Source organism: Lathyrus oleraceus, chromosome 7 (genome assembly GCF_024323335.1).
Source record: "Lathyrus oleraceus cultivar Zhongwan6 chromosome 7, CAAS_Psat_ZW6_1.0, whole genome shotgun sequence".
In the NCBI taxonomy this organism is placed as follows: Eukaryota; Viridiplantae; Streptophyta; class Magnoliopsida; order Fabales; family Fabaceae; genus Lathyrus; species Lathyrus oleraceus.
In genome coordinates, this window is record NC_066585.1 from 23,583,659 (window position 1) to 23,655,747 (window position 72,089).

General features: G+C 37.6%; 2 protein-coding genes and 1 non-coding gene across 3 annotated transcripts; 1 reads left to right on the plus strand and 2 right to left on the minus strand.

Annotated features, from left to right (window-relative positions):
- Positions 1–24,464: 24,464 nt before the first annotated feature.
- On the plus strand, positions 24,465–27,503 carry LOC127101441 (ras-related protein RHN1). Its single transcript, XM_051038872.1, has 7 exons — positions 24,465–25,357; positions 25,601–25,678; positions 25,767–25,934; positions 26,245–26,293; positions 26,629–26,702; positions 26,853–26,946; positions 27,226–27,503. Exons 1-7 carry the CDS (start codon positions 25,325–25,327, stop codon positions 27,321–27,323), a joined length of 594 nt encoding a protein of 197 aa, XP_050894829.1. The 5' UTR covers positions 24,465–25,324; the 3' UTR covers positions 27,324–27,503.
- Positions 27,504–28,243: 740 nt separating this feature from the next.
- On the minus strand, positions 28,244–32,173 carry LOC127101440 (uncharacterized). Its single transcript, XM_051038871.1, has 6 exons — positions 31,948–32,173; positions 31,708–31,840; positions 31,485–31,588; positions 30,188–30,332; positions 29,947–30,087; positions 28,244–29,840 (listed from the first exon to the last, which is right to left on the minus strand). The coding sequence occupies exons 1-6, from the start codon at positions 31,986–31,988 to the stop codon at positions 28,500–28,502; spliced, it is 1,905 nt and encodes a 634-aa protein (XP_050894828.1). The 5' UTR covers positions 31,989–32,173; the 3' UTR covers positions 28,244–28,499.
- A 27,242-nt stretch (positions 32,174–59,415) lies between these two features.
- LOC127109277 (small nucleolar RNA R71) lies at positions 59,416–59,522 on the minus strand. The gene has a single exon (XR_007796604.1). It is a non-coding gene; the product is annotated as a small nucleolar RNA R71 (small nucleolar RNA).
- Positions 59,523–72,089: the final 12,567 nt, after the last annotated feature.

A 72,089-nucleotide genomic window follows, 5' to 3' on the forward strand; every position in this document is an offset into this window, starting at 1 on the left:
TACGAATACACATTCCATTACATTATTTTTCGTTTTTTGATTGACAAACTTTTGATGCTCTCTGTTAATACATCATGAGTTTGAGGAAAGATATTAGATATTGTTATTATTATTATTATTATTATTATTATTATTATTATTATTATTATTATATCCTTAAAAGGGTAGTTTGATCTAGGGGTGTTCAAAAATTTGGTTAACTGATCCAAATACCTAATTTGAACTGAATTGAACCATAAAAAACTCAAGTCATTTAAATGGTTAATATTTAACCAATTCAATTAGTCTAATTGAATTTAAAAACCAGTTTAAACTCTTTCCACAATTTTATCCAAAATGTAAATACTATTATTTAACAAATTCATTAACTTAATAAATCATTATACTAAAATGATAAATATTTTAATTATAATTTTTTTAATATTTCTTAATCAGTTACTACTATTATAACTTTTTCATTTTCACAATACGTTGTTCTTCCCTAAACATGTGAAATGTGAACCCTAAAACGCCTTTCTCTCCAATTCAAACTCAGCATCAATTTCAATTTCACCTTCTATTCGTTTTCATTCGATTTCGATTTTAATTGATTTCAATTTTTACTCGATTTCATTTTCGCTCTGTTCCATTTTCACTCCGTTTCGATTTAACTTGGTTTTGATTTCAGTGATTTCACCTGATTGCACCTTCTCTATTCCGATCTTGTTCGTGCAAATTCTTGTCTCGACTCTTTTTGAGGTAAACCTATTATTTTCTGCACTCAATTTCACTTTGAATTTAAACAACTTACATATTGTTGTCTTAATCATTATTTGTTTGTTGTGTTTTGTGTTTTGGATGTGAAAATTGATGAGAAATGTATTTGTTTGTATTCTTATGCGTGAAAATTATTTAGCATCTATAGTAAAAATTGTACAGTAATGGTTGGGAATCTATTTAGCAGTTATAGTAAAAATTGTGATGAACCATTTGGTTTAGAATAAAAGGAGAGTTGAAATACATAGTTGCCACTTGCCACACATCATTTTGAATTATGTCACACAGTACCTGCAAGTTCAAATAAGATTTGTAATTCATCTAAACCTATTTTAAATGGCTATTCATAACATTAGAAAATTACGAATTTAGTTACGATCGTAGTTTGAATATCTTTGTCAAAATTATACTCTAAATTCTTCCATAGATGGATATGACTGAGGATTCTTTTTGTACTTCTATTATGTATTATGATCATAAGAATTTTTCAGCAAAATTTTTTGAATAAGAATTTTTCTTATGGCTTTTGCAGCTAGCTTCTCCTTATAGATCTGGCGGATGCTTAAAACTTTTCAGCAAAATTGTAGCAACTTTGATATGGATAGTCATGACAGTGTTACAGACTTTGAGACAGAAGAACATATCGGTTATGCACCTCCAATTTCTAATAATGCTGGTTTGTTGCCTCAAAAATGTAAATATTTGTCAGAAGCATGGAATCATTTTAGACCGATGCCGCCAAACATAGAAATGTCAAAGTCATTAAAATGCAAACATTGTGGCTCCTTGGTCAAGTATAATTGTGGAACAAGCGCTATGCTAGCTCATTTGAGAAGATGTAGTGATAATCCAAATAATGCGGTGAATGAGAGGATGCATGAACCATGTTCAAGCTCAATGAAAAATAGGGAAGCGATTGTTAATTCATCCCCTTCGGTTCCCGTATTTGACCAAGAAGTAAGCCGAATGGACTTGACAAAAATGTTTGTAGCCATGGAACTTCCGTTTCAAAAGGTAGAGCATCCATATTTACATAGGTTCATTTATGGCTTACAACCAAAATTTAAGTTCCCATCATGCAATACATTTGCACGCGATATTTTAAAGAATTGGGACATGGAGAAAGCAAAGGTGAAGACTACTTTGTCACAAAATTATCAACTAGTTTGTATCACTACAGACACATGGACCCCTACCCACGACTCTAATTACATGTGTCTCACAGGGAATTATATTGATAACAATTGGAAGCTACAAAAAAAGATTTTGAATTTTACTCAAGTCACAGACTACACGGGAGAGATTATGGCCAAAACAGTTAAGAAGTGCTTAAATGGTTGGGAACTAAATCGTGTGCTTAGTGTTATAGTGGACAATGCATCTTCAAATGATGTTGGAATTCAACATCTTAAAAGATGGATTATCTCTCAGAATGGCCTAGTTTTGAATGGAGAATACCTTCATACACGCTATTGTGCCTACATATTAAATCTTATTGTGAAGGATGGGATGAAAGAAGTTGATGATTCTATTGTAAGAATCCGTGCAACGGTGAGGTATGTGAGGCGTACTCCTTTGAGGTTTCAGAGATTTAAGAAATGTATTGATCATGAGACAATTGGATATAAAGGTTATGTTAGGAGAGATTATGAGACTCGGTGGAACTCAACATATCTAATGTTAAAGGGTGCATTAAAACATAACAAGACCTTTACATAGTTAGAATTCAGAGATCCGAAATATTTTAAGGAAATTAGTAAGGACAAAGGAGTGCCTACACCAGAAGATTGGGAGCATGTTGAGTTAATCCTTCCATTTCTACAGATATTTCATGAAGCTACAAAGCATATTTCGGGATCTTCTTATGTGACAAGCAACATGTATATGCTTGAGGTTTTTGGTGTTGGAAGAAGCATTCTGAACATGTGTAATTCGGAAGATTAAAAGGTAAGGTCAATGAATATAAAGATGAAGGCAAAGTACAATAGATATTGGGGAAAACCTGACCACCTTAACATGTTATTGTTGATTGCAATGGTATTAGACCCTCAATGTAAAATGAAGTTTGTGGTATGGATGGCAGCCAGGATTTATGATACTGATGATGCAGAATATTTGAAAAACAAATTGGATTCATATTTGAAGTCTATTTTTGACGAATACTCGGGTAGGGTAGTGTCTCGTCTAGGTAGTTTAGTTAATATATCAGGTGGTTTTAATGCAGTTAACGATCCGTACCATTGCGCTAAATTCTACCAGTCAGATGAGTGCATCACATCATAGACAAAATTACAGAAGTATATTCAAGAAGAAGTAGAAAATCGTCCTCCAAATTTTGATGTGCTAGAGTGGTGGAAGGTGAATTCAAGCCGATATCCAATACTTGCAAGCATTTCAAGAGAGGTTTTAGCCATAACAATATCCAGTGTAGCCTCTGAATCAACTTTCAGTACCAGAGGAATGATCCTTGACACACATCATAGTTCTTTAACATCGGCTAGTGTGGAAGCACTTATTTATACTGAAGATTGTCTCAAAGGAGTAGTTCCATCTTTTCTTAGTATTGAGGATCTCGATAATATTGATCGAATTGAGGATGGTAAGATGTCAAAAGATGTAAAAAAAAGTGTCTTATTACTTTATTGATACATGTTAAATTTTCTTTCTTTCTTTTGCAGAACTATATTCTATGCCAGATGTTGGCAGTTGCTCAACCTTTGTGTCAGTTGTTGATGATTGAGGGTAAGTCATAGGGATATTTTCTCTGCTTGTCTTTTGCTAGATTATTTCTGATACAAATTTTTACTATATCAATTAAGTCTGGATTTGATTTGTTTTGTATAAACTATGGACTATATGACCAATGTCACTCATCAATCCTACATTAATGAGGAATGAGCTAAATGAATGATACATTAAGGTTTTTGATTAAAATGTAGCTTGGTGATTTTTATGTGGTGCTGACCATTAGTTTTCTAGCCTCCCCAACTGATTTTATTTCTATTACACATTTTCTTAAAACTCTCGTTTGAATACAACTACATTGCGAATTCAAAAATTTGTAATTTTGCTACTATGAATCTCATATTTTTTCCTGTTTATTGTCTAGGTTGCATTTAGCAGGACATTTGCTTAATATTTGTTTGCCAAAAATTGGATAAGGACAATAATCATATGTTTCAATGTTATATTTTTTAAACTAAAATTTCCTGATATCTCCATGTTTGTAACCTACATTTGTGTTTAATTCTGCAGGTTTACTTTTTCAACTATGTATTTTTCTCACGGTAAGTGTCATGTTTGTCTTTTGTGGCGCCTTTTATCGACTTTAAGTAAATGAATTTTCTCTTTTCCTTACAATCTAGGGGAAAACACAGTGAGCAGTCTTGGTCATTTTGTGCTGCTTATATGACTATTTGTAGTTCTAATAGTCAACTCGAGTTACACAGTAAGCTCGACTTCAGTCTTCACAGTGCAACAACTTTCTTCACCTATTAATGGCATTGAAAGTTTAGTAAATATGAAAGAGCATATTGGTTACTTGCAAGGCTCTTTTGCCCGGTCCTATTTGATTGATGAAATCGGTATTCATGAATCCATACTAGTTCCTCTAAAAACACCTGAAGAAACTGCAAAAGCGCTAGAAAAAGGTCCCTAAAAGGGTGGTGTTTTCGATTCACAATAATTTAGTTCATTCAAAGTGTTCTCATGCTAATGATATTTCTTATCTTTATGATGTATATCAGTTTCTATTTCAATTTTTATTGTACAAATGTCATATTGATGAATGCTTCGTATCAGAAAATAGTAAGAGAATATTTTAAACTAAAGGAATGGAAGGTTAAAGAAAGTGATGTCCTCTAAGCTCCATTTATTCATTGTAATCCTAAAGGAAACGCAACAAAACTTTTATTTTTAAATGTTAAGGGAAAATATTTTATAGTATTCCTTTAATTATACTCCATAGTTGTTGATTTTGATAACTACATACCTTCACAGTGACATAAGCAACATATATGAGGCCAATGACAATTCCAATGAAGAAAATATAATAAGGAGCATTAACAATTGGTGATGCAAAAATTGATTTTTAAATCAAAAAGTTTTTAAAAAACTGCTATATATAAACCAATGTTTTTAAAAAATCCAGATTTGAATTCAATTTTATTATACAATCCAGAAAAAACAGTTTTCTTAAATATATAAGAAAACCAGTTTGGAATTTGGTGAAAAAAGTAATCTATTCTTTTAAAAAATTAATTTTAAACTAGTTAAAATAAATTAAACTAATTTAAAATTATAAATCGAATCTAAATTGGTTCTAAATCAAATTGAATTGGTTAAATAGATTTACCACTTTTTGATAAAGTGGTTTTTAAAAACTACATTGAACCACTAATATGATGTAGTTCAATTCATGAACCTCGAATACCCATAGTTTGATCTTTCTTACCATATAATATGTATACTCTATTGTAACCTCTCCTCTCTAAATTGTGTTTATTTTATTAAAATCATAAGTCAAATAATCTATCTCTGTTTTTATATTTTTATATGATCACCACTATTAACTATAATAATCTATAAAACTCAACGTATGTTGCATAAAAAGAGGCCGATAAAGATGATATAAAAATGTTAATTTCTCATTAAAAAGGTGCAGTTTTGTTTTTCTTAATCCCAATTAGAGGAAATAAACTCTAATATGAAGTTCAACCAAAATTTAAATAAAAATTAAGTAATAATTGTATTAATCAGATATTCAAACAAATAAAAAATATATAGAGTAATTTGGATTTAACTTTTGCAATGAAAATCGAGAAACACCATCGAAAACAAGTTCATAAACATTAAAAACAAGTACAAAAATGTTGGGAAAATAACCTTATTTACAGCAACTAAAATGAAAAACAACTATAAACACAAAGATTTTTCAATATACAATTAGTCAATTGAGTCATAATGAAAATGAAGATGGATCTCAATTCTACGTTGGATCAGCGCAGAAGATTAGCATTTTTTAATAACACATTAAAATCAAATTAAAATAATATAACTTATGAAAAGTTCTTCAATTTAGAATAGTAAATCTTTAATTTTCTAGCTTTTCTATATAAATTGTGAATGACACAGGCCTGTTTGGTTTTATCTTTTTTAAATTGAATAATTGATACTAATTTTCATGATAAAGGTGATATGAGTCAAATTAATTATAAATTGAATAAGCATCTAGTAACATGTGCACTATTCAGAAGAAAATCATGTTCCCTCCATGGCCTTTCACGATCTCTTTCATGTTCAAATTATTGTAAACCTTATAATTATGTTAAACTTATTGTAAACACAATTTTTTTAGTTTATGTTATAAACACTTTTTAGTTAATTATTCAAAAAATATATATTCCATATAGTTTACATTAATGTGAAAATATAAAAAATTATTATTAGAGATTGAATTTTGTAGAGATAGTTTACCAGTCATTTAACTTAACTATAACGTATTAATTGAATTTGAAATTCTATTTAATCAGTACCAAGATGTTGCGTATAATATTGAAATAATGTGCGAAGAAAATTGATCTGAAATAATCAATAAATAATTATAGAATAATAAATAAAAAACATAAAATTGACGAATCAATTTGGTGCAATCATCACCCGCGTGTAAAGGGTTATAATATCAAAAACTATATCTTCCTTAAGTAGAAAAATATGACAAATATAAAATTTTACCATAAAAAACACAATATAAAATTCCACACAACAAAACTCTATGGCATGAGTATTTTCTCAAAGTTATCTTTTCTACAAAGTGAATGATCTCTTTGTATAAAGATAATGATCTAGCTAAAAAAGCTAAATAATAAAAACAGACCAAATAACATTTTTAGCAAAATTCAACATTTACTTAAACTCGATCTTTACTTAAACTAAATCTTATAATTAAAACAAATTCAACATTCAACTAAATCGCTTCAAATCATTTAATTAAAACAACATTCAACTAAATTCAACATTCAACATTTACTCAAATCTTTTAATTAAAGCAAATCCAATATTTACTTAAACTCGATCTTTTAATTAAAACAAATTCAACATTCAACTAAATTCAATTATTAAATCAAAGCAAATCCAATTTAAATCGCTTCAAGTTGATTTCGTTTAATAATTATTTATCATAATAAACGGAAACAAATCAAATATTTCTGAATTAAATCCATAATCAAAACGAAGCAAAAATAAATCTTTATAAAAAGCGCTTGAGAAAAATCTGAATCAGGATGTATCTAGGCATCTTATTAAATATTCTACCTACAAAAATACATCAATCAATTGTAATAAAAGAATTGCCCCACTCATCCTACTCATAAGTTAATTTAAAAAACAAATATTAAAAATAGCAATAACTTATATATATATATATATATATATATATATATATATATATATATATATATATAATATATATAATATATATATATATATATATATATATATATATATATATAATGCAAGCAAAATGATAAAGAATAAAGATTTACTTTCAAGTACTGAACATCTAAAAGAAAATAGGGAAGAAATAGAATTGATGTGATAAACTCTTTAATTATGTTATTACATCATTGTAGCACCTCAAATTTGCACCCTACCTTTTGTACATTCATTTTCATATTAGGTCATTAACATAACATAGTCCATTGCATAACATTGCATTGTCCTTTGCCCAAGTGCAATCTTCCCTAGCCTCATTGTTTATTTGAAGGTAGCCTCGTAAGGATAGTGTCATTGAAAACTCTCTATGTTGCTCTCTCACCTCCATCTAATTTCTTATAAAAATAACACCGGTGGGGTCACGTCCCTGCAGCTGTAACAGCTGTATAGAATCGTGCATATCGAGCATGGCACACTGAGTTGCCGCCATCCAGTCCCAGTTGTAATTGCAGACAACCTGCTGGTAAGGATCGGGTCCGAGAGTAGAAGTACCAGGACCATCAGAAGCCCGGGTACCCTCAGCAGCTGAACTACCTCTAACATTCTTCGCCCTGCAATACTTGGCCACGTAACGGTCATCAATGGGTGGCGGGATCCTTACTTGACCCCTAAAGGGTAGCCTCACCCTCGCTTGCATGCACAAACTCATGATTAGGCAAGGGAAAGCCAGAGGACAATTCACTCGTGCCCCCGCCTTCAGCCCGCTTTCAATCACGGATTTTAATTCCAAAGCAATAATCCTCGCCACATCGATCTGGACGTTAGTGAGGATACAGTGTACCAAGTGTGCCACTGGGATCGGCACGGTAGAAGTGTGAGACTTAGGTTTAATGTTTGTAAGAACCAACAGCAGGATCAGTTGAGCCAAGGGAGTCATGTCCTCCCTATGGTATCTCATGGGAACCCCAGATGGGTTCAGCTCAACTGATTTCCCTCTCAAAAGTAGGGCAGCAGAAATTGCATCCGTATCCCAGTGAAGCCTTAATTCTGTGTGGTAGGTGTCTCTCTCCTCGGCTCCCAGTTGGAGCGGTTCACCAAGGACACGGTTAATAGCATCCCGATCAAAAGCAACCGGACGACCGGACACTCTAGATGTCCATGTAAATGGCTCGTCATCATCCGGAAGTGCGTTCACATAGAACTCACGCACCGTTGCGATATCGTAATGCTCCAGGGGGGAAATTAACCGATCCCACTTTTTGGTGTCAATCAACCCGGCGAATGTTCGGTTCGTGCCTTCAGGGTTGGTGTTGAATCTCTTCTCTGGTAGAATTTTCCGCTTTTCCAAAGCAACGTATCTTGCGGCTTGCTTCGGGCTGACAAACTTGTCGGTGTCAAATTGTATTGTTACGGGACGGGAAGTGTTCCCTCCCTTTCTCTTCTTTGAAGCTCCGGATCTAGATTCCATCTGCAAAACATAGAGAGGAAACCAACACAACACAAAAACAGATTAGAAAGCAACACAAAATTTAAACTATTGCCATGCTCGCTGCTGCTTCGCCTAGCGAAGTGGCAGCGAATGCTCGCTACTGGTTCGCCTAGCGAGGTGCTAGCGAACCTTACGGGTTTTTGGGTTCTGCAGTATTTTCAGTGAAATTTTCCCAAAACCCAAGTCTCTCATGGTGTCAATTTCAGAACAAAAGGATCTATCAAGAAAATAATCGTTCTATGCTATATGAAATTACAAATCCACATGCAAAACCTAAAATTCCCACATGCAAAACCTAAAGTTCCCCACATGCAAAACCTAAAGTTTCCCACACCACAACTTCATCCTAAATGTCTCATGTTCAGAAATTTCAAGCAATTTTGGAAACAGAAAGTAATGAAGAAGAGGCAAACCTGATTTGAGATCTGTTGAATTTGAAATGCACAAGAGGTTAGGGATGCAATGTTAGGGTTTAAAGTTTGAGTGAGATGAAAAAGTGATAGAGTGCTTGAGTGTTCGTGAGAGCAGAGTTGTTAAAAAGAAATTTTGTTTGGGCCCAAAATGCATGGCCTGCTGAGATTTAATTAGTGCTGTCACGCAGCGCTTGCTGCTGCTTCGCCTAGCGAAGTGCTAGCGAATCTGCTCGCTACTGCCTCGCCTAGCGAGCATCAAGCGAGCATGACAACATTTTCCTTTTCAAAGACAGCATTCCAGGTACATTTCAGCAAGGTTTTATAAATTGGAATCCCACTACAACAGAACAGAAAAACTGTAAATACTTACAATGTTGGGGTGCCTCCCAACAAGCGCTTGTTTAACGTCGGCTAAGCTCGACGGTGTGATGCTCACAGAGGAGCATCCAACGGAATAGCACAGCTCTCGCGATCCACATGACCGCCAAGATAAACCTTCAAACGTTGACCATTAACGGTCCAACTGTCCTTCTTTTCCAGGTCCTCAATGAGAATAGCTTCGTACTCCTTAACTTCTTTGACCCGAAATGGCCCGGACCATTTTGATTTCAACTTTCCGGGGAATAACTTCAACCTGGAATTGAACAAGAGGACCAACTGTCCCGGCACAAATTCTTTCTTTCGGAGCTTTTTGTCATGGTATTTTTTTACCTTCCCTTTGTACAACCAGCTTGAGTGGTATGCGGCATTGCGCATCTCTTCCAACTCAAGCAGTTGCACCTTCCTTTTTTCACCGGCCAAATCATTTTCAAAATTTAAAAATTTCAGAGCCCACAAGGCTTTGTGCTCCAATTCAACCGGCAAATGGCAAGTTTTACCAAACACCAATTGGAAAGGAGTTAGGCCAATTGGAGCTTTAAAGGCGGTACGGTATGCCCATAACGCTTCATCCAATTTTTGTGACCACTCTTTTTTCGAATTTGACACAGTTTTTTCGAGGATTCTCTTAATCTCACGATTAGAGACCTCAGCTTGCCCATTAGCTTGTGGGTGATACGGAGTTGCCACTCTGTGTGATACACCGTAATGTTTTAAAATGCTTTCCAACGGTGCATTACAAAAGTGTGACCCTCCGTCACTTATCAACACTCGGGGGGTTCCGAAACGGGAAAATATGTTTTTCTTCAAAAAAATTATCACCGTTTTCGCATCCGCCCGAGGTGAGGCAATCGCCTCAACCCACTTAGAAACGTAATCAACTGCGACAAGCATATACTCGTTACCATAAGAGGGTGGGAATGGTCCTACAAAATCAATGCCCCAACAATCAAATACTTCGACCTCTTGGATGTTTTGGAGAGGCATCTCGTCTCTCTTACCAATCCCACCGCTTCTCTGGCAACTATCACAACTTTGCGCATGGGTATGTGCGTCTTTGAAAATAGTGGGCCAATAAAATCCTGACTGAAGGATTTTAGTGGCCGTTCTCACCCCATTATAGTGTCCGCCGTAAGGCGAGTTGTGACAATGCCAAAGGATGCTCTGCGCTTCATCGCCAGTAACGCATCTTCTTAAAAGGTTATCACTACCCAACTTAAACAAGTACGGGTCATCCCATACGTAATACTTGGCATCCGAAAGAAACTTCCTTTTTTGGTTCGAAGTTAGGTCGGGAGGCATAAAACCACTAGCCTTGTGGTTCGCAAAGTCTGCAAACCACGGCCTAACTTGAACTTTGAATAGTTTTTCATCAGGAAATTCTTCCCGGATTTCCTTCTCTGACGCGGTAACCTCCACATTTACTAAGCGGGATAAATGATCCGCCACCAAATTTTCCGATCCTTTCTTGTCTTTGATTTCAACATCAAATTCTTGCAACAAGAGGATCCAACGGATGAGCCTTTGCTTCGAATCCGGTTTGGTGAGCAAATATTTAATCGCCGCGTGGTCGGTATACACTACGACTTTAGACCCTATAAGATAAGATCTAAACTTTTCAAGCGCATACACTATCGCAAGTAATTCTTTTTCAGTTGTGGCATAGTTAATTTGAGCCTCATTAAGAACTTTACTTGCGTAATGTATCGCATGAAAATTTTTCTCTTTTCTTTGGCCAAGTACCGCTCCGATTGCATAGTCGCTAGCATCACACATTAGCTCAAAATTTAAATTCCAATTTGGAGCGACTATAATTGGAGCGGTAACCAATTTTTCTTTCAAAGTTTCAAAAGCTTGCAAACATTCATCGGTTAAGAGAAATACCTGGTCCTTAGCTAGCAAATTACTCAAAGGCTTAGCTACCTTTGAGAAGTCTTTGATAAAGCGCCGATAGAACCCGGCGTGCCCCAAAAAGCTTCGGATTCCCTTCACATTCACCGGAGGAGGTAACTTTTCAATCACTTCAACCTTAGCTCGATCAACTTCAAGCCCTCTTGAAGAGACTTCATGGCCAAGCACGATCCCCTCGGTCACCATGAAGTGACACTTCTCCCAATTAAGCACCAGGTTGGTCTTCACACATCTTTCGAGCACCGTTTTCAAATTTGCCAAGCATAGACTAAAGGACCCACCAAATACCGAGAAGTCATCCATGAAGACTTCCATTGTTTTCTCAATAAGGTCGGCAAAAATGGCTTGCACACATCTTTGGAAAGTCGTCGGTGCATTGCACAACCCAAAGGGCATTTTTCGGTATGCGAAAACTCCAAACGGACATGTGAAAGCCGTCTTTTCATGATCGGCCGGGTCAACCGCAATTTGGTTATACCCGGAATAGCCATCCAAGAAACAATAGTATTTTTGCCCCGAGAGTCTTTCGAGCATTTGATCCATAAACGGGAGTGGAAAATGATCCTTTCGAGTTGCGGTATTCAACCGCCGATAATCAATACACATTCGCCACCCCGTTGCAACTTTAGTAGGGATCAATTCATCCTTGTCATTTCTGATCACGGTAATTCCACCTTTCTTCGGAACAACATGCACGGGACTAACCCATGGACTATCCGAAATCGGGTAAATCATTCCCGCATCCAACAACTTTACAACTTCTTTTCTTACAACCTCCTTCATGGTAGGATTTAAGCGGCATTGTGGTTGAGCTACCGGCTTAAAATCCTCTTCCATCAAGATCTTGTGCATGCAATAGGAAGGGCTAATTCCTTTTAGATCGGAAAGAGTCCAACCCATGGCTTCTTGATTTTTTTTAGCACATTGATCAAGCGGGCTTTTTCATCATTTGACAAAAGGTTGCTTATGATGACCGGCTTTGCTTCGGTCTCATCTAGGAATACATACTTCAAAGTAGAAGGTAATATTTTCAATTCAATAGGCGCTTTTTCGTCATTAACCTCCTTCTTCAAGTCTTCCTCCTCAACTTCCCACGGTTGTAGTTCGTCTAAACCATCAAGTTCCCTTAAGCATTCCTCCAGAGCTTGCTCTTCTTCAGATGTGAAAACTTCCAATGAGTCGTCAAGAGCTAACTCCATAGGAGATATCTCATGAATATGCTTAGAAACCTCCAAAATTGCCTCTTCGATCACATCGATGCGAAAGCTATCATTTCTATCTTTTGAATGCTTCATTGCTTCGAATAGATCGAATGTAACTTCCTCATTTTGGACTCTCACCTTCATCAAACCGTCATCAACGTCTATCATCATTCGCGCGGTTTTCATGAACGGTCGGCCCAAGATGAGCGGAGCATCATCATCTTCTTCCATATCAATAACAATAAAATCGACCGAGAAAGAGAATTTGTCGACTTTAACCAAAACATCTTGGGCTACGCCATGAGGATGGGTAGTCGACTTATCTGCCAATTGCAACGTCATTCGGATGGGCTTAATTTCAATGTTGCCAAGCCTCTTTATAATAGACAAAGGTATAAGATTAATGCTTGACCCAAAGTCAATTAGTCCTTTCCCGACATAGATATCACCAATTTTAACTGGCAAAGTAACTCTTCCCAGATCAACCTCTTTTTTTGGAAGCGTCCTTTGAATAATGGCACTACAGCTCGCATCTAGGACGATGGTCTCCGGTTCCGTATACCTCCGCTTTTTTGTAAGTATGTCCTTCATGAATTTGGCATACTTGGGCATTTTCTCCAAGGCTTCGGCAAACGGAATGTTGATTTGCAATTGTTTAAAAATATCCATGAACCGGGCGTAATGCCGTTCATTCTCCCTTTTGGACGGGGCATGAGGATAAGGAAGGTTTTGGATTGGAGTAGTGCTCACTACCTCCTTTCCCTTTGCAACTCTAGAACTCCTCCATCTAGGCTTTTTCACTTCCTCCCCCTTTATTTCATCACTTTTATTTTTCTCAATTTCCACACTTTTTTTCTTTTCAACTTCACCATTCTTTTCGTTCTTTTCAACTTCTTCCTCCTCACTCCACTCCCCCACTTCTCCATCAATATTTTCCTTTAATATTTCCTCCTCATTTTCTTTCTCATCTCCTTTTTTATTCTCACTGATCAACTCCCTCCCACTTCTCGTCATGATTGCTTTACAATGTTCCTTAGGATTTATTTGCGTGTTTGCCGAAAAGGAAGGACCGGGTTGTTGTTCCGCGAGTTGCTTAGCAAGTTGCCCAACTTGAGTCTCAAGATTTTTTATGGCCGCGTCATTGCTCTTTTGGTTAGCCATTGATATTTACATGAATTGTGTCAATGTCTCTTCCAACTTAGAAGTTACGACCGGCGGTTGTTGAGGTTGATAAGGATTTTGGGGAGGGTTTTGACGGCTAGAAGAACCACCTCCATAACCTTGGTTATGGTAATAGTTACTCCTAGGTTGGAACCCTTGGTTCCCTTGGAAATGTTGTTGTTGATTTTGAGGGTGTGGTTGATAAGGTTGTTGTTGTTGTTGTCTCGGTTGGTAGTCTCTTTGGTTTGCCATGTAGTTTACGTCTTCGAACCCCGGAGGTGGACAGAATCCGGTGTCATGCTCACCTTTGCAAAGCTCACAACAAGCTATTTGTTTAGCTTTAGAAGGTTCTCTCAATTCTTTTATTTGCTGCGTTAAGAGTTCCACTTGTTGTGAGATGAGTTTGTTTTGGGAAAGGATGGCATCGTTCGTCCCAAGTTCAAGCACTCCCGACTTTTTCAAAGAGTTGCCTCGACTTTGACTCTGAAGATCATTTAGAGTCATTCGATTTATGATATTTGTAGCTTCTTCGGCACTTTTAGACAATAAAGAGCCACCCGGGGTAGCATCCAACAACGTCTTGCAATTTGGTTGAAGTCCATTTTTGAAAATATGGATTTGAGTCAATTCATCAAATCCATGCCCTTTACATTTCCGAAGCATGGATTTGAATCTTTCCCACGCTTCATTTAGGGATTCATTGATTCCTTGTGCAAACACTGAAATGGCCGTCTTGGATTCCATGAACCGGTTATGGGAGAAGAATCTTTCGATGAACTTCTCTTCTAACACGTTCCAGTCAGTCATGACGGCCGGTGTTTGATCTAAGTACCAATATTTTGCTTTGCCGAGCAAAGCGTGGGGAAATAATCTTCTGAATAACGGTAGCTCCTGAGCCTGATCCACTCCGGCCGCCAATGCTATCTCATAAAATTTTGTGAGGAAAGCAAAGGGATCTTCATGGTCCATTCCGGTGAATGGACTTCCATATAATAAATTGAGAGTTCCCGTTTTCATCTCAGCTTGCCTTCCCGTGTGGTTGGCAAACTGAGCAGTGTTTCTTGGACTGTTTATGCATGGAGTGGAAATGGGCGGTGGTGGTGGTTCCATGGTAGGTATGAACGGTGGTGGATGTGTGGTAGAAGAACTTTCTCCTTGTTCTTGACGTTGTCTAGCCTGTTGCCTCCTTCGTCTCGTTTTGCTATTAAGCCTCCTTGCGGTTCTCTCGATCTCAGGATCAAAAAGAAGTTCGTCCACAGGGATTTGCCCTCGCATAAAACGTAAGCTACACACTAAACCAAACAAATTACAAGCACAAGTCAAAAATTCGAAAGCTAAAACTTAAACAACTATTGCGATGCTCGCAATATCAATTCACAATCCCCGGCAACGGCGCTATTTTGTTGAATGTAATTTTAAGTGTCGGGTTTTTGTTATCGTCTCCACAGGGATTGTGAGATATCACCGCCTTTCGACAGTTGTTTTAATTCTTAGCTTAAGGTAACAATGGGGTTTGGTGTTTGTCACGGTATCTTGCATACAAGTGTACTAAAATGCGGTAAAAGTTTTGGTTTGAATATTTGAGAAATATTGCCAAAGTTAGGGTTCGACGATCACTTTGCATGTATATGTTCGATCAACAAAAATTATAAACTCCTTTAGATGATAAACTATTTCACAAAGTCCTCCCAATGTGTTTATCTCTAACACACATTGTGAGTTTTCCCATTTTGATCCATTATTTATCTCTAACACAATCTATCAAAATGACAACTTTTTGGTTCAACCTTATGGTGAACAAAATCATTCATTACTATCTCTAGCTAACAAACAAGATTGGATGAAAACCTAGGTTAAGAGTTGGTAAACATCTCTCGATCATAAACCAACACAAAGAGTTTTCAATAAGAACAAAGTTTTCACCATATATTCACCATTAAAGAGTTTACAAATGAAGATCCTTACATTTACACACAAAGCTAATGATCATCTACATCTAACCTTGACAAAATGAAGGACTTAGCTACTCATTTTCATGGTAGCTTGTTCAACAAGTTTCGGAAGAAGGTTGATCAACATCCGAGTCGAATAATCGAGATTGGATGGGAATCCACCTTCTTTTTGTGAAAGATTGTTAAGAGATGAAGAGAAATGGTTTCTAGGTCACAAAAGATCCTTAGAACAATGCTGGAAAATATCTAAAAAAAAGTACAAAAGTATGGAAAGTAAGGTATGGCTCCAAAAAGTAGCCCTTGCTACTTATAGAGCTGCTACTGAGTTGTCATGCTCGCTAGGCGAGCAGAATGGCTCGCCTAGCGAGCCCCTAAATGAGGCACCTGAGGCACCTGCGCTCAGAGAAACAACCATAACCAGACTGACATGTTCGCTTAGCGAACAAAACCTTCACCTAGCGAAGGTCACGCTTCAACATTCGCTCCAGCGAGCTTGAGAGGTTTTGCTACTGGAATGCTCGCTGGGAGCTCGTTAAAGGCTCGCCTAGCGAGTGAGTTCTGGCTGCACTTTTCACCAAGTCTGGACGTGTTCGCCACACACCTCGCTGGAAGCTCGCCTAGCGAGTGTGGTGATGTTTGCCATTGTAAAATACTGGAGCTTTTCGCTGGTCTCTCGCTGGACGCTCGCCTAGCGAGTCCTTCGCCACAGCCCTCGCCTAGCGAGCAAGCTGATGAATGCTTGTTTTATTTGATCCCTTTGCCAAATTTCTTGTGTCTTCATTTTCTATTATTTCATGCCTACTTCCTGCACAATAACACACAAATCAAAGGTACCGAGATCGTTTATCATTGTATTGCATCTCATCTAAAACAAAGGTGGTTTCGAACACTTTAGCAAGGAAATGGAGTGAAAGATACCCATATTTGATAGCTCAAATAAGCACTTTTGGGTATCTAACAACGCGCCAGAATGCGCCTCTGGCGGTGGTGACGGGCCAAGTGAAGATGATACAAAATCTAGAGAAACAGGTAAAAGCTCAAACTCTTCTCCGTGCTCGATTCTATTCTTCTTTTTCTCTTCTTCTCCTCTTCTGCTATGTGAGTGGTTGTGAGCGAAGAACTTGAATTGTATGTGAGGGAATGGTGATGAGAGGGAGAGAATCATGATGAAGCTCTATGAAACTGACTCGCGTGAGTAAGAGAGAATCAAAGTGTGAGTAACTATGAAAAAGTGTGAAATTCTGATTGATGATAATGATGAATCTATTAGAAGTGCAGGGGTGTTAATGCAATTGTTGTTGTTGTATGCGTGAGAGGAGGTTTGCAGAGAATGTTGAATTGATGACGAGTGATGTGAGAGGTTGATAATGTGAAAGTTGCAGCGAGTCTTGAGATTATTGAACTCTGAATTATGGTGATCCCCCCTAAATTGTGATTGCAGTGTGGAATTTATAGTGATGTGTTTTGTATAATGTCAAAACTATGATACTTTAGTGTTAATGTATATTGGACGGTATCCTCTGAATCTCTATGTGCATCTTAGCTATAGCAAGCATAAAATTATTTGGAAACAATGTGGAAAAGGTCTCATACATCAAACATGCATGAAAAAACATTTTTTTGTGAAAAATAACATTACAGGTCGGCACATGCACCTACAGGTCGACCTATGGAAAAAAATTCCTGGCTATAGGTCGACACATGCAGTCTATAGGTTGACACATATACTTCTGTATTAAAGCCTATGGCCTTTGTCTCATGTGCTGAGTCTTCAGGTCGACACATAGGGAACACATAACAGTCATAGGTCGACATATGACATTGGATAGGTCGACCTATGCATCGAACAGGTCGACACATAACTTCTATAGGTCGACCTATCCGATGTAATTTTTCAAAAATTCATATTTTTCTCAAGTCCTTTGCATTTTCTTTTGCCCTAAATTACCCATGTATATAAATACTTCATACATGCATCATTCTCTAGTAAGGTTTTTAGAGTGAGTAAAACCTACATGAATCCAAAATTTCAAAGCATCTCATCATATTTAATTTAATCTATGCATACACGCAATCAAACTACACATAATCATTTTTTGATTGAGTGCCATCTATATTAGAATTGATTACGTTCAATTAGGTATGTTGTACCGAGAATATTGGGTTGAGATCTTTGAGGGATTCAAATAAGAAAATCAAGGTAGGGTTTTCCTTCAAGATCTTTAGGGTTTGAAGGTTTTGAACAAGATTGTGCAATTCGGATCCGATCGAGTGAAAGTCTTGGGACTAGACGTGTCGTGCAAGGGAGTAACGTGAAATAGTGGATCATGTTGACAAATCTTGGGTTCAACAAGTGTGCGCTTGGGATTAATTCATTCGGGTGAAAGTCTTGAGACAAGGAGGTCATCCAAGGAAGTAGCAACAACAGGTGAATTGAAGTGGCATTGTTGGTGACTTAGTCAATATTTGATCAAGGTTTTTGAAGATGCTAGAGTCAAGAACAAACTTAGGGTTTGTGGGATTTAATTTATCATATCTTGTATACATACATTTGCAAATTAAGATTTATTAATATTAATATCTCAATTTGAATTCGAATTGAGCGTAGATGTATGCATAACGAGATCGATTGGGGAACTGCCTAAACAAAATCGTGCATACACACATACACTCTCTCTCTCTCTCTCTCTCTCTCTCTCTCTCTCTCTATATATATATATATATATATATATATATATATATATATATATATATATATATATATATATATATATATATATATATATATATATATATATATCTTTTATTTTTTGGTTCACAAGTTGTTGATTACTTTGATCTCTTGATAAACATTGTTTGGATAATAACTTTTGAATTATTTATTAAATTTGTGTTTTTGTAGTAATCACATACCATATGGTAGTGATTGGATTTGTAAGAACTACAAACACTATACTAATATCCAAAAAAAATTGATTGCACGCAAAGTATTTGACAAATTATTTCAACTAGTTTTTCGTGTGTTGTAATCATTGGAGATAGACCGTTACTATAGTAGAGTATTCAATTTAGTGTTTTAAGTGTTGATTAATCAACTTGTGGATTATTATCATACCATTGGTACTCTTACGCATATCCAAGCTTTTCAATAGTAGGTTCGGTTAGACGATTTTGGATCTGGGAAATATTTGCAACTTTTATTCGTGCCATAAATTTTTCTAAATCAAATTTTCGAATAAATTTTTAACTTGGGATTTATTCACCCCCTCTAGATCTAGGCCTATCATCTAACAATTGGTATCATGAGCTCCGGTTGTTTTTGGTCTTAATATTTTCTTATTAGATAATGGCTACTGAACCTAAAGGGGCGTATAATAGAGCACCTATTTTCACCGACGAATATTATGGCTATTGGAAAGCTTGTATGCTTATCCATATCAACTCGGTTGATAAGGCTGTATGGGATGGAATTATCAATGGTCCTAATGAAATTACAATGACCAATGGTGAAAGAGTCATCGTACTAAAACCGAAAAATCAGTGGAATTATAATGATAGGAAGTTGTGGTCTCATGATTGGAAAGCACAAAATATTCTCATATCCGCTTTAGGTGTTGATGAGTATTATCGTGTTTCTCATTGTGAAACCGCCAAGGCTTTGTGGGACGCATTAGAAGTTGCCCATGAGGGAACTAATGAGGCCAAACAAGCTAGGATCAACACCTTAAACCAAGAGCTTGAACTCTTTCGTATGAAGCATGGTGAAACCATTGCTAACATACAAAAGAGATTCACACATCTTATTAATAGATTGGATGCTCTAGGTAATCGCATCTCCAATGCTATTGTTACTAAAAAGGTTTTAAGATGTCTTAACAGGGAATGACAACCCAAGGTCACCGCTATCAAAGAAGCAAATGATCTTAAAGCACTTGATCTTACTACTTTGTTTGGTAAATTGGAAGAACATAAGCAAGAACTCACTTGCTTGGAAAAATATGAAAAAGATTATGAAAAGATGATGAAGAAAGAGAAAAGTAAACACATGGAAGAGGTGAAGAAGTCCATTGCTCTAGAGATTTCTAGTTTCAAGTTCTCAAATAATGAGCCTAGTGAGTGTGAAGAAAGGGATGACAAAAACTCTGATGATGATGATGATGTTGGGTTATTTGTCAAGAGATACCAAAGGTATATTAGGAAGAACAAAGTCAAGCATTCCGAAGGAAACTTAGCCAAATTTAGAAGGGAGTCTAAGTCTTCAAAAGATGGTGAGAATATGAAAGGCAAACTTAGAAGCTCTTGTTATAATTATGGTGAAATCGGTCACTATAGAACGGAAGGTCCCGTGATTAAGAAAGACAAAGAAAGAGGGCATCGCAAGAAGTCTAGTAAATCTAGAAGAGCTTATGTAGCTTGTGAAAGTGCAAGTGACTCCTCAAGCGATGAAAGCTCCACTTCAAGTGTAGAATCGACCTGAATTTGTCTCATGGAAAATGGAAGGAAGAAGAAACAAGTAAGTCCTTTTAAACTTGAGCTTACTAGTGATTTATCTTATTCTCAATTGCGAGACGCTTTTGATAATCTTCATAGAGAATAATTAAATGCTTCTAAAAGATTAGCTTCACATGAAAATATATTCTTACAATTAGAAGCTAAAGTGTTAGAATCCGAAAGCAAGTTGGAAGTTATTAAGAGATCTATGATAGATATTCAAAGTGACAAGAATATAAGTGAAGAATCTTCTAGGTTTGGTTGTGAATCTTGTCATAATTGGCAAAAAGATATAAGTGTTCTTCAAGTCAAATTAGACAAAGCTTTACAACCTAAAAGTGCATTTGCTATTGATCCTTCTAAGTATGAAAGATCTTTGAATCATTCATACAAAAAGCATAAAAATTTCAAAAAGGATTCAAATGGTAAAAGCATATCTCATCATAATCTATCTTGTCATTATTGTTGCAAAAAGGGTCACACCATTGAAAAGTGAAAATTTAGAAAGATGTTAATTCCTAAAGGAGCCTCCCAATGGTTTCCTAAATGCAACCTTGATTTCACTCACTTCCAAGGACCCAATGAAAATTGGGTACCTATTTCCTTTGTTCAATTCTATAGTTTGAATGTCTTGAATCTACCGAAAAGATGTGATATCTTGATAGTGGATGTTCAAGGCATATGACGGGTAACATATCGCTTTTCATTGATTTTGTGTCAAAGAAAAATGGGTTCGTCACTTATGGAGATAACAACAAAGTATATATTCTTAGAAAAGGTCGTGTAAGCAATCCCTCATCTACTACTATCTCTGATGTAATGCTTGTTGATGTTCTTAAACACAACCTTCTTAGCATTAGCCAACCTTGTGATAAGGGTTTTAAAGTCACTTTCATTAATACTTGTTGCTTATTTGATCATAATGAGAAGAAGGATCATTTGTTTAAGGGCTTGAGAGTCAATAATACTTATATGCTAAATTTAGATGATGTGTCCTTGGTTGGTACCAGGTTCTTTGCTACCATGAGTGAAAAATCTTGGTTGTGGCATATGCGCTTAACTCATATTAACTTTGACTTACTAAACAAGGTAACTTATTATTTCAACATCTAGACCTCTCGAACTTCTTCATATAGACCTCTTTGGTCCTTATAGGACCAAAAGCTTAGGTGGAAACTATTATGGATTTGTTATAGTTGATGATTATTCTATATTTTGTTGGGTTATGTTTTTGTCTAGTAAAAACGAGACCTACTCGGCTTTCAAACAATTCGCTAGATTGTTCCAAAATAAAATGAATTTGAAAATTGTTTCCATTCGAAGTCATCACGAAGGAGAGTTTGAAAATTCTCTTTAAAAAGTATTGTGAGAAACATGGTATTGAGCATAACTTCTCGGCTCCTAGAACTCCACAACAAAATGGGGTTATGGAGCGTAAAAATTGAGTTTTAGAGGAGTTGGCAAGGACGATGGTTAATGAAGGTAACTTACCAAAGTACTTCTGGGTCGGTGCTATTAGAAAGGCATGTTATGTTTTGAATAGGATATTGATATGTCTTATTCTAAACAAAAAACCCTATGAATTACTTAGAGGTAGAAAACCTAATGTTTCTCACCTTCATGTCTTTGGATGTAAATGTTTTATTTTGCATAATGGAAAAGACAATCTAGGTAAATTCGATGCTAAAGCCGATGACGACATCTTCCTCGGATAATCATAATCTAGTAAGGCATATATGGTATATAACAAGAGGCTACTTATCGTTGAAGAGTTCGTTCATGTTTCTTTTGATGAGTCTTTTCCAAAAAATGTTGGGAAAGGTATGTCTTTTCATGATATATGTGTGTCTTCGCATGACATTCTCAATGAAGTCGATGAAGGGATTAATCAACCTCAAACGGATGAAAATGAGAAAGTAGAAGATGATGATCATGAAGAGGAAAAAGAGGAGAGTCTGGTTGTAGTGTGCAACCTTCCTTTGACTTGGAGAACATCCAAAGATAACCCTATTTATAATATTCTTGGAGATATCACAAGAGGCGTGACAACACGCTCTAATATAAGTAAATTTTGTTATCATTTCACTTTTGTATCACAGCTTGAGCCTAAAAATGCTAAAGATGCATAACTTGATGAGCATTGGCTCATGGAAATGCAAGATAAGCTAAATCAATTTAAAATGAATGACATTTGGGACCTTGTCCCGCGTCTAAAACATCATAAAGTAATAGGCACAAGATGGGTTTTTAGGAACAAGCTTGACGAAGATGGAGGGATAACTCGAAATAAGGTCCGGTTAGTCGCTCAAGGGTATAACCAAAAGGAAGGTATTGACTATGAGAAGACTTATGCTCCGGTCGCCCTACTTGAGGTCATACGCCTTCTTCTTGCCTTTGCTTGCTCTAAGAATTTCAAATTATTTCAAATGGATGTGAAAAGTGCATTTTTAAATGGTTACATTAATGAAGAGGTGTATGTTGCTCAACCTCCCGGCTTTGAAAATCACAAGTATCTCAATCATGTTTTCAAATTAAAACGTGTTTTGTATGGTCTCAAACAAGCACCTATGGCTTGGTATGAGCGACTAAGTAAGTTTTTGATTGATCAAGGGTACTTAAGGGGAAAGGTTGACACTACTCTTTTATTAAGCACCATGGAAATGATACTCTTCTTGTACAAGTATATATTTATGACATTATTTTTGGATCTACTAATATGCAACTTGTCAAAGATTTTTCTAAGCTTATGCAGTGAGAGTTTGAAATGAGCCTTATGGGAGAGCTAAATTACTTCCTAGGTCTTCAAATCAAAAAACTAAATGAAGGTATATTTGTTTGTCAAACCAAGTATTGCAAGGACTTGCTAAAAAGATTTGGTATGGTTGATGCACAGTCGATTGACACTCCGATGGCTACGAATGGTAACTTGGAAAGGAACGAAAATGGTAAGGATGTGGAAGTAAAGAAATATAGAAGTGTGATAGGTTTTGTTATATATCTCACTACATCTAGGTTAAATATCATGTTTAGTGTTTGTATGTGTGCCTGATATCAATCAGCCCCTAAGGAATCTCATCTCAAAGTCGTCAAACGTATTTTTATGTACCTTCATGGTACTTCAAATTATGGGCTTTGTATTCCAAAGGGAGTGATTGGAGCTTAGTTGGTTACACAAATTCCGATTTTGTCGATTACAAATCGGATAGGAAAAGCACTAATGACTTGTCACATGTTTTCAAATTCCTTAGTTATTTGGCATAGCAAGAAACAAGTTTTGGTTGCGTTGTCAACTGCCGAGGCGGAATACGTAGCGGTCAATAGTTGTTGTGCTCAAATTTTATGGCTTAAACAACAATTACTTGATTTTGATATAAAGCTAAGTCATATTCCAATTTTGTACGACAACACTAGTGTCATTAACCTAACTAAGAATCTGGTGCTACATTCTCGTACTAAGCATATTGAGATTCATCATCACTTCCTACGCGTTCATGTTGAAAAAGGCGACGTCATTTTTTAGAATGTTTATAGTAAAAATCAACTTGCCGATATTTTTACAAAACCACTTACGACTAAACCCTTCTTTAACATTCGACGGGAATTAGGAATTCTTGACATCTCAACACTTGCCTAAATGTTATGTTAACGCACTTTGAATATATCATGTCCATCTAACATTTCTTGAAAGACATACTTCATAAAAGTGCATTCCTTATCATTTCAAAAGCAATGTACTATCGTTTCATTTTCTGTTTTTGTGTGTAAGTTTTTCTTTTCACATGTTGTTTATGGTCCATATAATTGATATTCTTGATGTATAAGATAGTTCATGTATGTTCACTTCCAACAATGTTCAATTGATGTATGTCAATTTATATGTTTATAGTGACGTTATGTTATCTTCTTTTTCCTTTTTTTCATATTTGTTTTAAGATATCTAACCGATCCAATCCAAACCAGCCCATATATTTATTTATTAGTTTAATCATCAATTTTTTACAAAATCGACCCAACCGTAATTTCATACGTTATTCTTGTACTTTTCCTTTCTGAAGTCTAATAATTGAAAAAAAATCACCAACTTAAATATTTTAGTATAAAGTTATTTTACATATAGACTCAATAATAAGTTACTACATTCCTTAATGCACTTCAAGAAAACACACTCATTATCACACTCATCCATTATTGTGTAACACCATTTAACACATACGTGGAACCGAGTGGGAGAGACAGCTCAATTGTTTAAACTTATGAATATAAATTGTATAACCACATGAGAACAACATGTACTTCATACTTTTCATTGATGAGTTCTCTTGAATGACATAAAATCACAAGTCTTTGAAGTATTCCAAAAGTTCAAGGTCCTTGCTGAAAATCAAAGTGGAGAATGGATAAAAGTACTAAGAAGTGATCGCGACAAAGAGTACACCTCCCACGAGTTTGACATATTTTGCGAGGATGAAGGCATAGAGCGAAAACTTACAGTCGCATATTCTCCTCAACAAAATGGTATGTCCGAAAGAAAGAATCGCACAGTTATGGAGATGGCTAGATCGATGCTTAAAGAAAAGGGATTGCCTAACACATTTTAGGCTGAAGCAGTCGACACTGCTCTGTTTACATACTCAACAAATGTCCAACTAAGATAGTACAAGATAAGACTCCAATTGAAGCTTGGAATGGGGTATATTTGAGAGTTAGATTTTTGAAAAGTTTTGAATAAAAAGTTTTAGATGGTTGTAAGTAGACTAATTTTTTCAGAGCAATTGATAATTATGTATACACACACATTGACAGAGATGTATGCATATTATACATGTATCTATATGTATATTCTACATATCTAACTAACTTGACATATATCAGTTAGGTAAATAAAATGCAAGCAGTTGATATGATAATATCAACAAAATGTATATCAGCTTACTTACCAGTCAAACTAACAAACTACCATTCAACTACGATTTCACCACCCTATTTTACTTCATTTTTCAGAACTCTTAACTCTTTCATTTGTCATTGCTAACATACCATTGTAATCTTTTGAGTTGTTCTCTTTTCAATCTTTGATAAACCTTCTCTGGTGTTACACCAAAGAATTTTCTCCTTTTTTCCTCATTCATCATCTAAGCTATGGCAAGGAATAAGAGTTTACAAGCCAAACTGGTGGGTATGTCTTCCCTTTTTTTTTCTTTGTTTGGTAAATTAAAGATCAGCTCCATTAAAGAATTGAAATAGCTCCTATTCGGTATTAGGATAGAACAGGTGTAAAAATCTAGTTTTTTTAACAAGTACATGTTGGTTTCTAGGGTTCGGATTCTGAAACTTCGGGTTAATATTCCTTCGATATCCCTTAGCTCATCAGAAAATTTTCATCTGAAGATATTAAAACTATCCATGACTTTACAGGTACTCCTGGGAGACATGGGAACGGGGAAGACGAGTTTGGTGCTTAGATTTGTTAAAGGTCAATTTTCGGAATATCAGGTTGCTATATGATTGTTTTATCTTCTTTATGCATCTTCACATTGTTATAGATAATTCAAATTGGATTACCATAAATGAATATGTGCAGGAATCAACAATTGGAGCAGCATTCTTCACTCAGGTTCTGTCTTTAAATGAAGCCACTGTGAAGTTTGATATATGGGACACAGCAGGGCAAGAAAGATACCATAGTTTGGCTCCTATGTATTATCGTGGTGCTGCCGCTGCTATTGTTGTTTATGACATTACAAGCACGGTAAATAAATATCAACTTTCATGATGATGTTTATGGCAACATTTTATAGATAACCATTTTTATTTAGCTTGTGATGCTTAGTTGTTTGAAATTATGAACTCGAGCAAAGGATTTTCAGTTTTCACTCACATGAACTGTCATGAAGTTAGTTGTTCAATGGAGAGAAATTCTAAGTTATAACTGATTGTCAATAGAGAATGTGTAATGTTAATCATATTGAAACTCTGCTTCAAAAATTTCCGTCTGAAATATCATTCAATGGGACAATATATCATATCAGACTGATTAAATGGTGCAATTTCTGTCTCAGGATTCTTTTTTACGCGCAAAGAAGTGGGTTAGAGAAGTTCAAAGACAAGGTAACAGAAAAGTAAAAATATAATAATAATAATAATAATCTTGTGAACAAACAAGAGAAATATTTTGTAAACTTTGGCTTAATCGCAAATAACTGAAAATAGAGGTTTGAACAAATTCTGCTTTAAAAATCGGTGCTAGAGTGTCATCATAGACACTATTTGACAACATTTTGTACTAAATAGCGTATCGTGGAGCAATAGCGATTTGTTCAAATTCGGCTACACTATAACACGGACTGCTATATAACAACACTGATATTGATCATGCAATTTGTCACAACTGTACCTTATGAATACTAATTTATCAGCTTACTTGATTTGATAAACTATGTCAGCAAATCCAAATTTGATAATGTTTTTGGTGGCTAACAAGGCTGATTTGGAAGACCAGAGAAAAATTGGAAATGAGGTATTATTTCCAATAAATTGAAGTCTATAAAACATCATAGTTTGCTTATTTATAAATTTTATAGGTCTATACTCAGGAACATAAACTACTCCGCTATAACACACCAAAGAATTGGTTTTGATTTTATCATAATTTATATGTTGGTTACAGGAGGGTGAGGAATATGCCAAAGAAAACGGCATGTCTTTCTTTGAAACTTCAGCAAAAACAGCACAGAATGTCAACGAGCTCTTCTATGAAATAGGTGAAACAATAATTTAACATCAACCCTTTTTAATATTTTGGAAACAAAGTGCAAACAAGAGGAAGTTTTTCAGTTGAAAGTAAAAACAAGAAATAAAAACAGAAAATGTTATCTGAGTTATATCATACCTGAAAATGAATTTTAGCGAATGGATCTACAGTAGTGAAATTTCCTTGTTTGTCTGTCTGTCTGCATTAATCTCCACTGCAAATTCTTGAGACCATGATGACCTAATGCTCGTGTTCATGTTCGTTACTTACAGAAACAAATGTTTTGCAGGTAAGAGATTGGCAAAAGCCAACCCTTCGCGACAAACTGGAATTAAGCTTCATGGCAGAACTCGAGAAACAAGAAGAAGACTGTTTTGTTGTGCTTAAGCTTAACGAACGGAATATCTTTAATCTTTCGTATGATATGTAATATATTATACTCAAGAACATATGTTTGTTCAGTCTGTGTACATGGTAAGATCTCACATCCAAAGTGTGGCTCAGATGTAAACTTTTGTATCAGCAAACTTCTCATGTCATTTATATGTGATTAATCATTTCATTTCATTTACATGACTCAGTAATAAGTATTAAGTACTAAATAGATAACAACATGGATAGATATTTGGTGCTTCCATTCGACAAGCATGGCATATTTAAAGAAGATCCAAGTTAGTACAAAATTGTCTATCCATTTGAAAAGCACATTGATAATCAAAGCACTGTATTAAATGATTGAAACATTCTTCCGGAGCTTCATATGTGCTTTCATTGGAGCGTGGTCCTGTTACTTTAAATCGAGCTTATATTTGTATATCCACATGCTCATTTAAGAATTACACTATTTTGTTGTAAAATCCGCGGGGATGAATTTTTGCTAGCCATGAAGAGACTGGAGTTGAAGAAACGAAAACTACTTGTTGTTAGCTTAGAAAGACCAGATTGAGAAAAAATTCCTGCCATGAAGAGGCTGGTTTTAAGGAAACTATGTATAACAGGCTTGGAGAGGCCAGGTTGATCACATATAACACTTGCGAGTTTGGCAGCGAAAAATCTCATGTTCCGATGTATCCAACTGATGATTACTTGGGCACCGCCTTTTTCTCTAAAGCAGTTTAAGGGCATAGCAGGCACATCACAAGGCCAATAATAATATGACATGATTAGTACAGATTATACCACTACAAAGTAATATATGTTTAATTAAAGACACTAGTAAGATTGTACAAAGGGAGGGAAAGGATAAGGGATGAGCAAAAGCTCTGCAGCAATAGCACCCATCTCAATATCCTTTCAGGCTCAACCCAAAGAGCAGAACAGCGTCAATTTTTATTATGACTTACAGCTACTTTTACAATCATGAATATTGCGTGTATCCTCTAGTAGTGGGAGATTGTCAATGACCACAGATAGGACCACCCTATGGTGACTTGGTACAGATCCAAAAAAGTAAACAATTTGCAATAAAAGCGCCACTGGTGCATAATATACTAGACTGAAGTGTGATAATCATAATAACTGATAAGGGAGGAGCATTTACTAACTGTGTTTCTGTCCTTTACCTTATGATCCTCTCAAGGAAGCAAGCCTAGTTGCTAAATCATCATAATCAGGTAGATTGGGATGCACATGCCGAGTGTCATACGATCTATTTGGCTGAAAAGAAGCAGCACGGGCAAATTCTTTCTTAGCTTCTACTACTCTAGTTTGTTCACGTGGAAGAGAAACTGATCGTAGGGCAAGAGTAACCATCTCTGGTGTCTCATCAGATCCATCTTCAATTCCATTCTGCATTAGTTCCGTCGTTGAATTATCCATTTTATGTTCATGATGACGGTTTGACTTTTTTCTTACTATTTCAGGCACTAGAATAGATGGTTTATTGCTATAATGAATCAGTAACTTGTCGATTACTCTTTCCTCTTCAGCCTTTTGATGTCGCTCATCCTCAAACAAATTTTGCTGACCACATCTTGATTCACCTCGTCTCTTGCTTCTGCTCCTTGCTTTTCTCACAAGTTCAGTATCTACATTAGGGGCGTCATAATGTCTAGATCGTGATCTTGAGTGCTTCCGCCTTGTAGATTTTGGTTTTGCCATAGGGATTTCTTTAGCATCTTCAGGAAAATATATTTCTTTTTTAGGACTCTGTTTGCTCAGCCTCTTGTGTCTACTTGCCTGCCAATTAAGGTCAGATTTATTCGAACCAGTTTGGATCCTTTCTGACATAGAAGCAGCATCAGAGTTTTCATGAACTGAAGGACATGTAAAGAAACCGTCACTGTCAGTATGTGAAGATACAATATTGACTCCAGATGTTCTGTTCTGATGCTTAGAAATATGTTTAACATATGGAGGTGGAATGACATTACTAAAGCAAGGCTTTTGCATAGGCATTTCATCATTTGGAACTTTTCTCTCAGATTTATCAGCACATGGTTGCTTCGCATTACTCCTGAAACGTGATCCTATTCGAGTAGGAGTTGTAGTGTCCTGGCTTTTTCTTGGAGGAGTCGTACCCCCCAAACTGTCATGCAGCTTGGAACCGTCTTCAAATTGTTCCAATGTTTTCTCCTGAAATGATCTGCCAATTGGTTTTAGCATACTACCCCCCTCCTTCCAATAGCCTCTATCAGTCTTTGTAGCAGTAACCTCTTCCGTTTCTGTTAAAGAATTAGCACGGCCATCCTTTTGCACAAGAACTTCACAACCATTTATTGGCTTGAATCCTTTTCCAAGGACAGTGGATTGATGCTGAAGATCATGATAATCTATATTTGGCATAACATCTTCCTTGTGATTCTCCAACATAGCATCATACTTTACATCTTTCTGGTTAAAATCCTTGTTGAATGATGATTTATCATAATCAAACAAATTGTTACAGATGATAGCACTCCGGTCCTGTACAAGCAATTTATTACAAATAATAACAGCTTTAGATACGTTCTCAAAATTTTAATCTGACACTCAAGCTAGTCAAAAATGAAAAGGGAATACAATACGGTACCTGTGCAAATGCAGACGGCTTGGACATCCTTAGTTCGAAAGACTTAGAGTCCCAGTTTATTGAAAACTCTGATGCAATTTCATGCATCAAGCAGACCTTCCTCTCCAATGTAGAAGACTTTGAGTTCAAATTTGCAGCAAACTGATAATTAGCAATTTAGTCGGTTAGTTCAACTTGCAAGAAACTAGTAGAAGTTATTGATAGGTAAAGTTCTAATAAAATTATAAATATGAGCAGTCACCTCTTTATTGACAAAACACTCAATGGAATTCCCATATCTCTCCTGAAATATTTTCCTAAGGTCACGTAACTCTGGTAAGTCGGAAAATCTTGCAGCTGCAAACATCAAAGATGACACTGCCACCCTACATTCCTCAGGGCAGCCGCTATAAAAGAAACGAAACAAGTTAAGGATATCTACTCATTATAATTTTGGGATATCTGTACATAGCTAATAGGTGTCCACAACAAATTCATATCCGTCAACCAAAAAAATATAGATATGTCAAAACATATTTTCTGTCTCCATACCGTGACATTAATTTTCAATTTGGACAAGTACAAGAAAAGGTTTTGTAATTAGCCTACATACATCTAATTGTTTGTTTTCATTTTGGTCCTTGTTACATTTTGATATTGCAATATCACTTATTGGAATTAAAACAGGTTGAACTGTACGGTCCAAATTGAAAATGATTGTCACAAAGTTACTTTATATCATTAAAGACATTTTCAACTTGATCCTTGTACTTCACAGTATTTCTAAATCAGTCTCACAAATTTATCCCAGCAACAGTGATGAAGACATTCAAAGAATCAAAATGGCACATAAACAGATTAAACTAAACTCTTTTGGTACAGGAAAAAACGAAAACAGGTGTCATTTCTAAATTATAAGGACCAAACAAAATATTTTAAAGAAAAAAAATTCAACATCCGCATTCCACAAAATAATTGTTCAAATGCCTCCTCCTACACTACAACATCAACTAAATGCCTCGATTATCAACTTATACAGACCAGTTTATCAGTCACACCAAGATCACTGTTACAATATTGTTTACTCCAATTCATATGATGGTACCAAATCATAGAAAAACAGGACTCACAAAGGCCAAAGCCATGTTTAGCCACATGCATGTAAATCGACACACGGCTACACACTGATACTTACAGTGCTGCCTGTGAGTGATGTTGGTGACCATCACCGCAATTTTATTTTCATAAACTATCGCAGCATTAACAGAAACCACAAACTCTTTTGCTCTAGAAATGAAGAAATTCCTACAACTAGGAGATATCTGTTAACAATGATATCGGAAGAAACAACAGTGCCAAGCCAAAGCATAATTCTAATCCATTATCCAAATTCCACACGTATCAAACATTATTCTTGGCATGAGCACTAACATAACTAATAAAAAACCTCTGAAACCAACTTTATCAGCCAAAACTGTAAATATCAAATGAAAATTTAGAAGAAAAAAATGACATGAATTATGAATATCCATCTAGGTAGAAGATAACTAGTTAGTTACCTTATCTTCTGCATGACTGATAAATGCTTCAACACAAGCTCACACGATTTCTCCACAAAACCATAACAAGACGACAGCATCAACTCAACCAACAGTCCTTCCGCCTGTTAATTTCACCGCATTGAAAATAATTTCATAACACAATCAAAACTAAAATCTACATCACATTATAAAGAATCAAACATAACCTAATCCAGAAAATGCACAATTCAAAAGGAATTACCCTTCCGTAGGCATTGATATCTAAACCACTGTGCAAAAGATCAGCAACGTCTTTCTTCAAAAACTTCTCCGTGGCTCTTCTCTTCCTCTTTATCACTTCAATCCGATTCTTGGTTAATTTGAGTAACGGTTTACTGAAAAGCATATAAACATCAGCATAACTAGACTCTGAATTCACTTCACGAGCAAACGAGCAAAAAAGAAAATAACAGTACAATGAAAATGAAGCGAGGGAGCGAACCATTTAGCGGCGAAGGTTTTTCCGAGTAGTGCGTCCAACATGGTGGAAGCTCAAAATGCGAAGTTCGGCATTGACGTTTGAGGAAGTAAATGAAGTAGAAGAAGAAGAAAGAAAGAAAGAAAATGTAATATTTAAATAAAAATGGAAATTAGGAAAAGGATATTGATTTGTGAAGGACAGAAAAAGTGAACGTTATAGGCGATAAATTAGGTGACGTAATGATTGGCGGGTGTGTAAAGCTGGATGGCATAATGGTTAAAGGAGATTGTTAGTGGTGGAACTATGTGGGGACTACATGGTTAATAGCCGTTATGTCTTGTTTTTTTCTTTCTTTAATTTCTTTTTTAATAATTAATTAAATTTCTTTAAGCTTTCTCATGCAAGCAATCACTTGATGAAAAGTGATAGTCTCCATATTAATATACACTATATGTCTATTTCTAGACCTCTAGCTCCCCCAAAATATTGATAATAATAAATTGACATTAGGCCTTATACAATTTTCATGAATCCAATTGATGGCATTGTTGTTAGCAAAGAAAACCACATCATTGAACTATATGGCCTTCTAAATCATGTTACTTGCATTACAATCTCTCTAGATATGAACAATATATTCTTCATGAATCAAGCAATGAGGATATTAGTTAGCAACAAACATTTTCCTATGATGCAGTAGGCCAAGAGTAGGAATGGCTTCACGACACACACTCCAAATAAATAACTTCATTTTTTCAGGGCAACGAATTTCAATATCCAAGACCAAGACAAGCTTGGATTTATATTGACCTCTTCTCCATCAACTAAGCATATCTTATTGATGTTGATCATTCATTTCAATATGATGTTTATTGATAAGCTCGCCCAACTCGGTAAGTATAAATGTGTAAAGATACCTAAATTGCACCATCCACAAGACCCAAAAGTGCGAAAACTTAATAGCGTGAAAGACAACGGTAAGCGTGGAACGAGTGGACTACTGTTTAAAGAATTGTGCCATTTTCTCAGATATTCAAATCTTTCTCTATTCAAATTTAAATTTTTACACTTTGACTTACTTGAGTTTTGGAGTGCTAATCTTGCAGTCCATCCCTCTCTCCATCGCATCAGAAGCCTTGACGTTGTATGTGAGAATCGAGTTTTGATTCCTACAATCTATATGATATAATATTTCTCGGTTCAACCGAATCAAATCCATATCTCCTTTAGTCAAAGCACAAATCTCCATCTCCATATCAACTTCGTCAAGTTTAGAGTCAAATGCTTTCCATCAGATCCACCAAACAATGACAACTTCCAAATATAATCGTTCCTTCGTTCAATGACAGATACCTACAACTGTTAAAGCCGCTAGGAATCCTTTGCCTCTATCTCACGGGACAAATAATTAATTCTTGGCAATTATTCATTTTGTTCCTCCGTCGTAGAATTTTGTCCAACCTTAGGCAGATCAAGGAACTTCTCAACTTCCTATATTCATCGGATCGAATAGAAAATTCCACCTAGTCTAACCTTCCTTCAGGCATACGTTACTGCATGTAATGTCCAAATGAGAAGCACTTCCCGATTTTCAACTCTTGCAGACTTATCTCGATCTACAAGGAGCCAATGACTATTGAGCAGCATGTATTAAATGGTTTAGCAACAGAACTTACATGCCTTGGCAAAAAGGGAATTGAGGAAATCCTAAATAACTTCAATCTGACGAACAACATTGTGCAGGAGGAAACCTCATACAAAAACAATTCCTCTAAGCTGAGAAGGGATCTAGAAGAGGTCCAAAATTTTCCAAGTCGCCAACAACACATGCATTGTTCTCCTTCCCCTGATCCCGAAATAAGAGAAGACATATATATTCCTCTTGAATTTTTTCACCCTAAGAGGAGGGATGGGTATGAAGAGGATGATATTGCCCATCCACGAAAGAAGAACCCCCTGCCCACTCACATCTTGATAGTAGGATCCCTGAGTCATTTGAGAAGCCTCTAAAGCTCCAAAATTATAACGATATTAGAGATCTATGTAAACATATCGAGCATGTGGATGATCGACTAAATTAATATCATGCCTATAGAGACGTAAAGTGATAACTCTTTGCACTAACCTTAACTGAATCTTCCTTTGCCTATTACAAGACCCTTTTGGACGGAAGCGTAGATTCTTGGTCTGACATGTGCAAGTCTTTCATTGCCCATTTCATCACTAGGAAGAGATAACCAACCACCATGGTTGTGCTAAGCATAGTGACATAGAGCAAAAAGGAACCCCTACATGGAAATATTGATTGTTTCACCAAGGTAGTGGTAATTGTGGGAGGCTCATATGAAAGCGTGAAGTTCTAGATTTTTTAGAAAGGCCTCAGACCAGAATGCGCGTTTCGGGAAACGTTAGGGCGCAAAGAGGCCCACAATCTAAAGGATTTTCTATGTAAGGAAAACCCCTACATTAACTATGAAGAAAAGATGTTGGTTGGTGAAGGTAACTAAGTGTGGGTAAATTCATGGTCTAGCCGAGCACCGGATAAGGATTTTGGGCGGTCCAAAGAGGAAGTTAAACACATGCCCCGTTCAAAATTTGACTCGTACACTCCCTTGAACACTTTACGGGATAGGATTTTGAAGGTGTGCACTAACATGGAGTTCAATGAGGTTTAGGATAAGGAACACATATCCAGTCAAAGAGTTTTCACAAACTAGAAAGTCTAAATAATGTTGTTTCCACAAGAGTCACAGCCATAATACCAACGATTGTTGAAGGATGCGATTGGGGGGTTAGTAAAAGGGGGATGTTGTCCTAGTATACCAAGGAAGACAATGGGGACGAGAGGACTCCCCAAAAAATATGAAACTCCCTAAGAAGGCCATAGAAGTTGTGGCCAAGAGCAAAGGTAAAGAAGCAAGAAGTGATGAAGATGAATGGCACAAGGGGTAGTGGCAATATAACGCTTCCATAATATGAGGCATACCTAGGATGAGAAAACCTTCCAAAAGTATGATGAAGAGAAAGATTTTTGAGCTAATGATTGTCAACAAGAAATAAGGAAGCTATTTGGCCATGACACTGAAATATCGATTCTCGAATTTCGAGATAGTGAAAAGATCTGGGGAGTCCCGAATGAAAATTTTCCCTTGGTGATAAAGACTACCAATGTTAACTTTGATGTCTCTAGGATAATGATCAACGATGACAGCTCTTACAAAATAATTTACTCGAATATCTCTGTGAAAATAGGCTTGAAAAGGGAAAAGCTTTGGTCCTATGAAGGGACCGACCTCCAAGCTTTCAACGACATAGTAACTCGCTCGTGGGGGTACGTAAAAATCATGGTGACCTTAGGGTAAGGGAGACACACCAGGACTATTGACTCTCAATTCCTATGTGTTCCATGCATAAGTTTCTACAACTACATCCTAGGACAACCCTTTGCGAAAACACTGAATGTGGTAGCTTTCCCATATTATCTCAAGCTGAAGTACTAGAACACGCATGATGAGTCGGTAATAATTAACATCGACCTCTCTGTAGCTATGATTATTTAAAAGGATTTATAGAAGGATCGAAAGGAAGACGAAGCTAAAGACATGGAAATCAATGAAGGCTCCTTAATTGGGTAGTTGAAAGACATGGCCATCCAGCCTCCCGCAAGCAGAGCAAGCCACCTCAGCTAGATGAGCCGAAGAGGTTGACTCGGGGAAAGCCAATAATTTATGATTTAAGAACAATTGCCAGCAACCTTGTGGCTAACAAGTGGTGGCCTGGCCACCTGGTTATGTTAAATTCATTTTCCTTTTTGTAAAGAATAATGATCATGATGTATTATAACCATTTGAGTAAAGAAATGAATTTTTCACTAATTTATCTTTTCCTTTATGATTATGAAAGGTAACGATGAGTTCGGGGTACGACCAGAGAAACCAAAGCCCCATCACAAAGACTCATGCGTGTTATCACAAACGTCACATATGTATGAATAAAGTAACCAAAACCACACGATGCAAACACACACACACACACACACACACACACAAAGAAATCAAACCTTTAAAATGAAAAACAATTTGCTCACCCCGTCGTGGTAGTTATCCACTTCATAGGTCGAGGTGGGTCCGCCAATACGTCAACCTCGAACTAGGTTTTCACCCGGGGGAATGGGAAGGGGCACCGATCCTTGGCCGAGTACAGTCCCCGGAGACGTCCAATAAACTTCAAGCACGAAACTCAGAGGAAAATATGGGTCATAGAGAAATACACATGTGATTGCAATTAGCTTCACAAACCATGTATAATACGAATAAATAACAAACTATATATACATTAAATAATGGAAATGTCAAAGCCACGCACATGCCAAATTCAAGCATGTCAGTAAAAAAAGGTGGTATTATTCCTCTAGAGAAACCATTTGTTCATCCTCAATGTTCTGATTAAGACGAACCCGATCTCGAGAAAGAAGCCAAGTCTGATAGAAATACTCTACCTGCTTCAGGGGACTCTCAATAGCATCCTCAATGACAGATAAACCTTATTGCAACAACTTTATTGAATCCTTGGAGAGAGAAATATTCTCTTCACGCATTGCATGAAGGTCGACCTCATCCTTCTTATGAATCTTCTAAGGCTCTTTTAAAGACTTCTCTAGCTCTTCCAACTTTTCCTGGGAAAGTGCTAAGACCGGTTTCTTCTCAGGAAAGTTACTTCACATTATCAACTAGAGGACCAGGATACCCAAAAGATTATAACATTGCCTCTATAGCCAGAAACAAAGTTGAGGCACCCTGGAACTCTTCCAAATATCGTTTATGTAACACCATAAACCCTTAAAATTATATAAAAAGAATTACACAACAATTTAAGGTGTCACTAATGACCACCCTTCAAAACACATCAGACATTTGAAACCACGCAGCGAAAAAACATTTCATAGAAACTTCATAAATAAAGTAATCAATTTAAAAACAACAAAATCAACATTAATATAAAGCATAACAAACTTCTGTCCCTGATGATACACAATCAGAGCACTAAAAACCACTAAAGTGTGATAAAGCGATAAATAAAGAAAACGAAGACTAGCTCCAACAAGCCACCTTTCACACACAGCAACAATGCTCACTCCTGGTTATCTGTAAGATGTCCATGGTAGAAAACATGAAGCAAAAGGGTGAGAAAGAACATTCAATATGAACCGTGTAAAGAATACGAAGGTAGAGAAACATACAACACAACACACATTCAATACACAATCAACTTCATCATAATCTTACACCCATTCATATCAACATGCACATATATATGAAATGTTACTCACGATACAATGTGACACTTATGCATGTGATACCATTATGAACAACACAAGTTCATCTCACTATTGATCCCTACCATAGGACTAGAGCACACTAATTTTCTACTATCAACATAAGTAACACTTCACCGATTCCCACATGGAACCATCTACTCGCTCATGAATCCACATTATCGGACCAGAGTACACCAAAACTGGATTGAAGCCTGTACACCATGATACATGACTTTCAACAACATGCAGCATCACCAACATGATCACCATAAAATCACCACAATTGTGCATAACATTATCCTCAATACACAACAATGGATTAACATCACAATAAATAATAACAAATACCAAACAGCAACACCACATCAAATGCGTATTCATACGACATTCAATCGTGTTAAATCATTTTAACCGAAATTCATCATTAAGTTAACACAATGGTTCACGAAATTATCCATACATTTCATAACATAAATTCCTACAGTTAACATACTTCTACACATCCATTATCTCACCAAGTATTATCATGTGATAGCCCTACGTGTTAGCTCTCCAACTCTTTAAACGACACCTCATTTGGACCTACAGAACTAAAGTTATGGCCAAAATTGTCAAACAATGAAACATAGTTCAAAACATGATTTTTTTTCAAAATTGGTCTATGTCAATTGGTTGACATCAAATATGTTTACATAAATTCATATTGACAATCGATTGTCATGTTTTTTTTCTTTAACATTATACACATGCAATTGATTGTCATGGGATGACAATCAATTGTCATCAGTTAATTTCCCATAAATTCCTAGCTTTAACACATTATCTTCATCCCTTTCATCCATTAACCTTCATACATCATCCCAACCGTTATTCCCACATTTAATTACCCCATGACACGAATTTAACAGTACATGATAACGCGAAAATGTATCGTATTTTTGGCTTCATATGCATTGTTTTTTACTTGATTAACACTTATTATTACGCATTATTTTACGTTTATTGCAGATATTTATCGAATGAAAGGTTTACAGCAAGGAAAGTGGAAAATAGCAAAAAGGAAAGAAAAAGAGAAGAAAATGGAGAAAAATAAAGATAATGGGCCACCACACCAAATAGGCTTGTAGCGCCCATCACCTAGATGTGTGGCGCCCGCCATATGAACCAAAGGAGGTGGTTACGCCTGCCACCAAGCATGAAGAATTGTGGCGCTTAGCCCTATAATTGTGGCGTTTGCCACATAATCAAAGAATAGTGTTGTGGCAACCGCCACAACCTAGTCTTCCCTACTTTTCCTCCATGATTCTAGCCACGAATCCACTCACCTGACTACAAATTAGGGATGTGGAAAATATATAAAGAGGGCCGTTTTTACACGCGGGGGCTCGCTCTCTCTCTCTTTGCTTCCAGTTTTCAATCTACGGATTATTTTTAGTCATAATTATTTTCTTTTAGTTTCCTAGGCAGTGTTTTCTACTTTGTAACAGTTATAGTTTCTCCACATCGGGGACTATTGTGATTTATTATTTATGCATTTGAATTTAATTGTAACGGTTACTCATTGCCAAAGCTTGCCGACATTATTTTAATCGAAGAATCAAGATTCAGTTCCAGTTCTCAATTCATAATCCAGATTTTATTTTGATTGCTATTTTATGTATTTATGCCTTATTGCATGTTTGATTTTCCAAATACCATGTATGTTACCGGATTCATGTCTGGCTAAACCCTTAGGTATCGGTATGTAAAGACCGTCGAAACGACGGGATTCATAGAAAATTGGTGTTAGTTTTTATAAAACTTATTTTTCCGGTTTTTTGTTTCTTATTTTAATCAAACTGTTTTTTGTACGAGAGTACAAAACAAACTAAGGTTACGGTCAAAAAGAACGAGAGTTTGAGATTTTAACCAGATAGCTGAAACTAGGCATTATTCCTAAACACAACGAGAGCGTTTTAGGATTAATTAGACTTTCTTCATATTCAAATATTACTTTTAAATTCAAAATGAGACTGCGAGAGCCAAGCATTCTAGTTTAGAAGTATGGTCAGAGTCAATAAAAACGAGAGTGTGAGACTAAGTCCTTTATATAAATAATTTCTACTGAAGAATATTTTGACCAATAAGATTACACCAACTATCTATCAGATCCCCGAAGGTTGATGCGTTACATACTGATATCCCCTTTATCTCATATCTTTATTAATATTCTATTTATGTTATAGCTATTTCTCTTTATCCCGCCAATCTTAGAACGATCATCAGCCTTAGATTTACATAGTAATATTAGATAATGATACGTTCGATTATTAGTCCTTGTGGGTTCGATAATCTTTAAAACTACGCGATAGGACTGTGCACTTGCAGTCACGATTCCCATAGACTTACTAAGTCGCAATCAAGTTTTTGGCGCCATTGTCGGGAACTAATTTAGTCGATATCGTAACTCCAGTGTTGCCCAGTATAGACTAAGGCAAACAATTCTTTTTCCCTTTCTACAATTGTCGAGTGTATGCCAAGTACTCGCTCTCAAGGCGAGAAATTAAAGCTACAGTTCGACGAACCTGAGCGTTATCTTAGATTAGAATGCCGGATACGAGACTTGATAAGAGAACATCATATCAAGCTAAGTCTTCCTGACCTTAACATCCCTACTTCTGAATCAGTTATTCAACCAGAGATGGCCGAAGGAGTGCAAAACTGTCCTCTTTGTCGCATTACGCGAAAAACCGGCGGGAAAAGAAAGAAACAACAGAGCCGCCACCGTGCGTTATTTATCCCAAAAGAGGGAAAGGAAACGCTCAGAGTAAACCTGGGAAAGAACATGGTCTCGCGACCAAAGAGAATGGGTTCGGGAGTCGGTTATGCGAAGGGAAGGTATTAGCACCCCTACGCATCCGTAGTACTCTACGGGATCCACGCACAAAAGGAAAGAATATTGGTTGCTAAACACTGCTCAAACACACACACACTGGCTGAAAGAGACACGAGAAACTGACTGAAACTGACTCGGCAGGATGTCGCATCCTCGGCCTACTTAGTCTATCAGGCATAGACATCAGAGTCGAAGTATTTCGGACTGGGGAAACGACACATGCTCGCTAGGATGTCGCATCCTATGCATACGTATCTTCTCGGACGAGAGAAGAATCAGAGCATTCGTAGCTCGGCTGACACGCACACAAACAAACACACAAAGGCAAACGTGGAGCCTGAATGCCAATCACTGGACTTACATCAGCATCCGAACCTAAACAAACACACACTGGAACCCGAATGCCACTCGATGGTCTTACATCAGCTTCCAAGCACACAACAACACAACAAGTTAATAGGGAGTCGGGGACTCGAGCCTATAACCGTCAAGCACACACTCAAACAAACAGACAACAAATTGCTAAGGAGTCAGGCACTCGAGCCTAGCAACTGTCAAACAACACACACAAAAAAAAAAGGGCGCCCGAAGAGATCAGCTCATCTCCTGCCTACGTACCTCATCTGGTATAAGGATCAGGGTGACGTAGTTCGGCTATGGAGGGACACAGGTCTCGATTGCAACTAGGGCAAGAGAAAGGGAAAGTCTCGATCGCAACGAGGGCGAGAGAAAGGAAAAGGCTCGATCACAACGAGGGCGAGAGAAAGGAAAAGGCTCGATCGCAACGAGGGCGAGAGAAAGGAAAAGGCTCGATCGCAACGAGGGCGAGAGAAAGGATCGCAACGAGGGCGAAAGCAAACAAGGATTAGTCTAAACTAAACCTAACTTGCACAGGAAGCAAGTCAAACAAACATACAAGCACAGGTAGCACACACTATATACACACAAGGGGCTCACACAAGGGTTAGGTTTTAGTCGAGGGGTCATATCAACCTCAACAAACAAACCTCTGGAAATGGGTGATGGTGCTCTTAACCTTGACATTGAGAGCCAAGGTGAAGCAGATGAAAGGAGATGAGGGGTGTGCCTCATTGCTCTTATCCCTGGCCAGGGAGAGCATTTGAATATCAGAAGGTGTGGGAGTTCAGAATGGGGGAACTCTATCCACATTATTGACTCGATAGATCTTGGGTTTGGATCTCAATGCTACAACCATGTAATGGGAGCAAGGAAGACTCACTGAATAGTGGGAGATAGACTACTTATCTCTTATATCCACCAATTGCCTTACTTGAAGGACTTTTCCTGCTTGGGACAAAAGGTAAACACACACAAGCATTGCCTCTTAAGGAGGACTTCAGACAGTTGCCTGGCCAAGTAACAGGCCAGGTCTTCCAGACTACATGAAGATTAAGGGATATACCTCAATGCAAATTTCTTATACAAGCAAAGCAAAGCAAAAAGTTCACGAGGAACTAAGCAACTAAAAGCACCTGAAATAGTCAAGCAGATGTTAGTATGCAACTCAAATCAAAGCAAAAGGAGACAGACATTAACAGCTAATCAGAAGCATGTGTATGTGCAAGGCACAAGACTTAGGCATGTGAGCCAAGTCACCTACAAAACAAACAAGGTTAAACAATGATATTCAAGCAAACTCAATCAAAGATAATTGGCCTCATTGGTCATTTTGTTGGTCAACCTGAAAACACAAGCTCAAAAGTGAGTAACAGGACCACTAGGGCAAGCCTAGGGTCAAAAGAGAATGAAAAAGTCAAAACAGCAAAGGGCAAGCATTCAAAATCATGTTTAATCAATCAAGAAACAATTCCAATTGGGTTCATGTTCATATCATGCATCATCATGATTTCATAAGCAAAAGAAGTCAAAGCATGGCAAATGAAAGCTCATAGAAGTCAACAGCAAGACTTAGCTCAAAACCAATCATAATCAATTCCAAAAATCATCAAATAAATCATGATCAATCCTAACACATAGCATGGTAAGCATGTAAAATTTCATCACATTTGGACAAGTGGAAGGCAGTCAATGAAAATCAGAAAGTCAAAACAATTTTGAACATGCTTAAGGAAGTCAAACAAACATGTATCAACTCCAAAAAATCATAACTCAATGACAACAGATGAGAAATGAATGGGATCAACACCAATGCAAAGCTTAAGATGTCTAGTATGCACATGTAAAATTTCATGATCATCCAATAAAGTATGAGAATTTCTCAAATGGAATGGCAAGATGTGTCACACAAAGTCAACAATTGACTAGGCAGGGGAGAAAAATCTCAAACAATTATGAAATGGCATAATTAATTCCAAGAAAAATCACACATAAACTAGACATATACAAGTAGGTTCATGCAAAATTTCACATCAATTGGAGGTCAGGAAGTATGTCAACAAAAATCATGAAATTGCATATCATTGGTGTGACACAAATTGTCACACCCTACTTCAAAAATTCATATCTTAACAACCAGATAAGATAAAATCATGAACTCTACATCCAAATAACCATGGATGAGTTTAGATTAACCACAAAAAATTTCAGGGTCATTGGATATATCCTCATCATTTCACAATGGTTTTGGCAAAAGGTACAAAATATGCATACATGTCAAAAACCCTAATGCCATTAAAAATCCAGCCATCCAAAAAATCAGCAAAAATCATGATAAAAAAGTAGACATCAAACAGGACATGATGCAAAAATTTTCATGAATTTTGGAATTAAAATGCATGAGATGTGATTTTTGGAAGATGAGGTAACAATTTGGAACAAATGAGCAAAATAAACATGATTCAATGGTCAAAGTGGTTGACCGGTGGCAATTTCGTGAATATCACACCAACTAAACCAAACGCATCGTTTTAATGGGACACATGAAATGTTGTAATTGGTTGCTCAATGGAACAGTGTTAGGGCATGCAGAAAATTCAAACAACAACAGCCAATCGCGTGAGAAATTCTGGGCAACAACAGTGTTTAGGGTTTTAAAACAATGGCTTCATCTTCATCATTCATCATCAACGAATTTCAAACAGAGTTTCTCAAACAGCATGGCAATGCAACAGTAATATTCATGCAATCACAATACAAACAACAGCCAAACACATTCACAAGCTCATGAATTTTCTGGGCAGATCCTCGGGTTTACTACTGTAAAGCTTCATCTTCATCATTCAAGCATGAAAAAAAATTAAATCGCCCAGAACATGAAATTAGCCATACCAATCGAACAAACCAACTTCAAACATTACAAATCCATCAACCAATGGCATTGAAACACACTGAATAACATGCATCGAGCAAAAATCAACAATGAACACCAAACTTCATTTCCAGATATTTTACTCAATATTCAACCATTTCATGTGATTCAAGTTGCATTATAACCAGCAAGGCAAGATCTAACAGAAACATGGCATGGATTAGAGAAAAAAGAGAATCGAAATCTTACTTGGTTGTGAAGAAACTTGAGAAGCAGTGGTTGTTTTGGAGATGTAGGCTCAAACAGATGAAGCTGATGGTTGGTATTGATGTACACTTGAAACAATTTAGCTCAGCAAGGCTTGGAATCTTTCAAATCGATTTTCACCATCGTTGGAGCTTTGGAAAAAACAGAACATGAGGGTGCTGCACAGCTCGGGTTTGATGCTTCAAATTGCTTCCAAATGTTGGCCAGGTGATGAAAGAACCAATGGATGCTCGGGCTCTTTGGAGTTTTAGCAGAAAAAATGCAAAGTGAGAAAATGGAAATTGAGAGAGAATGAGAGTTTCTGTATGATTGAGGCTGCAGCTAGGGTTGAATGGACAGAAAATATCCCTTATATTTGCTGTTTTAAGTCTGCTAAGCAAGTGCTAATTGCAATTATCTCAAATGACTCAATTTGCTCCTTTTGCTAATTTTCAACATATGCACATGGGGTGTGCATTCTGGCCGAGTTTGGGCCTTGGACAAGTTTCAAATACCATCTTAAACAAATCCCAAATGGCCAAATGTGCTGAAAATGTCTAATTCAAAAAAATCACTTTTTGCACATACTTGAAATTAATGAAGACAAGTCCAAAAATGCCATTTTGCATGGTGTGGTTTTGATGAATGATGAATGCATTTTTGGAAAGAGGGGAACAAATAGGACTTGTAGGAAAAAACCCCACCAAAATTGGCCAAATGGTTCATGAGATATGGCCTTTTGAAGTTCAAGATTTTGTGAAAATGATTTGATCATATCTTAACAACCATACATGGGAATTGAGAGTTCTTGGACTTTTTGAAAATGGGAGAACAAGATCTTCAACTTTCATGTTGGGCAAAAATTCATTTGAAGCTTGTATCATGATGTAAGTTTGGGATCAAGAAATTTCCATTTTTGGCAGTTAAAATTACAGGTCCAGTTTCTATTTTTGGAAATTTTCTGATTGGCTTCAAATTCTTCAATGGTGTTGTTTGACATGATACATGAGGCCTATTGGGACATGAATAAGCTCTCTCAAACCAAATCCATCCATCAAAACCACAAAATCAAACACAGTTGACCAACTTTGACTTTCTAGGGTTTCTGACTGATTGTGCATGAACTGGTGACTTCTGAACATCCAACCCTTGACTTAAACACTTCAAAAGGACCTCCAAGTCATGTGAACAAATTGGACCAACCCTAGGGCCTTGGCTCCTTGAGAATTGTGCTTGCTTGCTTGGTTGACTGATCTCCTGATCAATTTGACCTAATTCTCTTGATTTGCTTGCACTTGAGGCAACTGGGACAATGCAATGCTATGCAATGGACCATGATATGCTATGACCTAATATGAAAATGTATGTACAATGATAGGTGCAAATTTGAGGTGCTACAGCTGCCCCTATTCAATCAGCTGGGAACCCGAACGGATGATAGCAATGGCTGTCAGACTTTCAGGGTAAACAGGGATTGAATACCAAAGAACCGTAGAAATTTGCACCGACTGGATATAATACAAGAATAACCATGTCATTTACCGATGACAACTTCATGACAACTTCAGAAAAGCAAAACCATTTACCGATGGTTAACGACTGGAAACTTGATATTTACCGATATCAACTTCAACAAAACCATTTACCGATGGCCGCTGGGAAAACAACTTCTGAAAAGCGAAACCATTTACCGATGGTTAAAACTGGGACCTTGATATTTACCGATATCAACTTCAATGAGACCATTTACCGATGGCTGCTGGGAAAACAAACTTCAGAAAAACAAAAACCATTTACCGATGGTTAAAAACTTGATATTTACCGATATCAACTTCAACAAAACCATTTACCGATGGCCGTTGGGAAATAATTTGATGAAAACAAAACCATTTACCGATGGTTAAAACTTGATATTTACCGATATCAATTTCAGCAAGACCATTTACCGATGGTTGCTGGGAAACAACTTGGTGTAGAAAAGGAAGCAAGACCATTTACCGATGGTGGCTTCTAGATGACTTGATATTTACCGATATCAACTTCAACAAGGCCATTTACCGATGGCTACTGCAACTGGGAATTCGATATTTACCGATATCGAAGAGAACTGGGCCATTTACCGATGGCATCTCCGCTTGGGGAGGGACAAAATCTTCGTAGTGATACCAGACAAAATGTTTACCGACGACTTCTGGGGATACTGATTTTATGAACAAGAGAAACAAAGAATGACCAGACATTTACCGATGACTGGGATGGGACTCGATGTTTACCGACATCGAAAGATGATGTTTACCGACATCAAAAAGAGATGACCAGACATTTACCGATGACTGGGGTGGGAGATGTATTGGGGAGGAACAAACAAATGTTTGCAACTGAAAACCAGGTAGGACATTTACCGATGACTCTACTGGGGATTTCTAGCTGGGGAATTATCAGACATTTACCGATGACTGAGGGAAAGACTCGATGTTTACCGACATCGAAAGATGATGTTTACCGACATCAAAAGCAAGACCAGACATTTACCGATGACTGGGGGTGGGACCCGATGTTTACCGACACCGAAACAATGGCGTTTACCGACACCAAAAAATGACCAGACATTTACCGATGACTGGGTGAGACTCGATGTTTACCGACACCGAAGCAATGGTGTTTACCGACACCAAAAAATGATAGAACACACGCGGGTGTTGGCATGACACTTACTGGTATTACAAGAACGGACATCTGAGATATGTCAAAGCAAGGCTGATCATTTGTTGGGGGTCTCACTGGGGAGAAACGAACTTTCTGTCACCATCGGGTGAGGAAATAAACCTCTGTGGGGATATTAATTTTGAATGCTGTCGAAGCAACTGTAGCAGACGTGCTGTGCTGATGTTGAATAAAGACGAACCGCCTCTGCCGGGGATACAGTCTGATGGGGTTCCGAACACATGAATGCATATGTTTGAATTTTTCTATGGCGTAATGCTCCATTTGGAATGGAAATGCTATGCATTTTTGAGGATGCAATGATTACTATATGCAATGCAGTATGATGAGAACTCCGCTGGGGGAGTACACAGGACGACTGTGCTGAGAAATCTTCAAGGCAAATCCGCTGGGGGAAAACAAGGCAAATGTCGGGGAACCAACAATACCAATCCACTAAGGGAAGACAAGGCAACTGTCGGGGAACCAACAATACAACTCCGCTAGGGGAAGAACAAAGCAACTCGCTGGGGAGTAATAAAGCAACTTGTTATAGCCAAAAGTAAACTGCTGGAGCTATCCCAATCAATTCACAATGATTCCGCTTGGGGAAATAACTGCTCCACTGGGGAAGACAAAACCAGGCAACTCTCTGGGGATAAGTCTCATACAGACCTCAGATATGATAAGCTCTGCTTTGGGATATAACTGTTACTCTGCTGAGGACGACCCGCATAATTCACAAGTAGAAACAACTCAGCTGGGGAAATAATTAACAACGCCTACCAGGATCGGCAAAGAAACAGTCTTGAAAAAAGAATCCGTCTGGAACGAAAAAAAGAAATCGGCCTGAATACCGAAACAGAAACGTCAACCTGGATACCAAAATAAATGGTAACACAGGGATAACCACGGCCCGAGCGCCGCTCGTCAGTCTGAATACTGAGCATCGGAATATGAGAGATTTGATGTCGATCTGAAACATCGGAAATTGGCCTGGATGCCACTTCGGTCTGAACACCGGAAAATTGGCCTGAGTGCCATGAGTACATCGACCTGATCGTCGGAAACTCCTTCGGTCTGAATACCGGAAAAACATAAGTACATCGACCTGATCGTCGGAAACTTCTTCGGTCTGAATACCGGAAAAACATAAGTACATCGACCTGATCGTCGGAAACTTCTTCGGTCTGAAAACCGGAAAAATTGGCCTGAATGCCATGAGTGCATCGACCTGATCGTCGGAAACTCCTTCAGTCTGAATACCGGAAAGACATAAGTACATCGACCTGATCGTCGAAAACTTCTTCGGTCTGAATACCGGAAAAACATAAGTACATCGACCTGATCGTCGGAAACTTCTTCGGTCTGAATACCGGAAAGACATAAGTACATCGACCTGATCGTCGGAAACTTCTTCGGTCTGAATACCGGAAAAACATAAGTACATCGACCTGATCGTCGGAAACTTCTTCGGTCTGAATACCGGAAAAAACATACGTACATCGACCTGATCGTCGGAAACTTCTTCGGTCTGAATACCGGAAAGACATAAGTACATCGACCTGATCGTCGGAAACTTCTTCGGTCTGAAAACCGGAAAAATGGCTTGAGTGCCAAAGCGTGAATTGGTTTGTGTTCCAAAACACTCAACATTCTGAAGAGGGCTAGAAAAGCAGTCTTGTTAAAGGATGGACATTCGATTCCACAAGGAATACGAATCTTACTCTGCTGGAGATAACAATCGAAAGATTGACCAAAGAGTGCATGAGATATATTATCTATAGCCGTCAAAACGTAGATAATAACCTCGCATGGAAGATTATCCATAACCGGGTTATAGGTTGTTAAATGGATAAACGACCGAAAAGAAAGGCATCGGTACCAGGACTAGGTATGCAAAGATGACCAATCAAAAGAGGATGAAGTTGCCAACTCGGAGCAAATATCCAAAAGGAAAGGGAAGGCCCAATGGGGACAATACTGCTTGATCAAGGCAAGTATCCAAAGGGGACAAGACCATTAATACCACAAAGAGGGGATTACATCTACCGGTTTGTAGGCAGAAAACCACGGAAAAGTAACCAGTCATCATCGGGATGAGCACAAAGGGTTAACTCCAACAAGGGGATGAAAGTGGGATTTTACAACTACCAGCTAGTGGGTAGAAAACCACAAAGATAGGACTTACAACTACCGGTTTGTAGGTAGAGGCCACAAATTCCGCTGAGGATGAAATGAACGAGTGCCGGTTAGTGAGCGACTATTCATTTATGCCCCAGGGAAGCACAAGAGACAGTCAACGGGTAGCCAATTTAGGATCGATCCAAAAAGGCAGACTGAAACAAGACTCATCCTAATGAGGAAAGAACTCAATAGGGAGAACCCATCCCGTGTAGGGAGGGAACGGAAATAACCGTCATCCACGAGGATGTATCTCAGTGGGGAAATGGCAGGAAAGGATAGACACTTTCTGCTTAAGGGGTTGGCTCTACATGGAGAGATCAGACACACCCACATCTGCTAGGGGAAAATCTACTAGAGAGATCTGTATCAACAAATAGCAGGAGGTAACAATCAACAGATACCCGGCGACAGCTGCAACATGAGTATCCAAATGCTATGATTATGCATGTATGCATTATGCATGATGAATGTATGATGAATGCTGACAAACAGACATGCTCAACACGCAGGTCCGGGAATCAACCGTCCGGAGAGAAAACCAAAGCCACCAGAGAGCAAAGAAAATCCACTGGGGACTGGGATATCAGGGAACATTTATCCTGCAGGGGAGGAAGGCCACCGGAGGCTTCCGGAGGGATCGTCAGTCACAACCGGAGAACAGAGTTCAACATACAGGCGTATGCGCCACAACAACTCATGATGAAAATCTGAGATACCGAGAAGCAACCAGATCTCTGATGAGAAATACAAAAGCATTGATAAAGCTCCTTACGCGAACAACTCCACTGGGGGATCTATCTGAGGGAATGCCGGATTACGGGGATGTCGATCCTCCAAATACTGAATCTTCCAAGAAAGGCACCCATGCTGGGGGGAGATGAAGACTGCTCTGCTGGAGAGGCGAAAGTTGAAGTCTTCAGTAAACACTCTGCTAGGGGAGCTGCCCCACAATAATGTCCGAAACAGCAAACTTGCTGGGGATGCCCCATGATAGGGCTCAAACAGCACTCTACTGGGGATGCCCCATAATAGAGCTAACAGGGATTTGGAGGAAGAATCTGTACTGCCGGGAACATGGAGATGAATAACTTCAAACGACACTGCATCGGGCAACTTCACTGAGGAGAGACCATACGAGGTTCTGCAGGACAAAGATACAGTCATGCTCGAGATACGAACAATTGTCTTACCTGTTGGTAATCATACCACCCCCGGGAGAGCACTGTGGGTCTCCTAAGTATTCTTCCATTATTGTGAATGTTCACTTTGTTTAAGAACAATTTTGTGAAAAATTTGTTTATTTTGAAAACAATGATACTTTATCAATTAAAACATGCAAAACGTTTGTTGAGTTGAAACAAATAAGAGTGCAAATAATTGGGTAAAAGCTCAAATAGATGTAATGGAATGGTAGTCTGCAAAGGGCGAGACTCCATGGATCTGTACAAGTTTGAAATCGATGATATATATTGGAGAGGGCTACATTGAACATAATGACCTTTCCTCTACCATTCTGAATTTTCGATGTATTCAAAGCTTCAGTCGACGACGAATCGAGAATCCCTGACGGATGACAGATATAGAGCACAGTCTTGTCAAGATGCAGTTACTTGCCAAATCCCTAATTTTTGCCTAGATTGCCCCAGTGTGAGGTGCTCAATCTAGCGGGATGCGAATTCTCTCTTTTTTTCAATGTCTCTAACTTTTGCCTGGATCGCCCTTTCGGGTTTTCAATCCACCGAGACGCTCCTTTTTGCCTAAGTCGCCCTTTGGGGTGTTCGACTTATCGAGCTTTTGCTTTTTTTTTTGTTTTTAGGCGAAGTATTTCTTGACTGCATCTGGAATTCACAGGACGAGTGAACTTCTCCATCCATTGTTGTAAGTGTCGAAACATTGCCTGAAGAGGCTCTCTTGTCAACACATGGACTTTCATAGCTTGGAGTTCACTTGCCCCTGGAATCGGGCACGAAAGACAAGACTTTCTTGAGCACAAGGTCCCTCGGAACACACGAGGCTTGATCTTCTTATCGAATGCTTTCTTCACTCTCTGCTGATATAACTTGACCATGACACATGGCAGTTGATCTTTTCGTTCTTTCCGTCGAATTCAGCATTAGTCAACTTGGGACTTTGAGGGTGCTATCTTTCTTTTGTTTTTTTCTTTTGATTTTGCTTTTGATTTTGCTTTTGATTTCTTTTGATTTCTTTTGATTTTGCACCCTCTCTTTCTTTGTTTTTTTTTTATTGATTTTTTTCTCTCTTTTTTTTTATTAATGCCCCAGTTGGCTGTTCTGCTGATTCTCGAGATGCAGCTGAGTGTGATCTTCTCTTCTTGCTCAAGAAGTCGGGAAATACCGTCAGGAATCCCTTCAAGCATCATCTTCTTCCGCTTCGAATACAGGGAATTCAAAATTGGGAGATGACGTCCGATCATTATGTTCAATGGGTTTGAGAAACAACCTGCATAAAGATTTTGAGTATAAAAAGCACTTTAAAAATCAAACAAGACAATCGTTATGCAGATGAAAAGATTGCTTTTATTCTTGTTTTTAGGGTCTTTTGTGATCACCAATTTCATGCAAAAAGCGGAAAAGGAAAAACAATTGGAAAAACAAATGTTTAACATGCATTTATTTGAATGAAAATATCATTGCACAAAATGTTGCCAACAATGTCATCACTTCTCCTTTTGGCATGGGAGAAGGGTTTTTAAACAAAGTGATTATCACAAAGACTTATGAACAACTGTAGGAACGCCCACAGTGACCCAATTTGCGATAGATCCCACCGGGGATGACAACTGTCAGTATCTCTTGCATCAGCAGCTTCTGTTTTCTGAACAACCCTTCTGAAGAAAAGTCGGCGCCAGCCCAGGACTTGTTATCTTCAAGCTTGATTATCACGGGGACCTAAATCCTCCAAGATCAGAATACCTGACCTCACAAGGTCTTGAACCTTCATCTTCAACTGGAAACAACTATCCACGTCATGACCAGGAGCACCCGAGTGATACACATAATGCTGTTCAGGCCTATACCACCACCGAGGGTTGACAGGTACGGGCGGCGGGTCTCTGGGAGTAATCAAGTTCCGCTCTAACAGAGAGGGATACAGTTCGGCGTAGGACATAGGGATTGGATCAAAAATGATCTTCTTCCTCTCATTACTTGTACCAGCTTGATTATCAATGGGAAGCTGGTAAGCCTGCTGCTGAGGATGATGTTGTTGATGTTGATACTGCTGAATTGGCCTTCTCGGCTGTTGTTGAGTAGCTGGAATAGTCACAGCAGCAACCTGACGATATGGTCCTCTGTTTGCACTCCTTCGGCGGTGCACAACATTTGTTTCATTCTCTCCTCTTCTGGGTGCCCCAGAGGATGGCTTCTTAGAACTTGAAGAATTTGCAGAGCCAGGATCTTGTATCTTTCCTGCTTTGATAAGGCTTTCAGTTCTCTCCCCACAGACAACAACATCTGAAAAACTACTGAACGGGCAGCTTCCCATGCGATCCATGAACACTCCTTGCAAGGTCCCAATGAACATGTCAGTCAGCTCTCTCTCCAACATCGGAGGTTGCACTCTTGCGGCTAGTTCACGCCACCTCTGGGCATACTCTTTGAAGCTCTCCTTATCTTTCTGATACAAGCTCTGTAACTGAGTTCGGCTCGGCGCCATGTCCATGTTGTGCTTGTATTGCCTTAGGAAGGCCTCAACCAAATCCTTCCAGCTTCTAACTGATTCTCGCTTCAGATCCATGTACCAATCCAAAGACGCTCCAGATAAACTGTCTTGGAAAAAGTACATCCACATCTTTTCATCATCAGTGTAGGCAGAGATCTTCCTGAAGTACGCCTGCACGTGGGTGCGAGGACAAGAAGTGCCATTGTACTTGTCGAAAGAGGGTGCTTTGAATTTGTAGGGGATCTTCAACCCTTCCACCAGACCCATGTCGGTCACATCAAACCCAAGGGAGTTCTGACATTCCATGGCTCGGATCTTCTCAGCAAGAGCATCCACCTTTCTGTCCCTTTCTTCGGTTCTTACAACGTCATCGTCTTCACTGAGGAGAGTAAACATGTCCTCCTGTCTGTCAATAAGTGAAGCAGGATGACGAACTGGAGCCCGGGTAGCTCTGACATTGACCTCTGCAGCAAGAGGCTGACCATTGATTCTGATGCCCCCCAACTCATCAACCCCATCAAAGTTACTGGCGGGAGCGGCAGCAGCAACATTATCATCCACAGGAACACCCACTGGTGAAGCACGGTTGGCAGTTGGAATCACAACTTCCTGTCTCTGGGCTAAGGCACGCAACTCCTCTTGCCCCTGAACGACCCCTTGCATCATGTTCATGAACTGGGCCATGTTCGCCCTCATCTCAGCTAGCTCAGCTTGAACCTGGTCCATACTCCTCTGTTGATTTAGTCTGATTGCGGTGCGGACGATGATCAACAATCCTGTCTCAGTCAAAACCCAAAGTGAGAAGTCACGTCCCCAAACATGTCTGCAATGCAAGGATGTGCATGATATGCATGATATGCATGATATGGGTACTATTTTGTCATGAATGATCCTGATAAAGGATATGCGTATGCGAGTTAACTTTTTTTTTTTTTCATGCGTTATTATTTTTTTGGAAAATAAACATGCTATGATGCAAATGATGCAAACATGACTGGTCAGGCTGTGCATCTCAGAACACCGGATCGAAGCTTCGGCTTGAACTCGGAGTCGCAATTCATCTAAAACCCAAGGTCAATCTGATCAACTGGCATCTGAACCTAAATCTGGAGAACCGAGTCACCATAAATCCGACTTGTGGAGTTCCGAAATAAACGGAACTGGAGATTACATTACTATCATCACAGGATCATCCATTGAACGGATGACAGCCAGATCCTCTGAACAGGTACTCTCGAATTCAACCCGGGGATCCGAAATAAACGGAACCCGCTGCTAAACCACGGACAGAACTCCGGCGTCCCAGAAATAAATGTCCATAATTCACAGTCACCACATTACCGGGAGTCACCAACTGGTCACCAACAAGTCAGCTACAGTACCTGTAAAAATGATCATTCCCTCCCCACTCACGGGTGTTATCTAGGCCAGGGTAAGGTCGAGAGAAACGCAGCATAAATAACCTTTCGCAGAATATCATCCTGTGCACACCCGATGTATGCACCGATAATATCCCACCAGGGTCTGAACTGCTCGTGATATCAATGTTCCGCTAAGTGGCGTACACCACCCGCTTCCCATGAATCACTCTATTCCTAGGTTTCCTAGATTTCACTCATAGCCTGGGTATTGGGCCTTTTACCTCGAGTAACTCCCACCCCAAATAGAGAAACACAACACAACCAACAGATGAATATGAATGAATGCAAACATTAATGCAAACAATAAATGCAAACAGTAAATGCAAATATATACAAATGAATGCAATAAATAACAGCACAAAGCAACCAAAGCCCTAACCTAGAGAGCGCTAGGAGAGACTTGCTCAGGGAAGATGGACCAGCAAGAGGTCAACTTCTCTTTTCCCCAGCAGAGTCGCCAGCTGTCGCATTACGCGAAAAACCGGCGGGAAAAGAAAGAAACAACAGAGCCGCCACCGTGCGTTATTTATCCCAAAAGAGGGAAAGGAAACGCTCAGAGTAAACCTGGGAAAGAACATGGTCTCGCGACCAAAGAGAATGGGTTCGGGAGTCGGTTATGCGAAGGGAAGGTATTAGCACCCCTACGCATCCGTAGTACTCTACGGGATCCACGCACAAAAGGAAAGAATATTGGTTGCTAAACACTGCTCAAACACACACACACTGGCTGAAAGAGACACGAGAAACTGACTGAAACTGACTCGGCAGGATGTCGCATCCTGGGCCTACTTAGTCTATCAGGCATAGACATCAGAGTCGAAGTAGTTCGGACTGGGGAAACGACACATGCTCGCTAGGATGTCGCATCCTATGCATACGTATCTTCTCGGACGAGAGAAGAATCAGAGCATTCGTAGCTCAGCTGACACGCACACAAACAAACACACAAAGGCAAACGTGGAGCCTGAATGCCAATCACTGGACTTACATCAGCATCCGAACCTAAACAAACACACACTGGAACCCGAATGCCACTCGATGGTCTTACATCAGCTTCCAAGCACACAACAACACAACAAGTTAATAGGGAGTCGGGGACTCGAGCCTATAACCGTCAAGCACACACTCAAACAAACAGACAACAAATTGCTAAGGAGTCAGGCACTCGAGCCTAGCAACTGCCAAACAACACACACAAAAAAAAGAAGAAGGGCGCCCGGAGAGATCAACTCATCTCCTGCCTACGTACCTCATCTGGTATAAGGATCAGGGCGACGTAGTTCGGCTACGGAGGGACACAGGTCTCGATCGCAACGAGGGCGAGAGAAAGGAAAAGTCTCGATCGCAACGAGGGCGAGAGAAAGGAAAAGGCTCGATCGCAACGAGGGCGAGAGAAAGGAAAAGGCTCGATCGCAACGAGGGCGAGAGAAAGGATCGCAACGAGGGCGAAAGCAAACAAGGATTAGTCTAAACTAAACCTAACTTGCACAGGAAGCAAGTCAAACAAACATACAAGCACAGGTAGCACACACTATATACACACAAGGGGCTCACACAAGGGTTAGGTTTTAGTCGAGGGGTCATATCAACCTCAACAAACAAACCTCTGGAAATGGGTGATGGTGCTCTTAACCTTGACATTGAGAGCCAAGGTGAAGCAGATGAAAGGAGATGAGGGGTGTGCCTCATTGCTCTTATCCCTGGCCAGGGAGAGCATTTGAATATCAGAAGGTGTGGGAGTTCAGAATGGGGGAACTCTATCCATATTATTGACTCGATAGATCTTGGGTTTGGATCTCAATGCTACAACCATGTAATGGGAGCAAGGAAGACTCACTGAATAGTGGGAGATAGACTACTTATCTCTTATATCCACCAATTGCCTTACTTGAAGGACTTTTCCTGCTTGGGACAAAAGGTAAACACACACAAGCATTGCCTCTTAAGGAGGACTTCAGACAGTTGCCTGGCCAAGTAACAGGCCAGGTCTTCCAGACTACATGAAGATTAAGGGATATACCTCAATGCAAATTGCTTATACAAGCAAAGCAAAGCAAAAAGTTCACGAGGAACTAAGCAACTAAAAGCACCTGAAATAGTCAAGCAGATGTTAGTATGCAACTCAAATCAAAGCAAAAGGAGACAGACATTAACAACTAATCAGAAGCATGTGTATGTGCAAGGCACAAGACTTAGGCATGTGAGCCAAGTCACCTACAAAACAAACAAGGTTAAACAATGATATTCAAGCAAACTCAATCAAAGATAATTGGCCTCATTGGTCATTTTGTTGGTCAACCTGAAAACACAAGCTCAAAAGTGAGTAACAGGACCACTAGGGCAAGCCTAGGGTCAAAAGAGAATGAAAAAGTCAAAACAGCAAAGGGCAAGCATTCAAAATCATGTTTAATCAATCAAGAAACAATTCCAATTGGGTTCATGTTCATATCATGCATCATCATGATTTCATAAGCAAAAGAAGTCAAAGCATGGCAAATGAAAGCTCATAGAAGTCAACAGCAAGACTTAGCTCAAAACCAATCATAATCAATTCCAAAAATCATCAAATAAATCATGATCAATCCTAACACATAGCATGGTAAGCATGTAAAATTTCATCACATTTGGACAAGTGGAAGGCAGTCAATGAAAATCAGAAAGTCAAAACAATTTTGAACATGCTTAAGGAAGTCAAACAAACATGTATCAACTTCAAAAAATCATAACTCAATGACAACAGATGAGAAATGAATGGGATCAACACCAATGCAAAGCTTAAGATGTCTAGTATGCACATGTAAAATTTCATGATCATCCAATAAAGTATGAGAATTTCTCAAATGGAATGGCAAGATGTGTCACACAAAGTCAACAATTGACTAGGCAGGGGAGAAAAATCTCAAACAATTAGGAAATGGCATAATTAATTCCAAGAAAAATCACACATAAACTAGACATATACAAGTAGGTTCATGCAAAATTTCACATCAATTGGAGGTCAGGAAGTATGTCAACAAAAATCATGAAATTGCATATCATTGGTGTGACACAAATTGTCACACCCTACTTCAAAAATTCATATCTTAACAACCAGATAAGATAAAATCATGAACTCTACATCCAAATAACCATGGATGAGTGTAGATTAACCACAAACAATTTCAGGGTCATTGGATATATCCTCATCATTTCATAATGGTTTTGGCAAAAGGTACAAAATATGCATACATGTCAAAAACCCTAATGCCATTAAAAATCCAGCCATCCAAAAAATCAGCAAAAATCATGATAAAAAAGTAGACATCAAACAGGACATGATGCAAAAAATTTCATGAATTTTGGAATTAAAATGCATGAGATGTGATTTTTGGAAGATGAGGTAACAATTTGGAACAAATGAGCAAAATAAACATGATTCAATGGTCAAAGTGGTTGACCGGTGGCAATTTCGTGAATATCACACCAACTAAACCAAACACATCGTTTTAATGGGACACATGAAATGTTGTAATTGGTTGCTCAATGGAACATTGTTAGGGCATGCAGAAAATTCAAACAACAACAGCCAATCGCGTGAGAAATTCTGGGCAACAACAGTGTTTAGGGTTTTAAAACAATGGCTTCATCTTCATCATTCATCATCAACGAATTTCAAACAGAGTTTCTCAAACAGCATGGCAATGCAACAGTAATATTCATGCAATCACAATACAAACAACAGCCAAACACATTCACAAGCTCATGAATTTTCTGGGCAGATCCTCGGGTTTACTACTGTAAAGCTTCATCTTCATCATTCAAGCATGAAAAAAAATTAAATCGCCCAGAACATGAAATTAGCCATACCAATCGAACAAACCAACTTCAAACATTACAAATCCATCAACCAATGGCATTGAAACACACTGAATAACATGCATCGAGCAAAAATCAACAATGAACACCAAACTTCATTTCCAGATATTTTACTCAATATTCAACCATTTCATGTGATTCAAGTTGCATTATAACCAGCAAGGCAAGATCTAACAGAAACATGGCACGGATTAGAGAAAAAAGAGAATCGAAATCTTACTTGGTTGTGAAGAAACTTGAGAAGCAGTGGTTGTTTTGGAGATGTAGGCTCAAACAGATGAAGCTGATGGTTGGTATTGATGTACACTTGAAGCAATTTAGCTCAGCAAGGCTTGGAATCTTTCAAATCGATTTTCACCATCGTTGGAGCTTTGGAAAAAACAGAACATGAGGGTGCTGCACAGCTCGGGTTTGATGCTTCAAATTGCTTCCAAATGTTGGCCAGGTGATGAAAGAACCAATGGATGCTCGGGCTCTTTGGAGTTTTAGCAGAAAAAATGCAAAGTGAGAAAATGGAAATTGAGAGAGAATGAGAGTTTCTGTATGATTGAGGCTGCAGCTAGGGTTGAATGGACAGAAAATATCCCTTATATTTGTTGTTTTAAGTCTGCTAAGCAAGTGCTAATTGCAATTATCTCAAATGACTCAATTTGCTCCTTTTGCTAATTTTCAACATATGCACATGGGGTGTGCATTCTGGCCGAGTTTGGGCCTTGGACAAGTTTCAAATACCATCTTAAACAAATCCCAAATGGCCAAATGTGCTGAAAATGTCTAATTCAAAAAAATCACTTTTTGCACATACTTGAAATTAATGAAGACAAGTCCAAAAATGCCATTTTGCATGGTGTGGTTTTGATGAATGATGAATGCATTTTTGGAAAGAGGGGAACAAATAGGACTTGTAGGAAAAAACCCCACCAAAATTGGCCAAATGGTTCATGAGATATGGCCTTTTGAAGTTCAAGATTTTGTGAAAATGATTTGATCATATCTTAACAACCATACATGGGAATTGAGAGTTCTTGGACTTTTTGAAAATGGGAGAACAAGATCTTCAACTTTCATGTTGGGCAAAAATTCATTTGAAGCTTGTATCATGATGTAAGTTTGGGATCAAGAAATTTCCATTTTTGGCAGTTAAAATTACAGGTCCAGTTTCTATTTTTGGAAATTTTCTGATTGGCTTCAAATTCTTCAATGATGTTGTTTGCCATGATACATGAGGCCTATTGGGACATGAATAAGCTCTCTCAAACCAAATCCATCCATCAAAACCACAAAATCAAACACAGTTGACCAACTTTGACTTTCTAGGGTTTCTGACTGATTGTGCATGAACTGGTGACTTCTGAACATCCAACCCTTGACTTAAACACTTCAAAAGGACCTCCAAGTCATGTGAACAAATTGGACCAACCCTAGGGCCTTGGCTCCTTGAGAATTGTGCTTGCTTGCTTGGTTGACTGATCTCCTGATCAATTTGACCTAATTCTCTTGATTTGCTTGCACTTGAGGCAACTGGGACAATGCAATGCTATGCAATGGACCATGATATGCTATGACCTAATATGAAAATGTATGTACAATGATAGGTGCAAATTTGAGGTGCTACACTCTTAAGTACTATGCAATCCCTTCGTAAGATGAACCACATAACAGCATCGCTGCCCCTGCCATCGAGGCCAATAATTTTGAGCTAAAACCTTCATTGTTGTCAGCAGTACAGCAAAACCAATTTTCAGGTAGTCCCACGGAGGACTCGAACCTACATTTGTCAGTATTTTTGGAATACACAAACACAGTGAAAGTGAATGGTGTCAGCCCAGAAGCTATAAGACTACGTCTTTTCCCATTTTCATTAAGAGATATAGCTAGATCTTGGCTCCAGTCTCTACCATCCAACTTTGTCACTACATGGAACGAGTTGAAGAAAGTCTTCTTAGCTCGATATTTCCCACCTAGTAAGACGGCTATGCTAAGAGCCCAAATAAACGGGTTTAAACAAAAGGATAATGAATCACTTTTTGAAGCTTGGGAGAGATACAAAGAAATGATGAGGATTTGTCCATATCACGGTCTAGAAGAATGGTTGATCATCCATACCTTTTACAACAGTCTCTTGTACAATACAAGATTGACAATAGATGCCGCCGCAGGTGGCGCACTGATGGATAAACCATACAATAAGGCCTATCAACTCATTGAAAGTATGGCCCAGAATCATTACGAATGAGGAAGCGAAAGAACCTCTGTAGAGAAACCTCAAACGAAGGGTGGCATGTACGAATTAAGCAGTCTTGACCATGTCAACGCCAAGGTAGATGCTCTTACTCAAAAGATAGACAGCTTGACCATAACACCAGCAGCCACCGTGGCTGCCGTAGCACCAAACTGCGAGATATGCAGAGTTCAAGAGCATACTGCCCCGGAATGTCAACTCTTTACAGGAACCTCCACAGACCAGGTGAACTATTCTCAAGGAAACCCTTACTCAAACACCTATAACCCAGGTTAGAAGAACCATCCTAACTTTTCATACAAAAATGATAATGCATTGTATGTCCCTAACCAAGCACTTATTGTACCACCAGGATATCATAAAGTTGCCACAAATACTCAAAATGCTCCTAGGAAATCAAACTTAGAAATAATGATGGAAAACTTCATAGCTACCCAAGCCCAAATAAATAAGGATTTCCTAAATCAAAACATACACACTAGTGAGCAAATCAAGCAGTTAGCAAACAAGGTAGACGCATTAGCCACCCACAATAAAATGTTGGAACACATAAATCTCGCAAGTGGCTCAACAACAAGCACCTACTGCTGCTCCTGCAGGCACATTTCCTGGACAGCCGCAACCAAACCCGAAAGGTCATGCAAATGCTATTATACTACGAAGTGGGACAAAACTAGACGGGCCGACCGACCCTAGAACTCAAAACACATCCATGCATCAAGACCCCGGTAAGGTAACTGAGAAGGAAGATGAACAAGAGGAAGATAAAAACGAAGAGGCCGCAGATAAAGAAGAACCTTATGTGCCTCCACCACCGTATAAACCCCATATCCCTTATCTTCATTCTATATCGTTATTATTGAAATCAATTCTCATCCCTTCTGTTTGAATGGTACCTTTACATGGGCATCATGCAGATACTCAAGAGTAGTATTGCTGAAGTAAGTGGAAGGTAGCTCTTGGATTACTTCTTTATTTTGTCGCTTTTACTAGTGGCACCTTGCTCTGATCATGTAACATCGGGTTGGGTTAAACGCTTATTTTATTCCTTATGTCTGACTATGTTGAAGTCATAAGACTAATTTTGTTGAGAATTATTAAGATGTTGAGTTGATTGATTAGAACTCTCTTATTTTGTTATTACAATTGAAGTTGAGACTAGATGTTATTACTTGCTTTATCTTCCATAATTGTGATGATAATTCCGCTGCGATGATACTTTAAAATGAAAGTGAGCATGTAGTGCCAAGTTATGAATATCTTATTTTATGAATATATAATACCGATCAGATGAGAAGGATGTTGTGTAAACATCCCAAGTATGATTCAGATAAGTGGGATATCGTGTAAACATCCTTATTACAAATGTGTGTATTAAAATTTACTCTTGAAACTCGTGTTATGGAGCAGGTCATGTGTGTTATGAATGTGTGACACCCTACGTGGTTTTATTTTATATTTAATTTACGTGATAAATTATGTGCGAGGTTTAGGGTGTTACATTAGTGGTATCAGAGCAGGTCGGTCGGTCCGACCAGGCTGTTTAATTATGTTTGTTCCCTAGTATGCGACATGTGTGTGAGAAAACTGTCGATGCTTGTTTTGTTTTCCATTTGCAGGTTGGGAATGAAACAAGTGGGGGAGAAGCGTTAGCTTCTCTTGGATGTTCCAACTGTATAGAGCTTGTACATCATGTTGCTGCATACAAGAGTGCAGTGTTGGCTAGTTAACTTATTTTGAGAATGTTATGCTTTTCCTGAACCAAAAGAGAGATCAGATTCGAGGATGGTGTCGGTTAGAAAAATGGTGTGATCCTCGAGGGAATACGGATAGGTATTCTCATTGGTCGCTTCCTTGTGTGGGGGGGAGGCGATGTTTTGGCCAGAGATGAGCCAGTGGAGTGTTGAGTATCGTGACATGTTCCCTGAGGATGTGTATAGTTTGTATTTTATTGGAACAAGTTGACGCTATTCTTGGAATGAATTGGTTGAAGTTAAACCAAGTGTTCACCAATTATTTTGATTAGTTGGTGCAGTGTGCCGCTGATTGCAAGAGCTCAGGCGATGTTAAAGTTGTGTTGTTCCTAACATTGAAGATGTTGTGCATTTGAGATTCCTATCTGTCGGTCAAGTTCGGAAGTCTTTAGGGAAAACGATCAGGTATTGTTAATGTTGTTTCTTAGAGAGTATAGATTAATGTGACGACTAGTGTTATGCCAGTGGTGTGTGATTTCAGATGTTTTCCTAAAGATATCTATGACTTGCCTCTAAAGCGTGAATTTGAATTCGATAGAGGCGAAGAGTTGACGTTTGTATCAGCTAAGCAAGTGAGAGGGTCCGTAAAGGATATGGCACAAGTGTTTATGATGTTAGCTTCGTCGGAAGCTAGAGGACAATGAGTAGTTCGTGATCTTCCTGGAGTGTGTGAATTTCCTGAAGTGTTTCCTGGAGACATCGGTGATTTGCCTCCAGAGCAGGAAGTGGATTTTTCTATAGACTTAGTACCTAGTACTAGTCCGGTGTCGATGACTCCTTATAGGGTGTCTGCTTCAGAGTTGGGGAATTGAAGAAGCAACTAGAAGATTTGCTTGAGAAGAAGTCTGTTTAACCAAGTGTTTCTCCATGGGGTGTGTCGGTGTTATTAGTGACAAAAGAGTGACTGTAGTATGAGGCTATGAGTGATCTGAGAATTGTACTGTAGTCATTGAAAGAGAACCATTTGTATGCAAAGTTTTTCCAAATGCGAGTTATGGTTAAAGAAAGTAAGTTTCCTTAGTCATGTGATTGTAGTGGTGGTATAGTTGTGGATCTATCAAAGATAGGTGTTGTGTTACTATAGGAGACTCTGAAGTCTTCCATTGAGATTAGAAGTTTTTGTTGGATTGACTGGTTACTGCAGGAAGTTCATTAAAGGTTTTTCAAATTTAGCATTGTTGTTAACTCAGTTGACTCGAAAGGGTTAAGCCTATGTTTGGGATGTGCATTGTGAAAGGAGTTTCAAATAACTCAAGAAGAAGTTGATGTCTGCTCCAATTTTGATTTCGACAAATCCAAGTGAGTCCTTTGTTGTATATTGTGATGCTTTGAAGATGGGTTTGGGAGGTATGTTGATGCATAATGGTCGGGTTGTGGATTATGCTTAGAGACAGTTGAGATTTCATGAAAGGAATTACCCTACGCATGATCTTGAGTTGATAACAGTGGTATCCGTGTTAAAGATTTGAAGGCTCTACCTATTTGGCTCCAAATTCGAAGTGTTAAATAATCACAAGTAATTGAAATATTCATTCGATCAGAAGATTCGAATATGAGGCATAGGAGATGACTTGAACTTCTGAAGGATTTTGATTTTGATTTGAGTTACCATTCTGGTAAAGTTAATGTTGTAGCTGATGTGATGAGTAAGAAGTTTGTACACAGGTCGATGTTTATGGCTCGAAAGTTTGAACTGATTGAGCAATTCAACAATATGAGTTAGTGGGTGGAGAAACTCCTAACAATGTGACGTTGGGTATGTTGAAGCTAACGAGTGGTACCCTTGAAGAGTCCGGAGAAGTCAGAGATCTGATTTGAATTTAATAGATCGGCTTACATTAATCAACCAAGGTAAAAAATGTGATTTCTGATTTGATGAAAATGGTGTGATGTTGTTCAGAGATAGAATTTTTTGTTTCTGATGTACCCGAACTTAAGAGGAGTATTCTTGAGGAGGGTCACAGAAGTGGATTGAGTATTCATCCTGGTGCTACGAATATGTATCAAGATTTGAAGATGTTTTGGTGGCCATGAATGAAGAAAGAGGTTTCCAAATTTGTGTGTCCTTGTTTGACCTGTCAGAAGTCAAAGATCGAACATCAGAAGTCGTTGGGTCTGATGCAACCATTGAATATTCTATAGTGGAAAAGGGATAGTATTTCCATGGATTTTGTAGCAGATTTACCGAAGACTTCAAAGGGATTTGATTAAATTTGTGTGATTGTGGATAGATTGACCAAATCGGCTCATTTGTACCGATGGGGATCAATTATCCTTTATAGAAGCTGGATGAATTGCATATTGATGAGATTTGGGAACTGCATGGTAATGCTTCAAGTATTGTGTCAGATAGAGATCCGAGATTTACATCGAGGTTCTGGGAGAGTCTGCAGGCTACTTTGGGTACTAAGTTGAAGTTGAGTTCTTCTTATCTTTCGTAAACGGATGGTAAAATAGAGAGGGCTATCCAGTCTTTGGAGGATTTGTTAAGGGCTTGTGTGCTAGAATAATGAGGTACTTGGGATAGCTATTTTTCGTTGATTAAGTTTACCTACAACAACGGTTTCCATTCTAGTATCGAAATATACCATATGAGGCATTGTACAGTATGAGGTGTAGAACTTATTTGCGTGGGTATGAGTCAGGCGAGAGTGTTGTGCTCGGACCTGAGATTATTCACTAGACGACTCAAAAGATCAAGATGATCCAAGAAAAGATGAAAGCGTCACAGAGTCGTCAGAAAAGTTACCATGACAAGATGAGGAAAGCACTTGAGTTCCAGGAGGGAGATCACGTGTTTTTGAGAGTTACGCTAGTAACTGGTGTTGGTCGAGCTTTGAAGTCTCGAAAGCTCACGCTTTTGTTGGTCAGTACCACATTTTACAGAGGATATGAGAGATGGCATATCAGATTGTTTTGCCGCCTCCGCTAGCTAATCTTCATGAGGTGTTTCATGTGTCTCAGTTAAGGAGATACATTTTGGATCCATCTCATGTGATCTAGGTAGATGATGTGCATGTGAGAGATAACCTGACTCTTGAGGTATCACCCGTGCGAATAGAGGATCGAGAAGTGAAGCAGATGCATGGTAAAGAGATTGCCTTAGTGAAGGTAGTTTCGGGTGGACCAGCTGGTGGGAACACGACTTGGGAGAGTGAGAAGTAGATGAAGGAGTGTATCTGACTCTGTTTTCCTCAGGTAATTTTCGAGGGCGAAAATTAAGTGAGGGAGAGTTATAACACCCTGTTATTTTATTAGATATTTTATTATATTTTAATTGTTGGAATTATGCATTTTGATGATTTATTTTATGGTTGGGTGTTGGGCGGATATGTATCCTTGAGCTAGAGGTATAGAGAGATGATAGAAGCAAGTAGAACAATTTAGAATTGTTTTGATAATTAAAAATAGTATTTTATTTATTTTTATTATATTAATTAGTGAAGATAGAATAATTGGGTCAAATATGAGAAATTTAGAAAGTTAGTGGGAGGAAGGAATATGAGATAATTAAGTTTAGGTCAAGTTGGCGATTTGGAAAAGTTTACCCTAAAAATAAAAAGTTAAAAGGAACCTAGGTTTATGAGATTTTCACAGTACGTGACATTTGAGAAAAAGGAGCAAAGAGGCAATAAGAAAGGTGATCAAGAGAAGAGAGTGAAGGTTTCAATTCAGAATTTTTGTAAGGAATTCAGGTAAGGGTGACAACTTGTTCCAATAGTAATTAGTATGGTAGAAGGGTAGAATGGAGGAACCTTTAACCTCCTTAGGGTTTGGTGTTTTGATTCATAATTTTAAATTTAGATATTGCGATGATTATTATATAATGATTATATGATGAATTTCATCTTCCTTATGTGCGTATATTTCTCTGTTTTTATGATTGAACATATATCCACCATTGTTGCAATTTTGAAGGTTTTAGGCATAATCTTAAAATAATTATTAGATGATTTAATTGTGTTAAAATTGTAAATTAACTTTAGATAATCATGCGGTTATAATTTTCTGAACGTTTGACTTTTTACGGAATCGAAATCGGAGGTCCGAAAGGCCTCCAACAATGAAAAACGTAGAAAATTTTGCATTCTTTCTGTCACGACCGCGCTCAGCGCCAGAGCCTTTTTTTGTGTTTTTTGGTCGAAAACGTTTTGGCAATAACGTTTGATCGGCAAGTTCAAATCGAGTTCTGTTTGAAGCGTCGGATATCTGAAATAAAAGGCTATAACTTTGTTTCAGGGATAAAATAATTTTGGTGATTATTTCATGGACGTTTTTGGGGTTGAAGAAGATGAAAATTGTGTTGGAAATTTTAGAAAACAACAACTTTTTAGTAACATCTTCGTGCACAGTTTTGATCATAACTTTCAACTCGTGAATCATTTTGGGTTGGGGTTTGAAGCATCGAAAAGCCGACTCTAAGAGATATAATGTGATAGTGATAAGTGAGTTGATTAAGTATTATTCCTATGCCTACTATATTGGTGAATTTTTTGTTCATATGCTCGATTAATGAATTGTTGACATATTCCGACGATTTTGGTCATAACTTTTATTCCGTAAGTCTGATTTTGATGTCGTTTGAAGTGTTAGAAAACTAACAGTTAGACCTATAATATGGTGGTGATTGTTAATATATTTTAATAATATTCATATGTCTGATATGTTAATAAATGTATTGGTCTATATGTTTGGTTAATGAATCGTTGTATTGTTGTAATATCGTGGTGTGATGATTATGTTGTTATGTCGATGATGTTAAGATGTTGATGATTTGCTGATATTTGTTGATATTATTCACGTGGTAACATGAATTGGTTGTTGCATGATGAATGATGTGATGCATAAATGATGAGATGTGTGTGGGGCTTCGGTACAATTTTGGTGAGCCTCAGTTATATGGTGAGGGATCGGGTTCGAGTAGCTAATTCTTATTATGGTGGATTAGTGAAGCGTTACCTATGTTGATGGTAACGAGTTTTGGTGAGCCTCGATCCCATTGTGATGGATTGGGTGCGAGTAGCTAATTCCTATTATGAGGGATTAGTGAAGCGTTACCTATGGTGATGGTAGCGATTTTGGTGTTCTCCAGTTCCAAGAGGGAATATATCCTATGGTGGGGATCATGGAGTAAGATGAACCTGAGTGTTCATATTTGGTACCGCATGCATGTCAAGTTGGTGTTGAGTATATTGCATAAGTGTTTCATTTTTATTGGTTGTTGTTGATGTGTTGTTGGATGAGATGTTGTTGCATATGATGTTAATGATAATTGAGATATGGTTGTGTATGATGTTGATTATGACTTGGATGTAAGAATGTGATATATTATTGTGTATGGTTGTGTAAATGTTGTACTCTATTCTTTATTCTATATCGTTATTATTGAAATGAACTCTCACCCCTTCTGTTTGAATGTTGCCTTTACATGGGTATCGTGTAGATACTCAAGAGTAGTATTGCTGAAGTAAGTGGAAGGTAGCTCTTGGATTACTTCTTTATTTTGTCGCTTTTACTAGTGGTACCTTACTCTGATCATGTAACATCGGGTTGGGTTAAACGCTTATTTTATTCCTTATGTCTGATTATGTTGAAGTCATAAGACTAATTTTGTAGTTGAGAATTATTAAGATGTTGAGTTGATTGATTAGAACTCTTTTATTTTGTTATTACAATTGAAGTTGATACTAGATGTTATTACTTGCTTTATCTTCCATAATTGTGATGATAATTCCGCTGCGATGATACTTTAAAATGGAAGTGAGCATGCAATGACAAGTTATGAATGTCTTATTTTGTGAATATATAATACCGATCAGATGAGAAGGATGTCGTATAAATATCCCAGGTATGATTCAGATAAGTGGGATATCGTGTAAACATCCTTATTACAAATGTGTGTATTGAAATTTACTGTTGAAACACGTGTTATGGAGCAGGTCATGTGTGTTATGAATGTGTGACACCCTACGTGGTTTTATTTTATATTTAACTTACATGATAAATTATGTGCGGGGTTTAGGGTGTTATACAAACCCCCTAGAAACATGTCCTTCATCAGTTCGTTTACAGTAGTCCCTCATAGTGAGGGGTTGTGCAGCTGCCATGACTTTTTTTTAGAGTCAGAAGAACTTGATAGTTGTTCTTCTCATAACATTGCTCTATCCAGAGTTGATTCTCTATCTGCCTTTCTAAAAGCACGTGTGGTTCTTTCGATTTTTGGATCCAATGGAATTAATGGTGATCTTGAACTATGCTTACACAAACTAAAAACACATCAGTAGCATTACAATAAACAAGAAATTAAAACAAAAATTGAAAATACTAAACACAAAAACAATTGCAGAAACGTCGTCTTGTTGAAAAATCAACAGTCCCCGACAACGGCGCCAAAAACTTGATGACTTCTCGGCAAGTGTACCGATAATGTCGAAGTAATAAAAAGATCGAATTCACAGTGACTGCTTTCGAGCAAGACAAAATGTGTTCAATTTATAAAAACTAGTAAAAAGGGGGGGGGGGGGGGGGGGTCGAGTTTTAGTGTGAAAAGTAAATAAACAAGTAAATAATGTCACAAAAATGACCAGGTTGTGTTGTAGAATCCCATATTCCTCTATTATTGATGTTTGATGCCCTTTATGAATGATATAATCACTATAACCTCACGGCGAATTCACAAACCGTTATAGTCGATCCCTCATGAAATAACTCACTAACTACTACTCAGAGCTTTCTATCCATATTCTGCCAGTGTAAGCAAGGTTAGACGATGCATATGATGTTAATTCCCTATGTCACTACTCGGGGTCTCCTATCCTTATTCAATCAACGTAAGTACAAAAATTTCCCTAGGTCCAACGCATAGACTAATGGTCAGTATTTCTTATGTGCCCAAAATCAGATTAAAAGAGTATATCACATAAAAACATTATGAACAAAAAGCAATTGAATAAGATTATAGATCAATAGGTTCATACAATGATCAAATCAACATAGAATCCAACAATATAGAAATAGGTTCACCCTAACACAACCTTACGTAGAAGAATTTAGCTACTCATAGTGCAATTAAAAATACCACAATTGATAGACAAAGATAACATAAGAAGTCCCTTGAAGATATGGCCTCCAATGGCTTCAAATGCTTCAAAAATCTCCACTTGTTCCCTTAAAATCATGCTTCAATCTCCCAAAATTATAACCATTGTGAAAGTGTGGAAAATCCCCTTTTAAAGGCGTCGGAATAGACCATGACGCGTCATAAAAAGCCCAAAAAATGACCATCGCGCGCGTGATATCCTGCATCGTACGCGCAATGCAACTTTAAATGACCTATCGCGTACGCGATGGTGCGTGTGATTATTCCACCAGATGCACGCTTTTTCTCCCCTTTCACTCCATTTTTCACCAAGTCTATAGTTTTCACTTTTAGCCAGCTTTCCTCTTTCTTTGGTCATTCTTCTTCATTTTTTCTCAACTTTCACTTGTTTTGCTTTGATTCTTTGACTGAATGTATGCAATGATGGACAATCATCAACATCATGAAGATTCAAAAGAAACGGCGGTAATGCAACTCTATATGCCACTTCCCTTACTCGCTTCATGATCTGATACAGACCAATAAAATGCGGTGTGAGCTTTTGAGACTTCAAAGCTCAACCAACACCAATTATCAGAGTAGCTCGCAAGAACACATGATCTCCCTCTTGAAACTCAAGTGTTTTTCTCCTCTTATCATGGTAACTCTTCTGACGACTCTGCAAAACTTTCATCTTCTCTTGGATCATCTTGATCTTCTCATAGGTTTGCTGAACGATCTCGTGTCCAAGCACATCACTCTCATCATGTTCATTCCAATATAAAGGTGTCATACGCCTTCTACTATACAATGCCTCAAATAGTATCATTCCAATACTAGAATGGAAATTGTTATTGTAAGTAAATTCAATAAGCAAAAAGAAATCCTCTACATATGCGGAAAGAGGCCCACACAAAAAAACTAAATAAAAAGCAAAAATAAGATTAAAAAATACAACTAACAAATTTATTGTGTATCAACATTTTTATGCCTACATCCACAATATCTCACCAAAAACATTTAATTAGTTATTTTTAAAAGAAAAAAGGTTCTAAACCATCTCATGTAGTCGTAATTTTTACCAGGAGAAAATTACAAAATCTTTCTACTACAATTTTGCACAAAAAATTAAAAAACTCTCTTATGATACAAAACTACTAAATTGCATTACACTCACAAGAATAGAGTTGTTGTGGTGATAAAAACTCATTTCTTTTTTATAAAAAGTGTATATATATATATATATATATATATATATATATATATATATATATATATATATATATATATATATATATATATATATATATATATATATATATATATATATATATATATATATATATATATATATATATATATATATATATATATATATATATATATATATATATATATATATATAATATGAGGCATTAAAGCTCTCAAATATAATAAAAAGAACTGAGAAGCGGCACAAGAAGTACCTAAACACACAACAAAACAACATCCAAATAAAAAAAAAAGCAAAACATCAGAATAAACCAACCAAAGAAAAAAAATTAATACAGGAGAAGGAAGAAGATATAGAAAGTCAAAAACTAGAGCACCAGAAAGGATCATCAACTAGATATCTCCTATCAAAGATATGAAAAAATAACACCAATCTCCACTAAAAAAACAATAACACATTCATAGGAGACCCAAGACACAAATCGAAAAAGTACAAAAGTTTTCTACATACTTATCAAAATATTATTTTTAAGACAAAATAATACTCATATCTTTCACATCCTTCGTTGACACCAATTTACTTAAAAATAATATATCATTTCGAAATTTTCAAATCATCCAAACCAATCATAAAAAAAATCTAAATTGAAAAAAACTCAAATTAACACTCTTATTTATATTAGTACTCTTTTTAATATTTCTTCCTTCTGTCTGATTTGCGACTAGGATAAAAATCCACTTTGACCTAAGGTGCAATTGATCAAATTTATGTCTACATCTCTCAATAGCTCCACTATTTTATAAGAGATAGAGATTAAATTATTGGAAGTGGGTCAAACGCGTATTTATTTATATGTGGATGAAAAAGAAAAGTCCACACTTGCAATAAAAGAAAAAAGAAAAAAGATAAGCAAAAGAAAAAGTCCATTAGCCATTCCGCAAATTGAGGTGATAAAACTCTTGAATATGAAAAAGAAAAACCTTTATATCTCACCAACACCGTCCACAAAACAATCTTGAATAATGTGTCTACTTTTTCAAAAAGCCAAGCAACTTGTAAGAAAAAAAGTACTTCTAAACTTTGATTATGCATGTCAAATTGATCCATTATAAAAAATACATAGCAAAATAAATTCAGACTTTAAACACACCAAACACTTATTACTTATTAACATTACAAAGAAGATTAAACAAACAATAACAATCATCTAATATAACATTAGATGATGATATATTAACAAAAGTTCAGAAACTCACTGACCACATTTTCCGTAGATTAGAGCTATCAATCACTGACACCCCGAAAACGACACTAATATAATGACAATGGTTGATATTAGTGTCTGATATGAATACGGTTGCAGACACTAGTGTCGGTGTTAGAGAGGTTTAGAGTTAACACTAGGAGGTGTCTTTGGACTATCCAAAAACTCATAGTACATTTGCATGAAGAATTTATCAACAATTTCAACATATGAAGGACAAGTGAGTCTAGTATAGTAATGAAGAACCTCTTCAATGTCTAATATATAATCCATATTACTCATCTCCAACATTTCCAATTCTTTCATCTTCTTTTCCACTATACTCTTAGAATTCAACATTGATGATGATGAATCTTGTTTCTTTCCTCTTTGATGAGTTAACTTTCTCTTATTCTTTTTCTCCTCAAATTCCTCTTGTTTCTTCTCCATCTCATTATCATTATGATTATGTAAATGTAAATGTACTTCTTCTTTTTCTTCTTCTTGCTTTGCTGTTGATGGTGATGATGATATCACGAGTTTGTTCTTGCTTCTTTTCTTTGTTTTTCCGTTTTCTGAATCCCATTTTCGAGTGAAGTCGGTGTAGAATTTTTCCAAGTCATTGTAAGAGGAGTGATTATGGAGAGGTGTTTTAGGAATTTTTTGGTATGTTGGAGAGAATAATGATTTGAAGTTTGTTAGGGTTTTTTGGAAGAGTTTCTTGTATTTGGAAATTGAGGTTCTTAGAAGCATTGTGTGATTGAAGAAAATGAATGATAAGTAAAAGTGAAAAATTGAGGTACTTTGTGCAGAGAATTAGAAGTGAAAATGTGTTTGTTTTTTGAGGTTGTACTTGTTGTATGTCATGATTTGTTTATATTAGAGATGATAGAAGCATTGGAGCCATGAAAGATTCTTTTTCTTTTTTCTTTTGTGTCATTGGATCTCATTTGCTTTATTGTTTTCTTTTGTTTTCACACGCTCCTTTTGCTTCCTTTTTTGCTTCCTTGTTAGGGACCTACAAACCCTAATTCTCAAGTCATAATTTAGGATTAAATAGATAAATTGGTTCTCCAAAGTGTGAATTTAGCTCATAATAGTGTATAAAGTTTGAAAATT

Excerpts from the sequence above, each read along its gene's own strand:
- LOC127101441 (XM_051038872.1), top strand. The coding sequence starts at position 25,325 with ATGGCAAGGAATAAGAGTTTACAAGCCAAACTG. Across the intron at positions 25,935-26,244 it reads TTTATGACATTACAAGCACG|GATTCTTTTTTACGCGCAAA; the intron begins GTAAATAAATAT and ends TTTCTGTCTCAG. Across the intron at positions 26,703-26,852 it reads AGAGAAAAATTGGAAATGAG|GAGGGTGAGGAATATGCCAA; the intron begins GTATTATTTCCA and ends TGTTGGTTACAG.
- LOC127101440 (XM_051038871.1), bottom strand. The coding sequence starts at position 31,988 with ATGTTGGACGCACTACTCGGAAAAACCTTCGCCGCTAAATG. Across the intron at positions 30,333-31,484 it reads TCAGTCATGCAGAAGATAAG|CGGCTGCCCTGAGGAATGTA; the intron begins GTAACTAACTAG and ends TTTCTTTTATAG. Across the intron at positions 30,088-30,187 it reads AGTGTTTTGTCAATAAAGAG|TTTGCTGCAAATTTGAACTC; the intron begins GTGACTGCTCAT and ends GCTAATTATCAG.